The 61,623-nt window shown below is 39.5% G+C and overlaps 4 protein-coding genes and 1 long non-coding RNA gene across 9 annotated transcripts; 3 read left to right on the top strand and 2 right to left on the bottom strand.

The window, feature by feature from the left end:
- Positions 1-6,669: 6,669 nt before the first annotated feature.
- LOC125225407 (ubiquitin-protein ligase E3C) lies at positions 6,670-29,283 on the bottom strand. 4 transcript variants are annotated; one of them, XR_007176982.1, is made up of 22 exons: positions 29,086-29,283; positions 28,879-29,006; positions 28,549-28,752; positions 25,976-26,095; positions 25,358-25,484; positions 24,744-24,897; positions 23,569-23,786; positions 22,359-22,740; positions 21,796-21,947; positions 21,296-21,433; positions 15,505-15,731; positions 15,193-15,388; positions 14,417-14,531; positions 14,208-14,326; positions 13,869-13,980; positions 13,047-13,179; positions 12,077-12,289; positions 11,863-11,957; positions 11,520-11,680; positions 10,363-10,493; positions 9,311-9,799; positions 6,670-8,051 (listed from the first exon to the last, which is right to left on the bottom strand). XR_007176982.1 is itself a non-coding variant. In XM_048129112.1 (22 exons), the coding sequence occupies exons 2-21, from the start codon at positions 29,002-29,004 to the stop codon at positions 9,632-9,634; spliced, it is 3,291 nt and encodes a 1,096-aa protein (XP_047985069.1). In that variant the 5' UTR covers positions 29,005-29,006; positions 29,086-29,283; the 3' UTR covers positions 6,670-8,051; position 9,631. The 4 variants fall into 4 exon arrangements, 1 of the variants encoding a protein (XP_047985069.1); XR_007176983.1 differs by having other exon boundaries at positions 9,472-9,799; XM_048129112.1 differs by having other exon boundaries at positions 9,631-9,799.
- A 2,596-nt stretch (positions 29,284-31,879) lies between these two features.
- LOC125225864 lies at positions 31,880-34,370 on the top strand. 2 transcript variants are annotated; one of them, XR_007177031.1, is made up of 5 exons: positions 31,880-32,326; positions 32,611-32,754; positions 32,989-33,324; positions 33,420-33,934; positions 34,092-34,370. It is a non-coding gene; the product is annotated as an uncharacterized LOC125225864 (long non-coding RNA). The 2 variants fall into 2 exon arrangements; XR_007177030.1 differs by having other exon boundaries at positions 33,420-34,370.
- Positions 34,371-36,478: 2,108 nt separating this feature from the next.
- Positions 36,479-39,803, top strand: LOC125225584. Its single transcript, XM_048129351.1, has 6 exons — positions 36,479-36,622; positions 37,004-37,192; positions 37,531-37,663; positions 38,199-38,353; positions 38,664-38,768; positions 39,179-39,803. Exons 1-6 carry the CDS (start codon positions 36,587-36,589, stop codon positions 39,329-39,331), a joined length of 771 nt encoding a protein of 256 aa, XP_047985308.1. The 5' UTR covers positions 36,479-36,586; the 3' UTR covers positions 39,332-39,803.
- A 2,935-nt stretch (positions 39,804-42,738) lies between these two features.
- LOC125225664 (leucine-rich repeat-containing protein 26) lies at positions 42,739-45,001 on the top strand. Its single transcript, XM_048129480.1, has 3 exons — positions 42,739-43,056; positions 43,225-43,464; positions 43,642-45,001. Exons 1-3 carry the CDS (start codon positions 42,838-42,840, stop codon positions 44,428-44,430), a joined length of 1,248 nt encoding a protein of 415 aa, XP_047985437.1. The 5' UTR covers positions 42,739-42,837; the 3' UTR covers positions 44,431-45,001.
- Positions 45,002-46,405: 1,404 nt separating this feature from the next.
- On the bottom strand, positions 46,406-58,974 carry LOC125225659 (tyrosine-protein kinase Shark). The gene is made up of 14 exons (XM_048129473.1): positions 58,711-58,974; positions 58,085-58,181; positions 57,926-58,002; positions 57,318-57,526; positions 54,353-54,551; positions 53,466-53,606; positions 52,062-52,167; positions 51,406-51,638; positions 50,641-50,784; positions 49,911-50,220; positions 49,350-49,582; positions 48,847-49,046; positions 47,241-47,466; positions 46,406-46,932 (listed from the first exon to the last, which is right to left on the bottom strand). Exons 1-14 carry the CDS (start codon positions 58,744-58,746, stop codon positions 46,726-46,728), a joined length of 2,418 nt encoding a protein of 805 aa, XP_047985430.1. The 5' UTR covers positions 58,747-58,974; the 3' UTR covers positions 46,406-46,725.
- Positions 58,975-61,623: the final 2,649 nt, after the last annotated feature.

The raw sequence follows: 61,623 nt of genomic DNA, 5'->3' as shown, positions 1-61,623 counted from the left end.
AACTCAAAGAAGATGTTGACAGCCGAAGAACAGCGATGCGAAGACATTTTTTTGGCTACAACCACCCGAGATAACTTTGGTAGGTATGTGGTAAAATTGCCTTTTCGCGAAGAAACTCCGGCCTGTAAAGAAGGAAATTCAAGAGAAATTGCGATTAAACGGTTAATGTCGCTGGAAAAGAAGTTTACTAAAGATAAGATCTTAAAAGAAAAGTATACAGCAGTTGTGAAAGAATACTTACAGTTAGAGCACATGGTGCCAGTTCCTGCAGATAGCAAAAGTGTAAACCAATCCGTGTACTTGCCACACCACGCTGTTATCAGGGAAGACAAGTCAACTAGCAAAGTGCGGGTGGTGTTCGACGCGTCCTGTAAAAATGAGAAAGGTGTATCTTTAAATGATAGTTTATTAGTTGGACCTACGTTGCAGCCGGAGTTGCGTCATCTTATTATGCAATGGAGGTTACATCCCGTATGTCTGATTGCAGACATCGTGAAGATGTATCGCATGGTAAGAGTGACTGATGAGGACGCTGATTATCAACGCATTGTATGGAGAGATAACCAAAACGAAGAAATACAAGATTATAAATTACTGACAGTTACGTTCGGAACAGCATCGGCACCATACCTCGCAGTTAAAGCTCTTAATCAGGTCGCCATTGATCATGAAAACGATCATCCCATGGCAGCAAACCGAGTTGCTAGTAATTTCTATATGGATGATCTAATGACTGGCTGTGAAACAATAGAAGAGGCTATAAAACTTTATAGCGAAATGAAAGCTCTACTCAAGAAAGGAGGATTTACTTTACAAAAGTGGGCAAGTAATAAAGAAAAAGTACAGAGAACTATAGACTTACATGAGAAGGGGGAAAGAGTGTTGGAAAGAGAGGAAAAGAGTCTAGAAATAAAACCAGATAATATAGTCAAGATTTTAGGACTTACCTGGAATAAACAGAAAGATGAGTTTCAATATTCAGTCACGCTGCCAGCTATTACTGCTCCTGTAACAAAAAGGAAAATTGTATCAGACGTCGCAAGACTTTTCGATCCTTTGGGTTGGATCGCCCCATGCGTTATAACAGCAAAAATATTCATACAGCGGTTGTGGTTAGCTGGTACAGGGTGGGACGAAGAACCAACACGAGAAATATTACATGATTGGTTTACTTACCGAAAGGAATTGAGTCAGCTGTCCGGGTTTATAATTCCTCGATGGCTCAACACGCAAGCAAATGATACCAGAGTGGAATTGCATGGGTTTTCGGATGCTTCTAAGGTGGCGTTTGCTGCTGCCGTGTATGTTCGAGTTGTCAGTCATTCGGGAGATATCAAAGTTCAGCTCGTTGCAGCCAAAACTCGAGTAGCTCCAGTAAAGCAAGTCAGCATACCGCGCTTGGAATTATGCGGCGCCTTGCTGTTAACAAAGTTGTTGGTAGAGGTTGCAAAGGTGTTAAATGTTCCGACGAGCAACCTGAGAGCCTGGACGGATTCAACCGTCGTCCTTGCATGGTTAAATAAGCACCCTAGCCATTGGAAGACATTCGTGGCCAACAGAGTTTCCGAGATCCTGTGTCTGTTAGAACCAGGTCAGTGGTCGCACGTTTCAACGAAGGAGAATCCGGCGGACTGTGCGTCTCGTGGAGTTCGTCCATCAGATCTAATCAACAACACGTTATGGAAATATGGTCCTCAGTTATTACATCAAAAAGTCATTATTTACACCAAACCAACGGACAACGAAACACATCTCGAGGAAACTATAAAGTCTCATCATGCTCAGCAAACTGTGGATGAATGCATACTTAGTAAGTATTCGTCACTTCAAAAACTAATACGGGTAATAGCTTACTGCAGGAGGTTTCTGAGCGCAAGACGGATGAGGATGAGAGATGTTAGTAAGCATTTAAGCGCGACCGAAATAAACGAAGCTCTAAGCACTTGCATTAAAATAGCGCAAAATAATGAATTTAAATTAGAAATTGATCAAATAAAGAAGCACGGTTGTATCAAAACTAAAACTTCGAAAATTTTGTCATTAACGCCGTTCTTAGATATTAATGAAGTACTTAGAGTGGGGGGCAGATTAGCGAAATCGGACGAAGAAGAGGATATCAAACATCCTATTCTGCTGCCACATACTTCACCCTTGTCAAGATTATTAGTTGCTGATGCACATAAGAAAACCCTGCACGGGGGTGAACTTCTAATGCTAAATTACCTGCGAGCTGCTTATTACATCATGGGTGCAAAAAACCTAGCGAAAAACTATGTGCATAAATGCGTCACATGTATAAGAAATAAGGCACAAACCCAAACCCAATTGATGGGTTCCTTACCACGAGTTAGAATTACTCCAGCTAGACCCTTTTATCGCAGCGGTGTAGACTATGCTGGGCCTATTTACTTAAGGACATCTAAAGGTAGAGGCCACAAAGCTTATAAAGCTTATATCTGTCTTTTTGTCTGCATGGTAACAAAGGCCGTACATATTGATGTGGTTAGCGACTTATCTTCTAGAGGATTCATCGAGACCTTCAAACGTTTTGTTGCGCGCCGCGGCTTTTGTGCAGAACTTTATAGCGATAATGGCACAAACTTTGTGGGTGCCTCCAAAGAGTTAAGAGACTTACTACTATCAGAACAATCAGCAACGGTTCAAGAAATATCTGCAGCTTTGGCCACGCAAGGAACCAAGTGGCATTTTATACCACCTCGAGCGCCAAATTTTGGTGGATTATGGGAGGCGGGTATAAAATCTACCAAATTTCATATAAAACGGGTCATTGGTGAATCAACCTTAACATATGAAGAGATGGCCACTCTTCTGTGCCAAGTTGAGGCTTGTTTGAATTCTAGGCCGATATCCATGCTGCCTAGTAATCCCAACGATCCAAGCCCATTGACTCCTGGCCATTTTCTTGTTGGAGAGGCTCTTGTAACAATACCAGAAGTAAATTATGAAGAATCGAATATCAGTTCTTTGAAACGATGGCAGTTGACTCAGAGAATGTTGCAATGCTTTTGGCGCAGATGGTCGAGTGAATATCTAGTTCATCTTTTACACCGATATAAATGGGCATTTAAAACACCTGAACCTGAAGTTGGAGATATTGTTCTGGTGAAGGAAGATGACTTGCCTCCAACCAAATGGTTATTTGGTAGAATCGTTCAGAAGTTTCCTGGGACAGATAACCTGACAAGAGTTGTGTCTTTAAAATGTGGGAACTCTATTATTAAACGACCGACCTCCAAATTGTGTATATTGCCTATCTCTAGTTAACTGCTCTTATTCCGCATGCATGTCAATGTAAATGATTATAAACCTCTATCTAATATATTGCATCCCTAATAGTGACCGTCACGGTGGGCGGTCTACAAAGAAGGACGTTCTGTCCTTGGTGGGCGGAATGTTAAAGTGTTAAACCCTAATATTAATTTAATAATAAGATTGCTCGCTAGATGTCGCTGTCACTTCGGCAAACTGACTAACCCCTTGTTGCCGTAGAATGTATAAGCGTTCTTATCAGTTTTTTTGATGTCAGGATAATTCGCTAGATGTCGCTGTTCTACATGTAAACTAGCGAACGATATTCCATCGCAAATTATATGTAATTAAATTGTAAATGTTTTATTATTGTCTACTTTTTTTGGCAAATAAATGTGTTGAAAAAATCACATATGAAGTTTTGAATGTGAACAACACCCGGAGATTGAACAATAAGACTGATAGCTTTTTATATGGATGCCTCTTCATTAGGTACCATATATCTAGGTAGATACAACGACAAGAGGACATTACACAAACACAATTTATTTCTTAATGTTCATATCTAAATGTGATATCAACAAAACTTGTACATTTCGATATTTTAAAGCTTGTTTTTGTATTAAAAAAAATATACGTATTAAGTATTAGTAAAGTAGGTAATAAAGTTTTCGTATCTAAAAACGTATGCATTTGACTTGAACGCATTATTATTTTATTGTTTATGAACTTCATTAATACTTCATAGAGTAGAAAAATAACGCAATTACATGCGGTAAGAGGGACGTACCTTAGTACTACTAGGTACTACCTACGTACCTATAGGTACTTTTATACTTTAGTGATCTCATCCGGTGATCACAAAGCGATATCGTTCATCATGCGATCCGCGCGAGCTCTTATCACCATGATCTTAGCATTCGCTACGTTGTTGCTTGCTAAAATTTTATGTCAATATGTAATTATATATGTATATGCTCGTATACTCAATTTGAGCGCCACACATACACTGTATTTTTAGGAAATGAGGACCATCGGAGCAGTCGGAGTACTTGATCGCTTATCGCACTTTAATCGAGCTCAAGTTATCTTATTTTAACATTTACCAATCCTATTTATGTACGAGTAGGTAGGCCTCTTTTTCACACTTCGTCTGTCTTACGCTTTTTGTGCATTTTTGTTACGGCTGCATAGCCACCAACGCGTTCTCCCTTTTCTCTGAGGGATGTGAGCGTGATTCTCACCAAAAATTGCATGCTAGTAGCCTCTTGTACCATTAGTCGACTTACAGGTTACGCCCAAATCTCACTTCGTTTCGCCTCACCTTAAAGCCAATTTAACGGAACTCCATCGTATCTGCGATAAACCTTGTACGTTGCAAGAACGTTGCCGCAGGACGAAGCGTTGCTGCGGAGTCTCGACCGGTGGTCGGTGGTCCCGATACCATCGTCTGTCAACCGGAGCTATTATATTTTATAGCTGAAGGTGCTCGCGAAGAAGCTCCGTGAAGGATTTTCTCCAAAAGCTGCCTCAAAAGTGCCATACGAGCTACATGCCCACGCCCAGGCTTACTCCTACTACTCAACAATCAACGGAATTCCATCGCGATAAACCTTGCACGTTGCAAGGACGTTGCCGCAGGACGAATACGGAGTCTCGACCGGTGGTCCCGATACCATCGTCCGTCAAGCGGGGCTATTATCACGATTATCTTTACACTCGCTCACAGCGCGTACGAGACTACGTGTTTACGACGGGCCTTATTAAATGACGCTTGGCAGTATAAAGGGCTGTTTGTGTTAACCCTTTGACCGCAAAAGATTGTTTGACGGCAGCAGTAGGTAAGACGTGCGCCGTAACTATTTAGTATCCATACTAATATTATAAATTATTATTATTATTTATTTATTTCGTGTAACAGAGACACATATTTTGTTAGTACATACATGAATGAAAGTGACAATTAATTAAGGGTTAGTAGGAGCCTAAATCTAAAATATTTACATATAAAGTTAACCTACAGAGCTACCACTGTATGGTGGTCAAAGGGGAATGTAATCCCGCACAGTGTAGCAATAGCGGACAATCAGGCTTGTCCGCTATCATTCTCAGGATGATATTGGGACTGTCCCGCACCCGGCGCACCAGGGATGCGGCGCGCTTGCGCAAGGTCGTCTGAAAGCAATCAACGCGCGCCTCAGAAAACATACCTGATGCGCTACAGAAGCGAGGCAGTCCCACTATCACCCGGAACGCGTTATTATACTGGACCCGAAGGGCCCTATAGGCCCGTTGCGTGTACTGAACCCAAAGGCTGCAGGTATACAGGGACGTACAAAATGCTCTAAAGAGTGTAATCTTAACTCCCCTTGAGCAACCAGCAAACCTTCGTGCTATCATATTCGCCCGCACCGACAGGGCCCTTTGTTCTCGCTCCATGTCTGGGTCGTCCCCGAGGTTGGGAAAAAATGGGAAACTGTGTGTGTCTGTTTGTTTGTCCGTCTTTCAGGGCAAAACGGAGCGACGAATTGACGTGATTTTTTAAGTGTAGATAGTTGAAGGGATGGAGAGTGACATAGGCTACTTTTTGTCTCTTTCTAACGCGAGCGAAGCCGCGGGCAAAAGCTAGTATGGAAATAAATTCAACATTAATATTGTCATCGGTTACCGCGATAGTTACTCATGTAAGTAAGTGTCGGGATGAATTGTAAATTCATTATACGAGATATACTTAATCCGTTTCCATAGTTTTATTTTATATATTCAACATTATTTAAACGCGACACGTACTTAGTTTTTACTAAAACTGAATTTTACTTACGTAAACCAGCTTAATCTGACAAAAGCTATTCATAAGCGTAAAAGTTGTGACGTTCTATGGACTAAGGTACCTAATATGCTAATGCAGTGCTACAGTCTGACCATAAAGAGTAAAAATTAAAAAGTGGCAACATTGTAGTGTCCCTTTCAAATCAATATTTTATTTATTTATTTATTTATTTATTTCAAAAAATAGTGATACAGCATGACAGTATTAAATACTAAATCACTGCAAAACTAAAAACTAAAAACAAGTACAAAACATTTTTTATACATGATAAACTGTTGAAAGACGTACATCCATCCTCTCGCAGAACCTCAATAATTCATCGCGCACAGCACTCCATCTGCCAGCAAATAAATCGCACTCAGGTGCTGATGCTAAGAGAGCATTCAGGAGGGGCAAAGGGCGAACAAGAGGGGATTTTCTGTGTGCTATGTGTCAATGGGACGACATTCGTCTGTGATTCGTCTAAACGACGTCATTTATCTAAACTCCAACTGCCATACTATACCTTTACTTGTAAAATGTCACAATTATCAATACGAAAGGTTTGTGTAAATAAAAAAAAACATGAGTGAAGGGTACGACAACTTTATTAAATAGGTACTAAAAATATAGAATCTAAAATAAAAACGCAAATTTGACACAAATCGTCACGGATAATATACAGGTACCAGACCGACACGGTAAATATAACTAACTATGCATTTATACCCAACCATTTAACTAATTACGACTGTGTAGTTGAGCCAAATTTCTTGACTTGTTTTCAATACTAAAAAGCATAACTTACTTAATAAAAATTACTGTTAGTAATTCACCATTCGATCTTATTTATGCTGGTGTCAATATGACTATATCGTCACTACTTTAAAAAAACCTTTTATCTTCGTCTGTCAATGAAAAGAAAATTGTAGTATATATTGAATGCATATATACTTACTGCGTTTTAACTTTGAGGAGCAGCGTGAGATACGAGATTTTTTCAAAGTAGTGACGATATATTTAACCATGATATTCAGTAACTAATAAGAAAACGTACTGGCTGACTTATTAAACATACAGTTTAAGAATCATAGTTGTTATTCACATTTAATTAACAATAAAAAATGTGCACAGCCTCCGGCAATTTTACTCACCCCATTAACGACAAAATTTCGAATCGACAGTTTTATCATGATTTTAGGAAGTTCTCTCGATTTCGATACGAAACGTGTTTCAAAACAGAATACAAGCTCTGAATTCGTATCGTGTTTTTTTAATAAAAATGTGCAAGAATTGTGCCTCAACTAAACAGTCGTTGTGACTATGTACAATTGCATTCGAAATTTCATAATAATCATTTCCTATTACACGTCAAATATAAACATTATCAATCCAGACTAGCTACTTACACAAATACGGTGTTTTGCCAATATATTTACACGTAGAAGTAGATTCACATAAAATTATATTGAAACTATGGTCTAATGAGTCGTTACTAGGGACTATAATTCGATGTAAAGTCTCATTTTATTGGAGCATAGTCAATATTTGCGTAAGGGCCAAGGCGCATAGACAAGTAGCTAGTCGTTCACGCTAGGTAGCGAAAATATTGGCCACTTGTGTACGCCTCTAGCCACTTTAAAGTCCCTTTTTCGAGAACCAGGCCAATATATACTTAAACCCGCTTCTTCGTGTGATGAATTGATGATACCAAGTATTTTAAATACGTCAAGATATTTATTATAAAATAGGAACATAAAAAAATAAACATACTGCAATCGTACGATTATATGCATGATCTTAAAATAAAGTGAGTGAGCGGATAGGGTAACATTTTACTATATACACAATAAGACACTGAACGTCATTAGATATAATATTATCACATTTAGATGTACTATTCATGAAAAATCTTTCAAAATAATTCATTAAGTTATTTGCACGCATACAAGTTTGTTCTCATGACTGTGACCTGAAAAGAAAATAAATAAGTATTAGGAGACATTGATCAACTTAGCCCTAGCCTCCTAAGGCCCAGCCATACAAATGAAAAATCCAGAATTTGTCACTAAAATATGAACCTTTATTCCAGGGAATAGGGTTGGTTTTGGTTTTGTTTGAAAATTTTACGAAACAAAACAAATGCGACTCTGTTCCAATTGAATATGATTTAAATTTCATCAAACGAAATAAGTACTATAGGTAGGACCTTGGCCCTTAGGAGGCTAGACAAAGCAAAATATTTTATAACTGTATACTTACATAAACCATTCACAAGTACCACAATTAAAAAAAATGAATAATGCCCATCTCTAGATAAAAGTTCGCAGAGCTTCTTTTGAATTCTTCGGTTTAGGTCAGTAGAATTTGAAATTCGTGTTTTATGCAGAATAGTCTTCAAAAACTTAACAGAGGCACAAAGGCATCTCCGCGACAATATCCCTGTTCACGCTGCTTCATTGTACAAGGTTGCTATGACGAAATGTGTCTTCAAAAAAATTCCGCACCTACCTTATATTCGAGATGTGACCCCAAGTGATTATTATTTATTCTAAAAACTTAAGGTAGACTGAAGTAGAAAAAAAAATCTTCGGTTGACGAAGTCACCCGTGCGGTTTAGGCCGATTTTGAGGACAAAAATCTTCAAGTATTATTTTTATTAGGTGATGGAGAAGCTTTTAACGAGATTTGAAAAGTGCGTTGTGACAGAGGAAGACTATATTAAAAAATAAAAATAAAATTGTAAAGATATGTATTGTAAGCCCTTTCTTTGTTAGGCCGGAAACTTTTGGACCGCACTACGTATATCGTATTTTATTTGTGTATTCTTGTATGTAGTTTATTTCATAATATTATTTAGTATTTATGTATTTAGTAGTTTATTTACTTGTGGACATTATTTTGGTTTATTTCTGACCTTTATTGTACTTCTGTAAGTTTGTCTATCTTACCTACTGTAATGTTCCTCTCATCTAATCTAAGGTTAGCTGGAAGAGATCCCTTATAGGGATAAGTTCGCCTTTGTACCTCTGTTCCTGTAAACTGTATATAAATCTGTTGTACACAATAAAGTGATTACTACTACTACTACTTTAGCTGATCTCGAAGCCGGCTCCGGCCTGTATGGCTTCTAGCAGATTCTCGTTCAATTTCTGCTCAGTGGAACTCGGGCAGCTTGAGAAGACACTAATGCTGTCCCTGTCACTCCCGTGCTGTAATACTAGTGCGGACTCTAGCTGAGCTCGAAGCCGGCGCCCGCTTGCATGGCGTAGAGCAGCTTCTCGTGTAGTTGCTGCTCGGAGTGGAACTCGGGCAGCTTGAGCAGGTTCATGCAGGTTGAGGAGTAGTGCTATCCCTGTCGCACGCGTGCTGTAATACTAGTGCGGACTCACTCTAGCTGAGCTCGAAGCCGGCGCCGGCCTGTATGGCGTAGAGCAGCTTCTCGTGTAGTTGTTGCTCGGAGTGGAACGGGCAGCTTGAGCAGGTTCATGCAGGTTGAGGAGTAGTGCTGTCCCTGTCGCACGCGTGCTGTAATACTAGTGCGGACTCACTCTAGCTGAGCTCGAAGCCGGCGCCGGCCTGTATGGCGTAGAGCAGCTTCTCGTGTAGTTGCTGCTCGGAGTGGAACTCGGGCAGCTTGAGCAGGTTCATGCAGGTCGAAGACGACGGCAGCCGGTCGGATGCGCCGGCAGATTGGATGCAGAACGGGGGTTGAAGATCCTGTATAAACAGTTTGACGAATATAGCATTTCTCTTAATAGTTGCAACAAAATTGATTCTTAACAGATTAACAGCCGTCCAGCCAAACTAGAATTCCACAAATTCCGCGCGCCAGCGTACAAAAATATATTACATTATAAGACCTGAGAGATACTCAGATACCGAAAGAATCAAGACTAATAGGACTTCGAGTACCGTAAGTAAAATTGACGAAATATACTCGAGCAGTTTTTATGTCGTCAAAATTACCTACAATGTTTTTAAAGAGCTGAGTTACTTTAAACGGAAATAAATGTCAAATACAAAGAAAAAATTACCACGTCTTCCTTCTTCAAGTGACAAATCTGGAATCGAACCAGCGTCCTCCGTTTTACCCACGGATGCCTGAACCTCTCGTCCATTCGGTCACGATGGCAAGGGTTGAAGTTTTCAAGTATAGGTATGACACAATTCCCAAAAGCTAGTGGCGCCCCCTGGCATCCCTGGGGTACAACCGTATGATAGTTACTTATATCGAGATCGGCTCTTCTGGTTAAAAAAAATATCCGGATTAGAGCCCTTACCTTGAAACCCAGTAGTGGTGGCCTTGAGCAGCTGGTGACAAACTTGAGCAGCTGCCGACGCTGTGCATCCGCGAAGTTTTCCACCACCTTCCAGAACCACTGCACCGTTGGGTGCGTCGCGGAGAATCCACCTGCCAAGAACAAGCGCATTAATTTATGAATCATAACATGAGAGACGTAGAATCGCAGTGGTAGGCCACAATGAGTGCACCACCCGATCCACTACCACCAGTGGCATATTTCACAACAGTGACAATTGTCGCCCGACAGTGACACTACGCCTTCAACAAGGAAATATTGATGCTGAGTAACAATGTCACTTATCAACCAAGAAATAGGCACCGAAATGTCAGTGTCAAGTGTCAATGTCACTGTGGTGAACGGCTACTTCCGACATAAAGAAAGATAAGCAGGTGCAGTTCTCGGTATTAGAACATTTGAAAGCATAGCACCAACGTTATTTGAAAGACATAGAGGAAGATTAAAATAGAGCGATACCAGCAAACTGCATGTGCGCCCTAAGATCGTCTAGTCCAGGTCTATCGGAACTTCCACGCCCGATATGAGCAGCTGTAGTTTTTGGTATAAGAACATTCGGAACCATTTCGCGTTTACTTCTGATGTTAGTCCGCGTTGCACCTTATCTACAACCTAACAATAAGAGATATGTCTCACCAGCAGCGTGTGTGCTCACAAATCTTCCAGGTCTATTGGAACTTCTGCACCCGATATGAGCAGATGTAGTTCTCGGCATGAGAACATTCGGAGCCACTCCGCGTTTACTACTGATACAGTATAATAAAGAGTACTATCGTACAGTATGACCACTTCCGCTCCCCGCTGACAGTGCCACCCACCAGCTCAGTTACCACCTGTCAAAAACGTGACCAGTCGACCTGTCAAGTTTGGTACGCGTCCACCTACACGAGCTTAGACTCTTTCATATATTTGATCGCCAGTGTCTAATATGTGCAACTGAATTTAGGCTTGCACCTCATCTACCGAATAATAAAGCAATATCTCACCAGCATACTGCGTGTGTGCCCTCAGGTCTTCCAGGTCATAAGCAGCTGTAGTTCTCGGCAGGAGAACATTCGGAGCCACTCCGCATTCACTACTGAAAGTAGACCTTATCTGACAATAAGACAATATCTCACCAGCATACTGCGTGTGTGCCCTCAGGTCTTCCAGGTCTATTGGAACTTCTGCACCCGATATGAGCAGCTGTAGTTCTCGGCAGGAGAACATTCGGAGCCACTCCGCATTCACTACTGATGTTAGGCCGCGTTTGAACGCGTTGCACTGCGACCTTATTTGTCTAGAAATAAGAGATATTGATAAGTTACACGAGTAATTACTATAAAACTAAAATGTGAAGTCATTTTTCAATCTTTATTGAGACGAACTCTCGGCCTCTGTATCACTATTCCATCACTCTGTCATCTAAGCTACTAAGACCTTAATTGGTATAATGCTCGAATCAATATGATTCCGAATTACCTGTTTAATTTGTAATCGGCTACTAAATGTATGTATTCTATCCTATTTTCAGACGTTACTGGAATGTTAGCTCCACCAGGTTTTAATTCTTCTATCTGTAACAAAAAAGAAAAGGAAAATGAATTTTTCGTACGTCAGGCTTCTAAACAAAAATTCAACGTACTTATTGCTTTTATAAGTTCTATAACTTATCACTCTGTCTTATTTCACTCACCCGTTGTTCTCCTAGCTCGTCGCTTACTATCGTAAAATCCAGCCCCAAGTCAGGCACATCCTGCCGCCGATGTGACTTCAACATGAGCAATCCACGGTATAACGCCGGGTCTAGAGACGCCAACGCGTGAACGTCGGGCTCGCGGGAGGAACACAGCTTTCCGAGGAAGAATTCGGCTAACGGTAGTTCCACTAAAAGGTTCTCGTATAATGCCTGCAAAAAGGTAACACTTGTTGGAGTTCTTTTTTTCAAATGAATTCAACAAACGCTGACTTTAAATAATTATCATTTTTAATGAACACAAGTTAAATTATAATCTATTGAAAATATTTCAACTAGTGCTGTCTTAAAGTAGTCACACTACTATGTATATAAATTAAAACCGAAATAAATTACACATATGAAAGAAATATTTTCAATAGATTATAATTTAACTTGTGTTCATTAGAATTGATTTAGCAGCGCCATCTCTCGAGCTGTGTCGAAACCAACCTGAGTTTGGTTTACACGGGGGGCAAGAACCATACCGTTCTGCCCTAGGGGTGGACAGAGGGCGCTACGAGTCCTTGTATAGATTACTCATATGAGAGATAATTTCGACCTCGACAGCTGTGACCTGGGTGGCCGAGCGGATTAAGAGGCATTTCCCGCGATTGGAAAGTACGCTGGTTCGATTCCAGCCTCAGGCACCAGAGGACTTGGTCACTTTTTCTTTCATATGTGTAATTTATTTCGGTTTTAATTATCATTTTTATGCGAAATCGTCTATTTATGGTTTGTATAAATTTGCCTTTCTAACACTAAAGGTTCTCGCTTTTTAAGCATAATGACGCTCCAATAGGTTATTCGTAGTATGATAAGTGCAAATTTTGTTCCTATGGTATGGTGTTCTAGAACGTTGAATTAACACCTACACATTATTGTTTTGACTAATGAAAAGTTTTTCTATTTTTATTCTGATAATGCTTACCTTGCCAAGCATTCTGCCAACAAAATAGTAATGCATAGGAAAGTCGTCATACAGCAAATGTACCCCGGGATTGGGGTACAGCATGTTGTCTTTCGTCAGCCGGAACAAGCCTCTGTTGGGGTCAAACGCCGATCTGAAAAAACATAGCAAATAAAATGAGCCTAATTTCATTATCCGTTTACAGCATTTCTGAACTTCCATTTTATAACTACTAATAAACGGTCACTTTTGGGGATCTAAAATACAGAAGTATGTGGTCTGGCAGTGATACATCAAAATATAACGAGTCTGGCTGAGTCATCTGACGATAAACACTCCACATGAGAAGTACACATAATAACAATAATCAACTAATTATCCTCGTAGGAAATACAGGCTCGCTAAAAGATATAGAAGAGATAGATAGAGATACAAGCTACTCTGTAAAGGAATATATGGAAATGACATATAATACCTACTACAAATTGACTGTAATTCATTATTCTTTTTACTTTAATTTTACTTTGACGATCATTATGAGATACCTATTCTTTTTCATTTTCCCTTTTTTATGTAAAAATTGACATTGTGACTAAATTATAATTTATTTTCCTTTTTATATAAAAATTTACATCGTGACTAATTTCCATTTATATTTTTTAATTTAAGTAGGTAGTATTAAATTGTATTATAATTGCTTTTGATATTGTTTATAGTAATAACTTGACGATCATAATATAAATTCGTATAGATTAACTTAAAATAATTTATATTGTAACTTTATATTATGAAATAAATAAATCTAAATCTAAATATTTTAGATTATCTAAATCTAAATCATACTTCAGTAACTCTGATAGGAATTCCCTAAACAGTCCGCCGCCGTCGACGCCCGCCTCCTCGGCTCCCGCCTGGTTGATGAGCTGCACTCGCAGCTTTAATTTCATGTCCGGCTCTGCAATTAAATTATACATATGTACGACATTTTGACCCCCAACGATGTGATGTAAATGTATTTCAACACCAATTGAAATGTACTGAAATAGTTTATTAATAACAAAGTTACATGTCAGGTTGGTATTATATATAAGATTTTTATACATTTATTGATTTAAATAATAAATAATCCATCAATCACAAAAGCTAAAGAAAACCACTATTAATAAAAATTTGGTGGCTTACCATTGTCAGGACTGAGTTTGTCAAAAGCATCTTCATACAGATGCGTCCGCCGTACACTAATGTTTATTGAAGGTCCCTCGTTGAAGTTTGACATCTCATACCAGTGATCGTGCTTTTCTCTGGAAAAGTAAAGAAGGAACATTATTATTATTATATTACAGATAAATTCAAACAATTTAATTTTATAAAATAAAAGTATGTAAACTCACCTAACGAGTAATCCTTGGAATATAAGGACTCTCGTGGCAAACGGAACGACGAACGGGATTTCTCTTAGAATAGTGACTGTCCGGAGCTCTTTGATTGTTAGCGGTGGTCCCTCATCTGTAAAATATCATCAGACTCAAAATACTCGCACTATAGAACTTGAGTTAAACTAGAAAATAAATTTATCTATGGATTTTTAGGGTGTTGAAATATATGACTTTGTCAAGAGGGCGCTGTTATCTGATGTATGTAATGACAGTTCAGTATAGTGTGAAGAAAATAGTTCTAATGAAATTCCGCAACATGGCGCGTGGTCATCTATAGAAGGTCAGGCTTTATAAGCATCATGAGAACCCGGGAGAAGAACACACACTCATCTTGGTCCGTCACATGATGTAAATGTTGTGGACGACGCAACTGACGCGGATTGGGCCGCACGTGAGTACCGGCTAATACTAGTAAAGCGGCCGCGCCTTCTGGAACGCTGCCGCGCACCGGCCTAACATGAAACACGTACTACTGGGTTCCTCCGTCGGTTCGCGGTCGCCGGTGCTAAGGCGAAGAGTGAAGACACTGCTACGCCTACCGAAATTTGACAAAGTACCAGTGGCGGAGCGTCGATACAACTCGATTCCCAACGGGTTCCCTAAAATTCTCTAGTATCTGTTAGAAGTCCATACAAAACAGATGCCAAAAACCCCTCCGGCTTTACCAACGAAAATGTTCACGCCCCGCCACTGCAAAGTACATCATTGTCATCAGTATTACAGACACTTACCCTGGTCCCTCACATGATGTAGGTGGTGTTGCGGGCGGCGCAACTGACGCGGATTGGGTCGCACGTGAGTACCGGCCACTACTAATACAGCGGCGGCTCCTTCTGGCACGCAACCTCGCACCGGCCACGACCCGGGCGGCATGAAGCACAGGCGTGAGTCACGTACGTATAACGCACGAAGGAGATGTGTGCACACCTGAAACGATAGGGACATTAGTATAGGGACCTGGGAAATGAAAATAGCCTAGCTCCCCTTACAAACGTCTGACGTCTCTGCGCCATATCATTGTCCAACTTTTATTTTAGTCATACCTTGAATAAGTGTGACCAAGCAGGCGTCTGACTACCAGCCAGCTCTATAGTCGCTCCGACTGCATCTCGATACTGCGTATTGACCGCCGGCCGGGATTCTGGATACGCCAGTTCCACCAATCCGAGGCACACTTGCCGAAGCATCCGGCACAGACCGCCGAGCTCGGAAAACTCAAAGGCGTGGACTCGGCCGCCGCCGCCGGTAGGGAAGTGAGATACGTTGCTATCTGTAAAAAGAATGAACGTTAGTAGCTGGGGAGTTTATTGCACAACCTTAAATTTTTTGACCAAAGCATGAAACTTGGCACAGTTGTTCCTTATATCAAAATAAGCCGATTAAGATCGGGAGCCTCCCCCCTGGGGCCCGGGAGGGGGGGTCAAATTACCGCTTCACCCGGCTGGGTTTGAAAAATTCTAACTTACCCCGTTTAGTTAATAGGTCATGTTTGGTATCGTTTTCGAGTAAATCAATAACGTAGAATTCGTTTTTAGTACTAAAATTATAATTTAATGGTAAATAAAATAAAAAAAAATAAAAAATTTGAAATTTTCATCCATGATTTACAAATTCAGGTCATCATAAATGACAAACTGTTTGCTTTTTCTATAAATAAAAAATATGACATGATAGCCTATTTAATATAGATTATAAAAAATTTAACTTTTATCCACCTTTACTAACGTTAAGTTCCACAAAAAAATTACTTTAAGACGCGCGGCGTCGGGACGCCGCGAGCGTAATTTTAAAATGCCTTTATTTTAGAAACTCTATTAGACCCCGTTTAGCTATTAGGTCATGTTTGATATCGGTTTCGAGTAAATCAGTATCGTAGAATTCATTTTTGGTACTAAAATTATAATTTAATGGTAAGTAAAATTAAAAAAAAATAAAAAATTTGAAATTTTCATCCATGATTTACAAATTCAAGTAATCATAAATGACAAACTGTTTGCTTTTTCTATAAATAAAAAATATGATATGAAAGCCTATTTAATATAGATTATAAAAAATATAACTTTTATCCACCTTCAGAAACGTTAAGTTCCACAAAAAAATTACTTTAAGACGCGCGGCGTCGGGACGCCGCGAGCGTAATTTTAAAATACCTCTATTTTAAAAACTCTATTAGACCCGGTTTAGCTATTAGGTCATGTTTGATATAGTTTTCGAGTAAATTAATAACAAAGAATTTATTTTTAGTACTCAATTATAATTTAATGGTAAATAAATAAAAAAAAATATTCATCTATGATTTGCAAATTCAAGTCAACAAAAATGTCAACTGTTTGCTTTTTCTTTAAATAAAAAATATGATGTAAAAGCCTATGCGTATGTCACCAAACACCCAGACAAGTTTAGTGGAAACTTCCTTCACGAACTGCTTGGTGTCTGATGGCCATGGTCCAAATGTTTCAAATGCAATTGCCGCAAATATGTAGTTGTTTTTTAAAAATGCATATTTGCGCGTTTAAACTGGGCGTTTTGCAGCAGCAGTCCCTGGTTTCTGGGCCGAACGTTAGACGTTGGACGGAGCCAAGGTATCCACACAGGTCACGCCCCACGCCAAGGGTCGTCCCAGAAACCAAGGCAAAAGCGAGCAACCAGCAGGCCGCTTTCCGTCTGCTGCTGACAAGCCGACAGGTTCGAGGGTTGTCGGTATGTTCGCTGTGCCGTGAGCCTTGCGGATTAAATCGTTAAGTGCAGCGTGTCACAAAATTCGGCCAGCACTAGACTGGCAGTGGAGTCCGTGGCGTCCTAATGCGTTGGCAGCAAGGGTGTGGTTGGCATGTCTTTAGCCCCAGTCTTAGACAAATGGCAGTATATGATGAAGTAAGGCAGCCTCGGAAGGAGGTATGTTCTCCAAGTGTCGATCTTTTCTAGTAAAGAGGTTCTTCCGGCACTCATTCACTGCTGCGTAAGGACCCTTGATCTGAAACAATATGTGCATTGTCATTTTATTTAAACAGATTCTGCAACTATCAAATTACAACATTTTGGTGGATCACCTTCACTATTACACACTTACCTATCATACAAAATAATTACAAACTTTAGTAGAATCTGATTAGCCTATCTATGATATTGCTCCATCTCGTAATAGTTTGAAGCCTTGGGTGGCCATGTTTCTCCCTTGTTGATCGTTTCAAGCTGCGTTTATCGTACCTATCCCATACTATGTCTAATCTAGAAACGTTTTCTTTTGGCTTTGAAGCTTAGCCAGGCCACCCAAGGTGTCAAACTATTACAAGATGGAGCAATATCAGAGGCAAATCAGATTCTACTAAAGTTTGTAATAATTTTGTATGATACGTAACGTAAGTGGGTAATACTGAAGGTTACGTGATCCACCAAAAAGTTGTAATTTGATAGTTGTAGACTCTAAAATGATAATGCACATATTGTTTCAGACCAAGTCGTTGCGTAACGGTGAATGAGTGGTCGAAGTACCTACCTCTTTAGGTACCAGAAAAGATCGACAATTGGAGAACATACCTCCTTCAGAGGCTGCCTTGCATCAGCATATACTGCGCACAGTGTACCAGGGGCCCATTTCTGGAAGCTACATGTTACAATTTTCAACTGGTTGTCAATGTCTAATATGACAAGTTGCAAAGAGACTTCCGCTTGTAACTTGTAACTTTCAGTTTTGAGAAATGGGACTCAGGGCGTTCTTGTTTGGAGTCAGGCGTTGGTGCCACACCAAAATTTGCCAAGTCCGTCTTCTTGGGGATGGAAGGAAGAAGGAGACGAATGGGTAGTGTGGTACCCATTCGTCTCCTTCTTCCTTCCATCCCAGTCAGGCAACACTGAAGTGGCCAGTATATGCTTAGAAGTTACAAGATGTAAATGTAAATGGTTGCAAACACCGATGCAACTGCATAAAGAGGGTAGAGCCTTCTTTATGCAGTTCCATATGTACCCAGCTATGTCTCTGTGAAGGGAATATATAGTATGAGTATGAGTTTTTTTTTTTTATACTACGTCGGTGGCAAACAAGCATACGTTCTGCCTGATGTAAAGCGGGGACCGTAACCTATGGACGCCTGCAACTCAAACAGTGTCACATGCGCGTTGCCACCCCATTAGAAACTTGTACACTCCCTTTTGCTGTGTTAAGTACACAGCAAAAAGGAGTGTACAAGTTCTAAGGAGGGTTCGGGTTGCCGACGACTCAAAGGACAATAGACGGAACAAGTTAGTTCCGTAAGTCCTCCCGTCATCAGCACACCGCACCCTCGTTGAGCTCTGGCAGCCTTACTCACCGACAGGAACACAACACTATGAGTGAGTATGAGTAATCTGTCAATTAGGACACCACAGACTAAACAATAAGTGCTAACTTTTCAGTGTTGGATACTCTATGGCAGTTCCGACTCAATTATAATAAGCTCATTATAATTGATATATAACACCGTAATTCGACCAATCCTAATGTATGGCTGTGAGGCCTGGACACTAACACAAAAAGAGGAAAGCCGGCTCCTTGTAGCGGAAAGGAAGATATACCGGAAAATCCTGGGACCTGTCAAGAGAGATGACGGCACGTGGAGGATAAGGAGGAATACCGAAATAGAGGAGTTGGTGGGCGAAGCGAACATCATCGGCGTAACCAAATCCCACAGACTTCGCTGGTTCGGCCACCTACTAAGAATGGGAGAGGATCGGGCTGCCAAGAGGGCGTATCTGGGAAGACCAACTGGTGGCCGCCCGGTGGGTCGGCCCAGATACCGCAGGGGAGACAGCTTGATGGCGGATCTGTGTCAGCTGCAAGCCGATAATTGGCAGGAAGCTGCGCAGGATCGGGATAAGTGGCGTGCTCTCGTTTTGGAGGCCAAGATCCTCTTTGGATCACAGTGCCATACTAGTTAGTTTAGTTAGTTAATTGACTTTAGTTAACTATAATAATTTCAAAAATAGAACTTCATACAATTTCTATACTAATTTGCGATATCTGGCAAATTTTCCTGCATCTGAAACACATTTTTTTTATCTGTCGCGTTATCGGCCAATCAGAGACGGTTATTACAAACAATTGGTTGCTAGGTAATTCGATGTTGATACAACGGTGAACGACTCTATTGACATTAATTTTAACTTGCATGAATGGTGATATTTCCGTCCATTGATGATGAAGATGATGACTCGTAGAAAAAGTATTGTATACAATAGGGATATAATTAAGCTTTTCACTCTCGTACCGTACTACACGTGGTACTCGACTGAAAAGTTTTGTATTATATCACGATTGTATAAAATACTATTATATAAATTTCTTACAGGATTCACTACAATGAATAAATAACAGCTACAGTCGGTCTTTAGATCGTGTGGTCCGACCCGAGTGTTGCCGTTGTCGACACCGGAGTCAATAATAATGAATCTTTTTCTATTTATGCATTAACACACCTCTGACACTGGCGATCAAATATATGAAAGAGGCGCGTTCCCCGCACACAGTCTAAGCTCGCGTAGGTGAACGCGTACTATCCTTTGTGAATAGGCTTTAATATCATATTTTTATATTTATAGAAAAAGCAAACCGTTTGATATTTATGGTGACTTGAATTTGCAACTCACAGAATTTTTTTTTTTATTTCATTTAACATTGAATGGTCATTTTAGTACCAAAACTAAATTCTACGTTATTTATTTACTCGAAAACGATACTAAACATGACCTAATAGCTAAACGGGTTCTAATAGAGTTTTTTAAAATAAAGGCATTTTAAAATTACGCTCACGGCGTCCCGACGCCGCGCGGCTTAAAGGTTTTTTTTATAAAACTTAACGTTAGTAAAGGTGGGTAAAAGTTATATTATTCATAATCTATATTAAATAGGCTTTCATATCATACTTTTTATTTGTAGAAAAAGCAAACAGTTTGACATTTATGATGACTAGAATTTGTAAATGATAGATGAAAATTTCAAACTTTTCATTTTTTTTATTTTATTTACCATTAAATTATAATTTTAGTACCAAAAATGAATTCTACGTTATTGATTTACTCGAAAACGATACCAAACATGACCTATGAACTAAACGGGGTATGTTAGAATTTTTCAAAGAAAGCCGGGTGAAGCGGTACTTTGACCCCCCCTCCCGAGCCCCAGGGGGGAGGCTCCCGAAGGCTCCCGATCTTAATCGGCTTATTTTGATATAAGGAACAACTGTGCCAAGTTTCATGCTTTGGTCAAGAAAAAAAAGGTTTGGCCTCTTTTTGTCGATAAACGTCCCCACTATAGAGGTGGTAAAAAGTATTACTTAGCACCAAAAAGGATCGAGAATATAGAGAATTACTGTCAAAGTACTCGTAAAATGTTTAGTCACGGTGCATATTTCCCGACACAGGATTAAAACTTTTGAACCTCAGTTTTGACAATTTAGCCCATATTCATAACTTAACTAACTGGCTCTGCGATCCAAAGAGAATCCTGGCCTCCAAAACGAGAGCACGCCACTTATCCCGATCCTGCGCAGCTTCCTGCCAATTATCGGCTTGTAGCTGACACAGATCCACCATCACACTGTCTTCTCAGCAGTATCTGGGCCGACCCGCCGGGCGGCCACCAGTTGGTCTTCCCAGATACGCCCTCTTAGCAGCCCGATCCTCTCCCATTCTCAGTAGGTGGCCGAACCAGCGAAGTCTGTGGGATTTTGTTATGCCGATGATATTTGCTTCGCCCACCAACTCCTCTATTTCGGCGTTCCTCCTTATCCTCCACGTTATTCATAACTTGATAGGTATGTGTTAAAATAGGTAGTGCTATCAGTAATATATTTAACGCACCATTGTTATAAATGGACTCGCAGCTCATGGAATCATCGTCGTCCACATCCCTGCAGAACTCCGTGTCGTGCAACGTCCCGATAAGTAGCGAGAACAGCGCGCAGAACACAGCCAGCGGCGCTAGTAGCCTATGGACGCCTGTAAATAAAATGAATTTTAAAGCTTTGTTGTTCCATTCGTTATACCTACATTTCAAATAATTTCAAAACATAGAAATAATTTAACTGTTTTCAGGAATGAGATAAATGGAGTATTTAAACGCAGTGAGAAATCGCATGCATTTCCTTGCTTGTTGTGAACACCTTGTGTCAAAAAAAATGCCATCTTAAATGATCCCTTATACTAATTACAACTTTAATCCATACCTGACCAATTTCAACCATAGACAGCGAGAATCATTGTCTTACCTTTATAATGTCATACTTATTATGAATATTACATAAAAATAAAAACGTTCCCACTGACTGACCAACTTTTTTTTGTCAGGCTATATGACTTACCTATGACGGTGGACTCGGCGCCCATGCCACGGGAGAGAGCGGACAGGAGCGGCGTGGCAGACCCTCCGAAGGAAGACTCGTGACTCATATGGCTGAGCCAGTGCCATAGACCCCGTAGGAATATGGGCTTGAACGCCAGCGTGTACAGTAATCTGAAAATTACGAAATTTGTTAATATTTTTGACGAGTCTGATAACCTGGGCCCGTAGCCAAGAATTCAATAATTACACGCTACGATACGCAACTGTATTCTTCTTCTTCTCTCTAACGCTCTTCGGTATTGGTGCAACGCAGATGTTGCACCAATACCGAAGAGCGTTAGAGAGAAGAAGAAGAACAGATTCTTGACTACGGGACCTTATACGCTACTATAAAATAAGCAACAAAAATGTTGATCCCCCTCCGATGTTTGACTTCTTTAGCCTTATTTAGGCTTTCTTATAGTGGATTTTTAAGGGCCTAAATATTGGCCGTTTAATTTCTTGCTTAGCTGGTTGTTAAATAACTTATTTAATAGCAAAATCATACAAAGGCTATACAAAGGTGCAAACTCATCAACTCACCTATATTTATGCAACGCCATCCTATGACTCAGCAACAAATTATGACAGATCTTCGACAAGCAATCCAAGAAGTCCTCACTCAAATCACTCTCTGTAATCTGCGAGCAAGTAGTCATCACACATCTATCCGGCTCGTTCAATATTTCTATACACCGAGTGAGCAGCATCTGTTCCCGCACAGAGGTTGGATTAGGTTCTGTCTCGCTGTCGCTATCGTCGTCCTTGTCTGCCGCGGTCTCTTGGCTGTACAGGGAGTCTTCGTACTCGTACGTGATTTGCTTGTTGCATACGTTGACGGTGAGCTGGGCTATTATTTTAAGGTAGTCTAGGACGATGGGGTTGTTCGGCAGTCTTGTGTTGTTGATGTTGCGGATTTCGTTCGCTGCAAGAAATAGCATACACTGTATTCTTTACATTAGGGCCCATTTACACAGCTCAAAAACTGACATACAATTTTAGGGCTCTTGGTTAGATAATTACATAGAAGTACACCAATCAAAATTTCGAAATGTACAAAAATATGCGAGTGTTCGCACCACTTAGAATGACAGTAAGGCGATATTGACACGATTTTTTATTGAAAAATTGGTCGAGTCACAGTAAGCGTGTAATTAATAATCGTTTAAGGTACAGCGGGGCAAATCTCGATTGGGGGACAAATGTAACTGGTCCAGTTTTTCCATGTTTTACAATGTTTGCATTATTACATAGAGTGTCCACCGGTTATATACGGTAGGCGTGTTCAGAGGATCCATGTAGAACTCAATATCATAGTGTAATAATGAAAAAAATGTATCAGTTACATTTGCCCCCAGTCGAGATTTACCCTGCGGTACCTTACGTTATTTCGCTTTCTTAAGCTAGTTACTAATTTATAACGACTGTTTTACAATAATGAGATAAACTATAGATTTTGTACGAAATTGGTACCAAATTAGTACCTAGGATGCTTTTTATTGCTATATCGGTAGGTTAAGTTATGTACCAAAGTAGATTATTAATTAAAGTCTTACATTATTTAAAGTCTCTTAAGTTTAGGTATATTAATCATATTCTCTCACACAATCTTCTGTATTCGGTAGTCAGATAGAAATAAAGAATATTCCACATAGGCTACACCAGTAAAATTAGCTTTAGGAAATCTAAGTTATTACATCTTGAAAATGTAATATTTCATTGACATAACACAGACTATATGCCAAAAGCTTACCAAACCCTGGAGGTTCTAGCGACAGCACAGAATGCAGCAGCCATGAATCGTTGAGCACGCTCTTGTTGAATATGGTGTCATCCTGCAGGCACTGCATGAGGGCCAGAAACGGGAACTTTCTGCTGTCCACGGAGAGGGCTGGTATTATGTACATCTCCACCGGCTCGGGGTACGGGTTGCAGAGGAATGCTGATGCGAATTCTGACATAACCATGTTACTGAAAAAAAATGGATGTTTAGAGAAGTTCTACAGATGTAGTGCGGAAAGCTTTTCCTTCGTATTTTTCCGGAAACGTTCGTATTTGTCATGCTGTTTCAGACAGTGTCAGTACGTCTTGTACTAAGACTGACTGAAATAGCATGACACTTTCGTACGTTTCCGTAAACTTGCTTTTCGCACTACATCTGTAGACGATAAATGTTCAAAGACAATTGTTTTAAGAAACAAATAAATTTACATAAATTGCCATTGTAAAAAGTTTATCTTTATATATAGAATATTTATGTAGATCATTATATGGCGAAGTAGAGGATAGACACGGAAAGTTGACCCTACCAACATGTGGGATCATAGCTTGGGAGAGAAGAGATACTATTTCCTGAAAGTCCTTGATGAGTCACCGTATATATTTTTTTATACATAATCAAGCTTAAAGCAGAATGGATTTACCCGATTTTGAAGTTAAGCGACACAAATATAAGGACTAGTCATTATGTCAGTCATGTTTTGATAACAAACACCAATATAAATCAATCAATCAAGAGACATTTCGATTTGATGGGTATTTAGAAAGGCAGCTAATGTTGGTATATAGCAAAGACATAATATATGTAACTCCGTATAGACAGTTACAGTCTAAGAAAAAAACGTACCTCAGAACCATATAGGAAAAGGTATGGTGGCCTAGATGGCGTTACACCTTTGTGGGACGCTCGGCTAGATGGCGCTAATATTAATATTTAACATAAGAATATGAGCCAAATTGTCAAACCTGAGGTTTAAAAGTTTTGAGCCTGTATCGAGAGATGGCAGTCTATGCCCCGTGATTACATATCTTACTTTGGCAGTAACTACTCATAATACTTGATCCTCTTTATACATAGTCACTTAGCACAATTTCCTAAGGCAGGCCATAAGTCGTTCTCAGCCTGTTTTCCTAACTTAAGCTACTTACTCATATCCACTGACGTGAACATGGGTGGTTAGATTGAGCGGTCTCTGTATTAGGTCCAGCAGGGCTCCGCAGAGAGGCGTGGGCGGGTTGGGAGAAGGTCCATACAGCGGGGGCGTCTTACGGCACAACAGCTCCCGTAGCTCTGTGAAGTAGCCTGTAAACAACATAACAATAACAGCAAGATAGATTTCACGTTTATCATGTATTGCAAGTTGCACAATTATTTTTTTTTAGTGCAAAAACTGTTTAAACTTTCTAAATGCTAAAAATAAGATTATCCCATTCTGGATACAAACAGTCTATGAAGAAGGGGCTCAGTATAGGCTAGTTTCCTATACTTAAAATAAAATATTTTATGCAGTGCACGAAATAAAGCACCACATAATTAAATCAGAAGAAAAATATGGACAGTAGTTATGTTTATACATAATTTCTATTTAATAAGTCAAAGAGAAAGATATAAAGTAAATGAATTGACCCTGAGTCCTGACGTCACTCCTCAGTATTTCATAGTAATTCCATATTAGCAAATGGTATTGACAGTTCTTAAAAAGAAGCTGATTTGACTAGTAGGCATTATTATGATTAGGCAATTGTATGCAACTCTTACTTACCTCTTTTAACTAAGTATAAAAATGTTCCAGCAACATTGCTCAAAACTTCATCAGAGTTCATAGAGTTTTCTGCTGAATTTACAGAAGTGAATACTTCAAACATTCTGAGCGGTACAGCTAAAGGTACCTGCAAACAATAAAAACCATTATGTTAATGACCAAAAGGCATGGTATGGTATTCAATTTAGTCATTATGAATGCAAATGAGAGGATGTTCTAGGCATAATATGATGCATTTTTTTAAATCACAAGGTGGCTAACAAGCATGTGGCCCACCTAATGATAAGTAGTCACCTGCCTTTGGATCCTTTATGAAGAACTCCATAATGTAGTATGACCGTCAGGAAAATATCGAAATTAATTCTTGACAATGAAATAAAATAAAATTATAAATTGAAATAGATATCATACACGAAAGAACAAACGACAAGGCCCACTGGTGGCCGAGCCGGGAATCGAACCCGAGTCTTTAGCTTACGCGGCTAACGTCATTACCACTAGAACACCCGCCCGCCGTGATACCCGACAAAAATGAAGAAATCAAAAAATATTCAATAAAATAATTTGATTTGTTCCCTAGTTATAAAATAAAATTAATTCAATATATCATAACCATACCTCTGATCCTTCTTTTAACAGCCGCAGATGAAGGACAAGCAATCGTCTAATTTGAATATAACAGCCTCCATTTTGAAATACTTTTCGCCATTGTTTTAACAACAGCTGGGACACTGACACCTGTAAACATTTAAAATTATAAGTCTTAACGTGTTTAACCAGATATTGCAGTTTAGGTCAAGTACACAAAGCTACAGCTAGGGTGGGTCATTTTTACTTTTTTTTATTTTCCTAGGGGGCACAGTCACAAAAAGGTGCCATTTTGTAATTAATTAGTGTACCTACAATTTTTTTTTTATTTTTATGTTTATTTTTTGCGCCCAGATTTCAGTTGAAGTTTTTGTATTTTGTATGGAGCAGGGTGTAAAAAAGGTTTAAATTTTTGAGATTTTTTTCTTCATTTATTTTCTTTGAATGTTTAGCATGCTATTACGATGCCAATAATGGTATATATTAATAGCAAAATTTTAAATTAAAAGACAATACATACATATACTCCACACACCATACAAAATGTACAAAAAAATATATGAAAACTTCAAAGTGGATCCGGAGGCAGAAGATTAATTCCAATTGCAAAATAATTTGAAATATTGTTTATTTGCATCAGTTTGCAAGCTTTTGTAACTGTGCCCATTGAAAATATAATACTTTTTTTTCTCCATACAGGAGTGACCCACCCTAAGCTACACACTAGCATACAGGCAAATAATGGTGAACCATGGATTATTTATTATAGATATTGGATTTTGGATTATTTAATTAAGACTGCATTTCCTTGGGCTTCTTTCTACATCAGACCACAATGCCCACAATGGTAATTTTGTTTTAAAGAGGACCCCTGAAGATTGGTGCCCTGCTATAACACAATCCATCTAGGTGAAGTATTTTGTCACTATTGTTTTGGCTTTGACTAATTGTTAAATGTCTGTAGACTTTTATATTTTAATGATATCCATATTTGACTGATTAGTTTTCAGTTTTAACAGTCAGAGTGACAATTGAAACTAATATAACATCAATAAAACACCATGAGGATGCATTTTTTAGGACCAAGTTTCTATAGCTTTATTTCATATTCATGAATATTTTACAACAAAGCCAAATTTTAGTTAATTTGAATATCAGGAATTTATTCTAAATATCTTCCAAGATTTGACCCATTAAAACAAGCACATACCAGCAAGTCTAGTTAAATAAAAGTTTGTGAGAAATTAGTTGCACCATCCATTTACCATATTATCATTGTCTTAATGAACTTAGCTCATACAGACACAAACATGTTTACAAACACATAGTGCTCAGAACTTATGAAGAAGCTACTTTCTTAACAGTAAACAATTTCAGCACAGCACTTAAACATCAGTGGCGGCTGGTGAAAATTTCTGCTCAGCAACATTGAGCAAAAAGAAACATACAATACAATACAATACAATCCTTTATTGATAAAATAAAATTTTACACGTCAGGTACATTGGCATGCTTACTGCTAGATTTAAAAATTATAATAATTATTAATAGGCAAGGCTGAGCGAGCGAATTTTATAATTATAGTGTATATTTGTATGCTTACAGTTTTACTCATTTGATACAGTGTTAGGTCTCGTAATAGGAATCAATTGAATAGTGTGCGTCAGACACCAGTTTAGATTTGAGTTTTTCAAAGAAACATTTATCGCTGGTTGTTGATTTCAATTCGAGCGGGATTTTGTTATATACTTTCGGTCCTACCGTATGCATACACTTCTTAGACTTGGCTAGTCGTGTTTGCGGTGGATAAAGTTCATTTCGCCTTCTGGAAGCCGTACCTCGTGCGTTGCTGCGGGTCGGGAACTGTTCTATGTTGCGTCTCACGTATTTTGCCACTTCGAAAATGTATGCACACGGCAGGGTGAGAATTCCTGTCCGTTTAAAAAGTTCTTGAGCTGGGTGATCCCATGGGACTCCAGATATACACCGAATGGCTCTTTTTTGGAGTCTAAACGGCCTAAGTCGGTCCGCAGCGTCACCCCACAGGTCGATACCGTATGTAAGTATTGAGTGAAAGTAGCCATAGTAAGCTTTTTTGACGTTGCTGTTATTTAGGCAGGTGCTAAGTCTACCCAGGGCAAAGCAAGCGGATGACAGGCGGTTACAGAGTTGGTCGATATGGGGGCTCCACGTTAATCCTGAGTCAATTATCAGACCAAGGTATTTAACTTGATCCACCTGCGGGACAAGTTGACCGTTGCAGCTTATATGTAAGTCGTGCTCACTTTTACCACGCAAGCAAAAGCGGATTATATTAGTTTTTTCAACGTTCAATATCATACCATTGGCTGCGAACCACTGTGCCACTTCTTCCATTACCTTAGTTAATTCTTAACAATATTAGATACTTTACTATAGTAAGCACCACGCCATACCTTGAGGGTTTACGATGGTCGCTGAAGATAGGAAGGCGTGGCGCGAGCTTGTGAAGGCCCTTTGCACCTCTGGGGTGCCTTAGGACTACAACACACACTATAGTAATCAATTATAGGTAAGCCGCTGGGAATCGGCTTGTATGGACCAGCCGCTGCTGTTATACTTACCAGTCTAGAAGAATCAAGTTTCCCATCATAGAAAAATAGGATTTTTACAACCAGTGCACACAACATGTCAACATCTTCCGCATTGACTTTAGGGAATATGTTGTCAAAGTCCTCCCGCTCACTCTGCTTGCAGTGTTTCCTTGTCAGGTAACTTCTCACAAATGCTTGGATTTTAACAGTGCTGTTGAGACGCTTCCTGTGCTCCTGTGATTTTTAGTCAAAAACAATTTTTTGGACATCATGAATTAAATTATAAGCTTACAGGTGTATCAGAGAAAAAAAATCATTAGTCGTACTAAATAGATGGAGAATCATGAGTGTACACTGTACCTCTCGTTTTTGTCTTTGTTGTTGAGTCTGAAGAATGAGAGCATCTCGGTTAGTTTTGCGCTGAGCGCTGGCCCCGGACAAGTTTTGTTGCGGTTTCCGCCGAAAATCCCCTTCAAATGAATACATGTCTGAAAATAAAAAGTTTAAATTGTAATAAATGTGTCGAATAGTAAACAAAAATCAGCTGAATGATTCCTTTACACATACCTCAGAAATTGACAATTTTACCAACGTAGTCGCATACCTCACAAGTGATTAATATTTTTTGCCTAAGAGTTTTAGGTATAAATTCAATTCAGATCATATTAAGTTAATAAAGTTTAATCATGGAATAAATACAGCAATTACACCACCCTTCGTCACAAAATGGGACCTAGAATTACAAACATTTGATTGGATTGTGGCTCTTCTGTCACAATTCAGAGACCATAGAATGATTTGTCAAATTTGTGTTGTCATATGAGATTATTTCGATCAATGACAAAAACGCCCATATTAAGCTAAACTTCACGTCCGGTAGGTTGGTGAACATGTTGTTGTCGTAAAATTATCGGTTTGATTTTTAACATGCCCAATAGTAAAAACATTTGGTTATCTGTGATAGGTATACCAGGATAAATAAAATCTGAACTTTTGAGATATTTTTCACAATTTTTTTGACGTGATAACGTCTAAAACTCGTTACTACGGGCTGCATGCACGAAAAAGATGACGTCATTGTCCCGTTCCGCAAAGCGAGAGAGAGCGGCACGAACGAGAGAGAAGCGTGATCGGCTCGAGCGATCGGCTCAAATTTAATGTTTATAAAGTGAAGTGAACACAGTGTTGTAAGTCATGTGAAGGTGGTTTATGTATGGACCATTTTGGTGTGTGGTGCCTCGGCAGAATAAAAAGATGGCTTCCAATATGAACGTGTTCCCATTTAATAAGTTAAATAAAAAGAAAATTAATTATTTCAATTTATACCACGACTTTTTGACAGAACATTATACCGTCTGAACTCACCATAGATTTAGAATTATTAAACTAGACTGTGTAGTTAGGTCAAAAAGTGTGTCCACATGAGAGGTTATTGTTTGGGCTGGTGTCCCTCTCGCACTTACTGACAATGTCAACATTATTCAGTGACGTCATCACTGTCATACCTTGGGGATACTAGTCAATTTTCAAAGTTACTACCAAATCTACTAATACCCATTTGAACGTATTTTTGACGTGACAACGTCTAATAACTCGTTACTACGGGCTGCATGCACAATAGGGTTGCCTATGAATTAAAACGATTTAATACTCAGATAAAATGCTATTATATTCAAGTCTTAGGTACTTTCTAGGTATATACATGTACAGTATTTATATATTATTGTTTAAATCCCAACATCACAAGCCTTATTGAACTTTTCCGTGGGACTTAAACAATAGTAGACATGTGTAATATAGTCCTATTTTATTCATGATGTTTATTTAACTAAGCATTATATACAAGCCATTCACTTTAAAAGCTTAAAAAAACTCGCGACGTAAAGTAATAATAGAAAGTGGGAACGTCAGTGCCGTGAAAACGCGCCGCGCGCCACCCCTGATTAGGCCGCGACCTCGCGGCCGCCAGCATGTACTTTGTAGCGCGGCAATAGAATCGCGGAGTGAGCCGCCCCTGTCTATACTACTGTAATGTTTGACGTTGTCACGTCAAACTACCGTCCGTAAACCGACTTTACAGACAACTAATTTTTAAAGCAACACAGCTGGGACAGATGGCGCGCCCGTGTATAGGTAAGAGTGAGTGGCAAATATCTGCATCTCTTTCTAGCATATACTTCTGTCTTAAAACTTGCAGCAATAACTTGCATGTCTAAACTCAGCTTTACAAAATTAATTATTGACGTGATAACGTCTAATAACTCGTTACTACGGGCAGCATGCACGAAAAAGATGACGTCATTGTCCCGTTTCGCAATATAGCTTAAGCGCCATCTATTGGCGCGCGTTGGAACTAAGCGGCTGATCGATGCGCTCGGTCATGGGGTCTCATCCGGAACATCGTATAATTAATGTCAAACCAAAATCATAGATGGCGCTACGTGCCATGATTAGCCATTATGACCTATTTATTCAATAAATTTAAAGGTCTCAAAGGTATTATTTTAGTCTCATGCATTAAGAATATCATTAATTTAATACACATATCCACAAAAACACGAATTCAATGCAATATTTTTCAAAATTCAATTCTAAAATGTATTACACGACTGAATACAACATCAGCAAACTCGCATTGAACGTTATTGAGTCGTCTAAGTATTATTACCTCTCGTCACTAGATGGAGTGACTGTGCATAACGTACGTGATATAATTAGAATAGCCACTTGAGTGCGGGCTAGTCATACGCTCAAAAAACCAGTGTAAGGGCGCTCTCCGGACGGAACCATGATCTTCTTACGCGTCTAGACGACACATTTAAGACTGGTTACGTAGCCGTATTCAACTCGTGTGCACTCCGTAACCACATGGTATCGTTAATGAAACTTATGAATGAATGGCGTTGTTGGTAAAACGAAAAGCAATATGTGAAGCCTGGCGTCCACTAAGCGATTCGTCACTAAGGCTCCCCACAGACAGTCTTAAAAATTCATAATCTTTTTTTTTTTTTTTGGCTTTTACTTTTACTCCCTGCCAATTTGCACAGGGTGAATTTGCCAATGTCAGTGTTGGCTTGGTGTTATCGTAGCTTTGACTTTCACACGTGAGGAGAATGTTCGGTATTTTTATTTTTTTTAATTTTTATGAAGGATGTGAAGGGAAAACCTAAAACAAAACATTTGTTATGAACGTCACTGACAAACACATGACAACACTTACACAAATTGATTAGCGAAGAAGCGGGAAGCGGATGACAGAATGTTAGTAATGCCAACATGAGGGAAATGAAAGAAAAGAAAACCATATTATATGTATAATAGGAATAAATGAAGTAATAGAATATTATAGATGGGAGTGAGAATGAATTTACGTTATTTATAGTTTAATGTTATTTGTTTGTAAATATTTAATTAGGATAGAAGTTAAGGTCGAATCCATGTAACAAAGTAGCGAGCTAAAGCATATAGGTCGTGGTACACTTTCGGGCAATACATCGTACAGTGAGTAGCTACACATTGAACAAGAAAAGAAGATGTGATCCAAGTTACCCTCCTCTTGCCCGCATTGGCATAATGAGTTCGCGCGGACACCAATCATAGCCAGAAATAACGGAGTGCATACTTTTCCCAATCGCAACCGGCAAATTGTGGATATAACCCATTTAGGAGAATTACGAAAACGATAGAACCACGGCTTCCGAGTGATACGAGGTTGCACACATCCATAGTGCTTGCCCGTCTGCAATTTCGAGATATCCCATTGCTCCTGCCATGTGGCAAACATGTCTGCGAGTGCGCCACTCAAAAGGTCAGTACTGTAAATTACCGATTTCACTGAACCAATGTCGATAGCTTGCCTTGCCCATGTATCAACCATCTCATTGCCATTAATGCCACAGTGGCTAGGAATCCAACTCAGAACTATGGTTAGACCCTTTGACTCACACCTGCGAAGTACGGTTTTGATTTCTAAAATCAAAGGGAACTTTATTTTCATTTTAAATTGGTTGCCAATAATAGCCTGCAGGCAACTTTTACTATCAGTAAAAATAATAGCTTTACTAATGTTGTGTGTCTCTGCATATTTGACAGCCTCAAGGATAGCAACTGCTTCGCCTGTAAAAATTGAAGATTGTGGAGGACATTTAAATGGGAGAGCTATATTGTATCGAGGAATCCACACTGCTGCTCCCACGCAACTGGTCGCATCCATCTTGGAAGCGTCAGTAAACATCGGTAAGTAATTTGACCATTTTTCTAAAAATTTATTGAATTTATTGTTTGCTCCTGGATCATTTTTGAAAATGCCTATATCTAATATTACTTTAGGTGTATATATAAGGGTTTCAAATGCTACTTCAAATATGGGATTAGTACCGGATTTATATAAATTGGGGTAGATATTAATTAATTTGGAAAAAGATATTACTGTTCTTGGGAAAACTTTAAAAGTCCAATATCTGTTTTCAGTGACCTCCAGCGCCAGCGGCCACAAGCGTGGAAGCATCAAGTGGCTATAGTATGAGCTGCTCTTGATTAAGAATCTGTCCGCAAGATACTGTCTGCGGAGAGCCAGTGGAGGGTCAACACTTTCTACCTGCATGCCATTCTTCGGAGAACACCTCATAGCGCCAAGTATAATCCTCAAGCATTTTGCCTGGATGAGGTCTAGTTTGTCAAGGCCATCCTTATTGCAAGGTTCCATTAAAAGTGACCCATAATCTATATGACTGCGTATGATGGCATTATATAGTAACTTCTGGCAATAAGGATGAGAACCCCACCACACCCCGGACAGTGCTCGTAGTATGTTGATATTTTTTCACATTTACCTATTATGTATTTGTGGTGCAGAGTGCCAGACATTTTATGGTCCAAAATAACACCTAGAAACTTTACAGACTCCTTACTCGGAATTCTGACACCGTCATAGTATACATCAGTTGTTGGCATGTTCCTTCTGCGGCTAAATGTAACAGTACAACTCTTTGTCGGAGATAGAGTAAGCCCATGGTCACCGAGCCAATCCCCAAGGTAACCCAGAGCCGTGTTCAGACTAGCAGTTGCTTTATCCATTGACTTTGCCATCGTATATAAGACAAGATCATCAGCGTACTGCAAGATGTTACAGAAGGATAAGACAGATTGTTCTAAGTCATATGTGTATATGTTGTAAAGAAGGGGGCTGAGTACCGATCCTTGAGGGAGACCTCTCCACAAAGTCCGAGGAGGACAATAGGAGTTGCCTTGTCTAATTTTGATAGACCTGCCCATGAATAGCGAGGTGACAATGTGTACAATCTTCGCGGGAATGCTCAGTTGTAGCATTTTAGCCCTGAGCACCGGAAGAAGCACATTGTCATATGCAGCAGAGATGTCGAGGAAACATCCCAGCAGATATTCGTTTTTTGATAAAGTAAGTCTAATATCACTCGTTAAAATGTTTAGGCTATCCATAGTGCTACGCCCCTTTCGGAAACCGAACTGTGTGTCTGCTAAAATTCCATTGTTTTCCACAAACCATTCAAGCCTATTTTTAACCAAGTGTTCTAATATCTTTCCCATTGTTGCAGAAAGAGCGATTGGTCGATAGGAATTAGCCTCGTCTGGGTTTTTAGACGGCTTTAGGATAGGAATGACTACCTGGGACTTCCAATCTGCTGGAACCTCTCCTGTGTTAAAGGCATGGTTTATGATGCCAAGCAGATATTCCTGTCCGGGAGTATTTAGCTTAGACAGGAAACAATATGGAATCCCATCCTCTCCAGGTGAAGTATTCCTTAAACCATTAATTACCAGGTTAAGCTCTGAAAATGAGAAGGGCTGGTCGAGAGAACAGGAGGAACGTGGCAGCGGGGGGATATCAAACAGGACGCCTCAGGGACAGTTGGCGGGGCAAGCCTATCTGCGAATTCTGCCATCCAGGGGGAATCTATTGTTGGTTTAGATTCTGGATTAAATGAACCCCTAAATCTCTTAATATTTCGCCATACAAGAGATGGAGGGGTTCTAGGAGATAGGCTCTCGCAGAACCCCTTCCAGCCCCTCTTTTTAGCCTTTGCTAAGAAACGTTTTGTATGAGCCGAAACTTTTTTAAAAGTAATGTAATCGTCCAAATTACCGGATTCATTGAAGAGGCGCTCCGCATCGTTTCTTTTTTTGATGGCAAATTGACAGTTCAAACTGACACTGACAGATGTCAGTGTCAGTTGAACTGTCAATTTCCATACAAATTTTTTTTAAGATTATGAATTTTTAAGACTGTCTGTGGGGAGCCTAATGCACGCACTTTCATAACAAATTCAGAAGGCGAATTAACCCTTAAGAGGATACGATACCGAAGCACGAATTCAAATTTCAGATTTTTAGGTCTTTATCGCCGTCGCGCTGACGGGGGTGGAACCCACAGAGGCCCTGTGTGCGTGCGCGTGGCGCACGCACACAACCGCGTCCGCCGCCGGCGCAAGTATGGTGTAAGTATAGTACATATAGTTATAATAATCATCGGTAATATGTCAGTCTGTATAATAAAAATAACACGTTTAAACAGCGAAACTGCCAGATTAAAAGGTTGATAAGCACCTGGCACCTTAAGGTGTCATCGCAAAGTGACAATAAACACTGATAAGGTTTTTCAATCTGACCGCCATTGTTATGTTTTGTTATAAATACGGTTTACGGTTTGTTTAGTTATTTATGTTATTTTATTTATCAAGACTTGTACCTAATATTTATGTAATTACTATTTATATATTGCTATATACAATTGTTGATTGTTAACAAAATCATTAATAAAAAATAACAGTGATAATATACGTGTTTCATTACTTACAGCACCACCACCAAGTATCAAAGTATTAGAAACGCTGTATTTTCGCACCTATAGCGGTGTGGTCTATCGCTTCACATTTCCAAAATAATCTATCTCAAATTTGCTGCTGTACAGATTTGAACCTTACAATTATCAGGATACAGTTGCTTCTTGTTGTCTTAGCGCGTGCAAATACAGAAGCTCCCGCTCAACACAAAAGGAACAATACCTTTGTTTAGAAACGTTCGTTTCAAAAAATTCATACTATAGCTACTCACGATCGAGCGCTCTCTATATTTCTCTAGTTTCGGACTTCTGATGCGAAAGTGGCTTTCTGCGGGCAGCCGAGCGGCACCGCCCCCGACTGCGCGATGGCAATAAACACAAAAATCACAAATTTGAATTCGTGCTTGCCTACCTTATCGTGTTATTTCTTTATTATTAATAAATCATTTTAATTGTTGAATGTTGATTAGAACTGTTAGGCTTCCCACAGACAGTCTTAAAAATTAATAATCTTAAAAAAACTTGTATGCAATCTGACAGTTCAAACTGACACTGACAAGACACTGACAGATCTGTCAGTGTCAATTGCATACAATTTTTTTTTAAGATTATGAATTTTTAAGACTGTCTGTGGTCTGTGGGGAGCCTTATCTGGGACATTTTTATTTTTGACGTGATAACGTCTAATAACTCGTTACTACGGGCTGCATGCACGAAAAAGATGACGTCATTGTCCCGTTCCTCAAGGCCACCAAGCAAGAGCAAGTGGCCACCCCTTAAATCTAAATTAGTAGGTTTTGAAAAAAACTTAAATTGTAATGTTTGACGTTGTCAAAAAAACGTGAAAAAGTCCTAGAATCAAACTGACCGTCCGTAAACCGACTTTACAGACAACTAATTTTTTTTATAAAATTTAATTTAGTGTGTTGTTAACACACAAAGTAACAACTAAAAGAAGTGTCTTGTTTTGCTTACAATACCGAGCCGTGCTAAGTGCTAAAGTTCTTCCATAAGTGGGAGAAGCATAATTAGGACAGTCTTTTATTTAATAACTTTTTGTAGACATTTTGTGACTTAGGGATGGTAACATTTTATTAGAACTGTCAAATAAAATTAAGAAAATTTTACGAATCGAAACAAGACGCGACGCCGATAGTGTTCAAATGAAAATACTACTTTATTGTTATTTAAACATGTTTTAATTACGACCTTTAGATTTTAGTTTATTTATTTGGTACATAGAATTAAACTATGGAAGATCTGTCAGAAATTGAAAGTTCCGTACGAGTAAGTCTACTACATTTTTGTTTTATGTTTTACGTGTAGCTTATAAAATCAACTGGCACAGGACTTATTGCAAGAGACCTGATGGGGTGTCCTTGGTTCCTTGGAGCTTCGGACGGATGTGAGTGTGGAATGCTACTTGCGTACTTGACTTGAAAGTCATAGTTCATATACCATGCAAGTTTTTTGCGAAAATCGCCAAGCGTCTGGACTCTGGTTGACATAACTGGCCTAGGCACAGTGCATTATGATACGGCGAGGAAATGCTGCCAGCGCCCTTAGTACAATACTTCTAGATTTATTTTAGATTAAGTTATGCGGTATATGCTTAGTTTCAATATGAAAATAAATGAGTATTACATTAATATCTATCTATAATTTCAGATCACAAGGCCATCCCTTGCTCAAGTTAAGGCAATAGTAAATTTCATGCAGAAGCACCCTGAATTAGAAAACCTAAAAAGATTTCGATATGGTGTAAATCATGAAAAGTTTAAGAAGTTATGGTCCCAACTATCCACTTTGGCTAATTCACTTGAAGGATCAGTAAAATCTCCTAAGGGCTGGATAAAAGTAAGTATCCTATTGTAAGCAATAATATATTGATTAGGTAAATAATTGTACAAATAGCCAGGTCCACACAGGCTGAGTAAGGGTGCCATGCTACAACTTTCCCCTGTGACATTCCTCACTCTGCATGGAATAAGTTACAAAACAAACTTAGCTAAAGTAGATGGAAAAAATTAATTCACCAAATTACTTAAGAGATCATATACAAGTTCAACCAATAATATAAAGAAATCTGTAGCAAAACTATTACAAATAGAGAACCAAATAGTCACTGAGCACTGATAATATGCAAATTATGTAAATGAATTGTAAATTATGTGTGTTTTGTTTAATTTTTCTAGTTCTGGTCTGATAAGAGAAGAGTTATAAAGAGAAAACAAAAGCAAATTGATGAAGGAAAAATTAATGACAGACTAACACCACTAGAGAAGAAAATATTAGATTTATCTGTAGCAGAAGATTTGATATCAACTAGTAAGTATTGTTTTGTAAAGTTAAATATTCATAATGCAATTGCAAACTATAAAAAAATATTCAATATATCACTAGAAGTGGTAGGCCGAGCGACTAAGTCAATTGAATTTGAAATTTGGTTAATTGAATTATAATTGAAATTCTAACTACCCTTGAATTATGTATGCCAATAAAAGATGAAGATGAAAGAAGAATGATAACTTCATAAAACCAAACCAAAAAACTGTAAACACTGCATAATTGATTCCTTCAAATCATTGCAATTTTTGGCATTCGTTTTGCCTTCTGCCAAAATGTTTAATGAATAATAGAACTAGTTATAATCTTACTCAAACAGCCAATGTAGAGCTTCCACTTGAGTTGTTCTCCAAAGCTGGCCAGTTGACTGAGTCAGACTAATGTGCCATAGTAAATTGTCATATCACTTTGGTTAGGCTTGCAAGGTGCATCTGCATCACACCACTGCTGGGTCTATGTACTAGACCTGCCGCGTATTTCGTAAAATCGTATTTTAATTAAAATTCCACATTTTTAGAGAAAAAGAAAGGTGTGAAACAAGAACCACTGAATGGAGAAGATGAAGATTCCAATGATGACTCGTTCCTAAAAGAGATTGATGAAATGGACTTCTCTGGTGAAACTACCAAGCTAGAATCCGATGAGAGGCAAATGTCTATTATGGAAAAGCTGGTGAGTTTTAATTTAAAGAAAATTACTATACAATTTGAATAGTGTCACTATTGTAACAATTATGGTTGAAAATTTACCAACTATGGTCTGATGTGTTTGTCTTTGTTTAGATCTAACTACAATTGTGTGCCAAGGCTAGAATTTTCAGTCGAAAATTACATTTTTAATTACTTATTTTTGTATATTTTTTTGAACTGGAATCTAATGATACAGTTAAGTTAAATTTCCCTTGATTTGACTGTAACTCACTTCTACACGAATTTCAGTAATTTTGATGTGTATAAAATACTTGCTTGTCTGAAATCTATAGGTGGAAGTAATGGACCAGCAAGCAGTAGCCATGAACCAACTCGCGCAGGCCTCCCTTAGCAACTCCAAGGCCATGGAGCGGTTGGCAGAGGCATCACACATACAAGTATGTATTCAACTGTTGTTAAGATTAAATTGAAACGTAAAGTTAACCAACACACGTTCATGAGATAAAACACTACCCTACTACAGACACCTAAACACTCAATCGTCTTGAGCTATTCACAAACTGAAAACCATAATAAAAAAATATACCCTGGCAGTTTCACTTTATCAGTATGAAAATTCGCGAAGTCCAAATTTTCTTAGGAAGCTTTTCTTAAATTTGCTGCCTTTTTGGCAAACTTTTTATCGACTATCTCGTCCATTCGTCTCTTTCGCAATCTCAAAGTTGTTGGAACGTGACAGGTATGGTGATGAGCCAGAGTATTGTATAATTACGTGTACACGTATATGCTTTTATGTTTCTAAATTCGGCACTAGAACGAATCTTGAGCTACATATATCTTTTCACAGGCCCTGGCAGTAGACAGACTGGCGAACTCGTTCGACAGCATCAGCTCGTCCGTACATGAAGTGCGTAATGCCATCATGAGCATAGACTACTCCATGAAGAGATGCTACTCTGCCACCGCGCAGCACCGGCAAAACCCCAATATCTTTAGTTAAGTAATTCAACCTAGTTCCTATCTTCGGTATTGTATTTGTGCAATAAGTGAGTTAATCATTAGACAAAGGAATGGTTAAAATACTGAAATGTGTAAAGAAAAATATTTCAGACGACTATTTGCTGACTAACGTAGCTCGCGATAATTTATGGCAACTTGAGGCCAATCAATTACAAAAAATTAGATATTACCTACAGTTATCAAACATGCGGCTGCGATTATATTGTCTTGGTATTCCATATGTATGGTGAAAGCAGGTCATTGCAGCTCGGCCCTCTGACTTTTAGAGTCGCGGCCCTACGGCTAGACTAGTTACCTATTGAATACCAGTACTTTTCCACACAAATAATCCGGTATCTCAGTTGTTAATGTATCTTTTGCGTTTTAACCCTAAATCGACTATGATGGTCCCTGGTTGATTAGTTTCTTACTCATGAAATAAAACTATGGAAACGGATTAAATCGCGTATAATGAATTTTTCCCCTCACTAGCTCGGAAACACGTGTTTTGTCCTTTAATACCAGCGGGTAAAAACGCATTTTATCCACTAGTGGGTAAAGTAATTTGACCTTGAATAAAGTCAAATTAACTGCTTTAAAATTGATAAAAGTATAGGTGAATCTAGTAATAAAGATGATTTACCACCTGTGGAACTACTGGAAGCAGTAATAAACGCATTTTTTGCGTTGTAGTTTCCTCGCTATAGTGAGGGGAAAAGTTTTGTGTTACACTCGGGTGCAAATGTATTTTACTTCTCGTGTGTTAAACTCGCAAGTTCAGGATTCTATTCTCGAACCACTCGCTTCGCTCGTGGTTCAACTATAGAATCCTTTCACTTGCTCGTTTTTCAATTCCACACTCGGCGTTAAAATACAACTTTGCCCCCTTGTATAACAAATAACTATTTATTACAACTACTGTTGTTTCAGTAAAATATTTTGACCCCTAAATCTCTGACCATCGTCTCCCAAATGAGTCAAAATCGTTTCTATCTAATGTGTTGGTGCTCGGAGGCTCGGGCCTTCTTTTTGGAGCTTGGGAGTCGGCTGAGGAAGAGGGGGCTCGATCCCCGCTCCGGGTCATTCCTGGTGCAGAGGTTATCGATCGCGGTCCAGCGCGGAAATGCAACTAGCGTCTTGGGAACCTTTGCACCTGGAATGACTCGTGGTGGGTTGTATGACTGATGATGCGGTAAAATGTGTTTGTTAAATATAATTTATTCTACCATTTTTAGTTTTAGGGTTATGTATTTAGGTTTTTAGATTTAATTAAGTTTTATTTTTAGGCTATATCTATTTGTACCTACCTATTTTCTGTAATAATTGTAAAACATTAATTTGACAATGCTAAAATAGGAGAATAAAATAACGTGATTCAAGTATTATTCCGATTTAAGTTTACAGTCACCATTGACTATATCGGAACAGCCCATGCGGATCGAGGGGGGGGGGGGTCTTGGGGGTCATGCCCCCCCCCCCCCCCCCCCCTGGAGTCTAGGATGGCCATACAAATAGACCACGTGACCCCCCCCTGAGGCCTGTCCCTTTACCACGTCCCCCCCCCTCCCGGGGCACAAAGCTGGATCCGCGCTTGGAACAGCCAAGGCGCTTACAAACAACTGAGCACGCATAATCTATTGTCAATGCGTTATAGGTGAAAAACTTAAGAAAGTCACCTGTTGTATGTGTGAGTGACGTGTTCGAATAGAGAACACATATTTAAAATTAGTAACACAAACAAAACAAACGCCTATTCGAACACGTCACTCACACATACAACAGGTGACTTTAAGTTTTTTCATCTATAAGGTGCTCTTACACGGGAAAGACAATTCCAACCAATTTACATAGCATTGCCGCGTTTGCTCCGTAGTTAGTTGGTGCGTATCGAACAAACGCGGCAATGGTACGTGAATTGCTGGCAATTTTGTTACCCGTGTAACAGCAATTAACACCTATGATCTACACTGGCACTGCTATTCAATATACACTGCGCGTCTCTCAGTCGTCCAGCCTACGGCCATCATACCATAGGGCCGTCAGTGACAGATACTTTCTACGGACGGAGGGCGTAAATTGAATCCTGGATGAAACGAAGGTGCACGTCTGTAATTGAAACCATGGTCGCGCGATAAATGATAGGTAAAACATCAGGCCGTTCTTATCGTACTGTTTGTAGGTGCGACAGTGACGGCCTGATGTTTTATCATTTTCCCCTCACTAGCTCGGAAACACGTGTTTTGTCCTTTAATACCAGCGGGTAAAAACGCATTTTATCCACTAGTGGGTAAAGTAATTTGACCTTGAATAACGTCAAATTAACTGCTTTAAAATTGATAAAAGTAGGTGAATCTAGTAATAAAGATGATTTACCACCTGTGGAACTACTGGAAGCAGTGTTAAATGCATTTTTTGCGTTGTAGTTTCCTCGCTATAGTGAGGGGAAAAGTTTTGTGTTACACTCGGGTGCAAATGTATTTTACTCCTCGTGTGTTGAAAAACTCGCAAGTTCAGGATTCTATTCTCGAACCACTCGCTTCGCTCGTGGTTCAACTATAGAATCCTTTCACTTGCTCGTTTTTCAATTCCACACTCGGCGTTAAAATACAACTTTGCCCCCTTGTATAACAAATAACTATAAAATTCATCCGTTTCCATAGTTTTATTTCATGAGTACCTAACTATCGCGGTAACCGAAGACAATATTAGTTTCTTACTGTTATGGGATCAGTTTCTAACCTTTACGCGATCAATACCCGCTGTGACTGCTCTCACTAAGCCTATGTTGAATGCTGTCTGATGATGAACTTTAGAATTTAGAGTTTATAGTACTGATATTTTATTTTTTGACGTAGTTTATCAGTAGCCTTAGCAATGTAATTTCCTTCTTCCTTCCCAACTGAGTATTAAGTACATATTTAGTAAATAATTATATTATAGTCATACCTACGTTATTTATTTTGTTTTAAAGTACATTCTAAGTTTTATTTTTTCAATATATTCTATTGTTTTATTCTGTGACAATTGACACCATAGATAAAAGTATGGGCGCGCCTTTTTATTATTAGTACTTTAAAGTAAAACAAATCAAAATAAACGCACAAACCTACTATGAATGCCTAGTAAGTAGCAGTCATTATTTTAAGCCCAATGGATTACACTAAGTTTACACTAATGTACTTTTATATTATTTTAGTAACGATAATCTCATGAACAATTATACTCATATTATGAAACAAGAATATATTTTCATTACAGATTCTATATGTTTATATTTTATCACCACACCTACCTACACGATCTAAGCACATCGAATCCATAAATGGAGCACGTTCAAAACAAAGATTGTCGCGTCGCTATCTTATCTCTTTATAACTCGATAACGTTGTTTTATCGCACATCATTGCTCCATTTTGTACGAAATCGTCCATGCGTCAGTATCGCTGCGAATTATCTCATAATGAAAACGATCTGTGCAAAAGAAACTATTTGGAAGAAATATAAAAAATGGCGTGGAAATGTGTAGTAGTGTCCATATTTTTGTGTGGCTATGTCTGTGGGCAGTTGTGCCCTAGGCAATGTGATTGTGATGTTTCTAACGGGCTTAATCGGGCGACATGTGAGGGGCAGAATATAATCAGTATGGAGGTGGGAGTGCCCAGTGGAGTGCAGGTCTATAGTCTGAGCCACAATGTGATAAGTGGATTGGAGAACTATTGCTTCAAGGTAAGCATTTAATGACAACATTCTTAATTTGAATTACTAACGATACATTGCCTGTAGTCTAAAATAATCAAAATATTTTAGTATTGCATGAGATAAGTCACTTTCTGCGTAATCGACTCATACAGCAAAAAATGTTACTAGTCATGATAATATATTGCACTATTCCAGGAAGCAGGTATCACTTCAATAGAAGTGCTAAACCTATCCTACAACCAACTGTCTTGGATCGGCATCCACGCGTTCGCGGGTTTAGACAAACTGGTGCACCTGGATTTGAGCAGCAACCGGCTGCGGGCGGTAGTCATGGACCTCTTCTTCGAGACCCCAGTGCTGGAAATGCTGGATTTGTCCGGAAATGTTTTTGAGGACCTGAAAAATCAGCCTTTGATCGACCACACTAAGTTGAAAGTAAGTCCACTTATCCGAAGTCAAATACTTATATCAATACGTTATAAAATACCGTAAGCATTTTCACTAGATGGCGCTCTTTGACCAGCTAAAATCCGCCCCAACTCTGGATTGACCAGTTATAAATCAATATTGTCTAACAAATCGTTTGATGTAATGCAAATAATTTTGTTACAGGTGTTAAATCTCAACAACTGCCGCATTAAATCGCTACCAGACAGACTATTCACCCGTTTACCAAACTTGCGTAAATTAGATTTGAGTGAAAACTACCTCATTTCACTCAACACGGAAGTCTTGAAACCACTACGGAAGCTAGAGAGGATAGAATTGCAGAACGACTATTGGAACTGCGACTCTAATTTCATGGCAGTAGAAGCTTGGATAACTTCACGTCACATCAGCTATACGAAGAAGTGCATCAGAAGATCGCCTAAAATGTTCGAGAAAATGATATCGGCAACCCCTGCCGAGCGGACAGATGTCGACGTAAGAGACGTCTGGAACATTACTTCTAAGAAAAACGAAACTCTACCTATTCTAAAACCAACGAGGCAACTGAGTTGGTACGAGAAAATAGACAAAGAGTTTTCGTCGTCGCAAGCGTTTATTATAGGACTGGAACTGGGGTTGGCGATCGGTATAGTGTGCACTTATGTTTGGTTACGCTCGCTATGCGGGTGTCGACGAGTGAATTGCACGCGACCTCAAACTAGGAGGCAAAGGCGAAGGGCGCAGAGGGTAGACGGTGATATGCGAACGAATTTATTGTGGAGCAGCGGCATTAATCCGGATTTGGAGACTCCTCCGTCGTACAGGAGGCAGTTGTCGCTGCCGGAGCGCAGCCCGCCGCTGCCGTACGGCGTGCCGGGCGCCCGCGAGCCGGTCCTCCACGCGGACGCCATCCGGGTGCCGCGCGGCGAAACTCCGCCGCCTCCGTATCATGAGTGCAGAATCAATATTTAAGTGCACTTGATATTATGTTATGACTCATACAGTGAAAACATGAAGTATCTTTTGTTGTGATATTGTGCAATTATTGTATACGCTTGTTACATGTGTACTGATTTTGATAAGTTTTTAATATATGTTGTCTTTATATGCAGTAGCAGATAAAAGACATTTAGATAATGATTGACTGGTAGAAAACCTAGAGTAGAGAATGTATTCTGACTTTAAAACTGTCAAGTCGGGGGTTGTGACTCAATGTCGTATAGCTATGTGAAATCGTATGATTCGAGCTCGTATCGCAGATGATCTGCTTACTAAAGCGAATATTATACGAGTTAATGCCGAACATAGGGTTTAGTCACACAGACCAATCAATTTGCACTTTTGTTGTCGTGCGTACGTACATCATCAGTTGACAAAACCCAGAAGTTACCGCAAAAAATGTGCGGTGGTAATTACTGTATGTAAAATAAAGTTTTGAACTTATGCATCATGATGATGTGTAAAGATTTTTTTCGTTTAATAATGTCGAGTGAGATTGTTGCTTAATGTATAGTCGGGTGTAAATAAAAGGCAATATACTTTATATTGTTTAATTTAATGTTTTATAAATACCATTATCACATTTCTTTTAAATATAAAATTGATATAATCTGTTATAATATAAAAACATATTCGCTAAGTCAGACTCATAGATATTGTTGAATTTAAAATAAACCCATTAGATCTAAACTGATATAATAATTTGGGTAACAAGATTTTTGTACATAAAATAACACAACCTCATGGCAAATTGTTGGATAATCACGAAAATATCTATGGCATTTCCATGGCAATATTAAATTAGTTAAACATAACGGAATGTATAGTTTGTATCCGGTTTCATTTTGTTGAAACAAAAAAGCTACAAGATTTCTACAACTACTGTACAACATAAAATCTATTTTGGTTCTAAAAGGAACATACACAGTTTTAAAAATGCAGGTCGTCATATACAAATACACTGTAATCGTAAAAAAATGTCAAAATAATAGTAAAATGCTATTTTGTCATATCAAAAGCAATCTTTTAAATTACGTTTTCATGGTATTCAGAGAACATACATACCAACAGTATTAAATTTAATACAAATTTAAATTTATAAACGAGAACATACATATAATTAGGCACATCATGGCATACTTCCATTTTGTCAATCATCCAATATCTTCTCTTATAGAAATACTTAATCTAGTCGTTGTATACGCATTTCAACATCGTAATACATTTAATTTTTTAGCCTAAATCATTTACTCAGTGCCAATTTCTGTACGACTAACGTGCAATCCAGAAAAAGCCTGCCTGTAGGTTACACTAAAATTTACATAATTTTTAATGGTTATTTTAATACGCATGTGTAAAACCAAGACAAACTTAAATATATAATCAATTTGATCATTACATATATTTATAAAAGCTAAGGTCACCATAATTTTATACTAAGAAACACATACTCATTCCATTATTCCACTACCCATACCATACACTTGAAACGCTCAGATCATTAAATTCACACAGCTAGCAAACCATCAATTATTATATATCTTCAGACGTATAACTACGTCACAAAGTACGCCGTCAGGCAAGGTAACAAAGCGAAATTTCAGATTAACTTTACTATATTTTACATGTCAGTGGATTTATTAGTCATGGTTAGTCTTGAATGCTGGGCGACAAAGGTGGAGGATGAAAGGAGAGTGCACGTAGCGGAAATGAGAATGTTGAGATGGATGTGTGGAGTGACCAGAATGGATCAGATCAGGAATGAGTATATTAGGGGAAGTTTGAAAGTTGCGTCTATAACGGAAAAGATGAGGAGTGGCAGGTTGGCCTGGTACGGTGATGAGGAGGGATGAGTGTCATATAGGCAAAAATAATGTTGGAGATGAATGTTGATGGATGGAGAGGGAGGGGTAAACCCAAACAACGATGGATGGATTGCGTGAAAGAGGACATGAGAAAGAGAGATGTGTGTTGAGATGACGAGAGATAGGGGAGAATGGAAGAGGAAGACATGTTGTACCAACATAACGTGGGATAAGGGTAGGAGGAAGAAGTCAGATTAAGTTATTTTTCCAGTTGTCAATATCAGTTTAAATCTCACTGAACCCGGCTTTTCATCCCGTCGCTTTTGCACTGACATTTAGCATAAATGCCTGGTCAAAGCCATAAGAGTTATGAGAAATATTTGCCAAACATTTCAGCTGCATCTCATCGACATAAAGAGCATAGGAGACGCAACGCCGTGTCAGGCAAATATTGAAGCGAATGCTAGACGTTTACTACGTCGTCGCTGTCTAGGGCCAGCTGGCTGATGTTCACGTAGTCGGGATGCTGGGAGAATACATCGACGAGCAGACCGAACGTGGGCCGGCGGTCGGGGTTGTACTCCCAGCAGTCGAGCATGACTTGGTAGATCTCGTCCGGGCACTCTTCGGGCCGTTCTAGACGTCCGCCACTTTCTACTATTTGTATCGCCTGTAAAAAATAGGTTGAAATGTTGAACCATAACATTGTCCGATCTCAGAAGTATTTAGTCGCTATTTAAAGCAAAATCTATGACATCTAAACGACAGTTGATAAAAATTGTGTTCCTATACAATTTTCTTCAAACAAGCTTTGTATTGAAATAACAACTTTAGTGACCCTCACACGGCAGAACATCTTCCACAGCGCGCTTGACGTAGTTGTAGGATTCTGGCGAGCATGTACCAATTGCCTACATTGTACACTCTATTCTTTTCGTTGGACTCTTTAGGGCCTAGAGTCTAGGCTGTGATACTAACCTCGGTACCCCTCATGTCTCCGTACGGCTGCTTGCCGTAAGAGAACATCTCCCATAGTGTGACGCCGTAACTCCAGACATCACTGGCGCTGCTGAAGGTGCCGTAGTTGTAGGACTCGGGCGCATACCACTTGATGGGCCACTTGCCGCCCTGGCTGGCTTTGTAGTACGAACTGTCCATGGACAGAGCTCGAGATAGACCGAAATCGCTAATTTTGGCTTGGTGTCTGAAAGAAAGTAGTTTATTTGTCATGAAATGATCCTTAGAAATTAATTTTATACACTGTACGGTCCACATACCGCTGATTGTCATGCAAGTTTTTATGAATTGATGACTTAGATAAGGTACAGCAGGGCATACTCGACTGGGGGACAATTGTAACTAATCCATTTTTTCCATTATTACACTATAATGTTGAGTTCTACATGTATCCACTGAACACGCCTACGATATATAACCGGTAGACATTCCATTTAATAATGCAAACATTGTAAAACATGGAAAAAATGGACCAGTTACATTTGCCCCCAGTTGAGAATTGCCCCGCTGTACCTTACTGAACGAATCATTAAATACCTACGGACGGTTTTCAATGAAACTCGTCATATAAGTATTTTTGAGTTTCAAAATGCTGACCTTGATCACTTTCCGTCACCGTTATTGGCTATTAGACGGTTGGAGGAACTGACAAGACTGCAGATTCTGAATCTGCAATCTTGAACTCGAAGTACTGGCACAGAATATATAATAGTACAAGTACAGAAGGCCCACTGCTTTGATGTTCAAGAAATGCCGCCTTTTTAAATGCCTACAAAATTCTAACAAAGAAACGAGCCGCACGTGCGCAGCGTCGGACGATAGGGTTGCCTATGGATTAAAAAGAATTAATACTCAGATAAAATGTTATACTATTAAGCCTTGGGTACTTTTTAGATACAGTATATACAGTATTTATATATTTTTGTTTGAGCCCCAACATCACAAGCCTTATTGAATTTTTCCGTGGGACTTAATCATTAGTAGATCTGTGTAAGTGACCGGCCACACCAGAGCGTCGCGTGTCTCGGGGCGCGCAACGGGCGTCCGCGCCACGCCGCTTCAGTGTAATTCAAAAAACGCCTCCTCAGTACATTTTGTATAGGAAAGACGTAAGACGCGCCCCAGGTGGCGTGGCGGCGGCGGGGCGCGCGCCGCGCCGCTTGGCGGCGCGCCTTACGTCCTTCCTATACAAAATGTACTGAGGAGACGCTTTTTGAATTACACTCAGGTGGCGTGGCGCGGACGCCCTTTGCGCGCCCCGAGACACGCGACGCATAAGTGGAAACGCTGCCTAAGATTGTCCTATTTTATCCATGATGTATATTTAACTAAGCATTATTAGCCATTCCACATGCAGACATCGCATATGAACCTTAAAAAAAACTCGCGACGTAAAGCAACAATAGAAAGTGTGAACGTGCGTTCCGTGAGAACGCGCGCCAACCCTGATTAGGCCGCGAACTCGCGGCCGCCGGCATGTACTTGTAGCGCGGCGATAGAATCGCAGAGTGAGCCGCCCCTGGTACTGGTGTACGAACTGGTATGCTGGATGTCAAATGTGTCGTACCTGGTGGCGAGCAGGATGTTCCTGGCGGCGAGGTCGCGGTGCACGAAGCGACGCCGCTCCAGGTAGCGCATGCCCGCCGCCACCTGGCACGCCCACAGCCGCAGCTCGTAGCCCGCCGACGCCTGCTCCGGCGACCGCACCAGGTATTCAAGTAGAGAGCCGAGCGGGACTAGCTCCTGGATCATGGCGAGTGGGGGACCCTGGAATACACATACGATTTATAATTTTCATCAGTGACTAATAAGGCGGTCTCACATAGGACGTGACGCTTTACGAGCGAGTTACGTTTCCAGTTTTTCATCGCAAACTTAATTTGTAAAAATCCGCTTACTGAAGCATTAGCATTGCAGTTTTTGGTCGTCCCAGCTATGGGTTTCGCGACGTAATTATATTTTGGGAATAAAGGAAACAAATATTAAAGGATCTTACACAAATTGACTAAACCCTACGGTAAGCTAAAGAAGACTCGTATTTTGTCGTGTGGATCTAAATGTTTAACTCACCAAAGACACTCCGATGAGTCGAACTATGCACCGATGCCGCAGCGTCATCATGGTCTTGGCCTCGGCCAGGAAGTCGTGCTGGTTGGAGTCGGTGTGCTGCACGTGCAGCGTCTTCACGGCCACGGGCGCGGCGGCGCGGCCGGGCGCGGCGGCGAGCGTGGCGCGCAGCACGGACCCGAACTCGCCCTCGCCGAGGGTCGCGCCTAGCGTCAGCTCGCTCATAGGAATGAAATCTGCAATTCAAATACAACTTAGCTGAATGTTTTCTTCACAAAGTCTAAAAACACCATTATTCTAGAGTTACTGAGACATTGTTTTTATATTCGAATACATTACATTTACACATGCACACATTAGTTGGTTGATAATAAATGGAATGAATTTTCAGAAACACACTTATGATACGCCTGCTATTTATAGATATAACCGTAAACGAGACTACCACTTGCACTAGTCGTGTTTTCGTTGAATATCCAATAATATTTTTTTGATATAAAATCTTTAGGACTTACGAGGCGATGAGGATGAAATCGGATAATCGACAGTACCTATTCAACTAACCTTGCAGTGTGGAAAGCTGGCCATCAGAATTAATTGATATCTCATTATAGTTCTCCCCGACGACAACGGCGCTGTTGTTAACGGGCACTTTATAGGTGTCGTTGTCATCCAGCGCCTCGTTGTTGTTGAGGCTGTCGTTGTTGAAGTCGGAGGAGAAGGACAGGTTCCTGGTGAGCAGCTCGAAGGCGTTGGGCGGGGAGCTCGGCTCGGAGAGCTGCTTGTTCAAGATGTCGTTTTTGACTAGGGATAACGTCTGGTTCATGGCTGCTCGACTGGGTGATGGTTTCTTGGTCCGTGGCATTGTTGAGAACTGGAAAAATATTAGGAGATTAGTTTTTGGACAACAGGTTGAATACAGTGACGATTATTGTTCTGTTCACATCCAGATTATCAGCTCTTTGTTAAGGTAATGCAATTCGTGGCCAGGTTTTTTACTTTGGGATGGTTGCATTGCACCAAACCGTCTGTCTCTGCTCGAATTAGCTATTTTTTAATTGTGGAACATAATCTAATTTACTGCATGAGTAACGTTTACCATGTAGTTAAGTGCTATCAAAAGATGTGATACCAGCGGACGTAGCACACTAGTAGGATAAACTTTATCGCATCGGTGCGTTCCTATCGCGCTTACAAATAGTGCGAAAAGGACTGTTTGACATTATATGTATCATTTATCACGCGACCATGCTTGCCTGCCAGCTGTATATTAGTACAGAATAAGAGTACTTACCTCGGGCAAGGGTGGCTTAGGCTTGGGCGGCACAGGCACGCGTAGGCGAGCAGGCAGTCCGTCGGGCACGGCGCTGTAGTGCTCCACTAGTCGCTCCACGCCTTCCAGGTATGGCCCGTCGTCGATGAATACCCAACCTGCCGCCTGCACAAGAAAAAACGTTTTGATCACCTTGAAGATTGCATAAAGCTAGTCAGAAATAAGTAAACTAACTATACTGCGTGCGCGATTCAAAATCGCTCTTGGCCTTCGAAGCAAGAGGACGCCACATGTCCCAATGTTATCCTAATGTCTACCAGTAATTGGCTAGGAGCTAGCACACATTTTTAATATTCCAGATCTCATATAGCTCCCAAGATGCGTGGAGCAAAAAACAAGATGCAGACTGCAAGGATATAAGCTGAGAGGTAAGCCGCGTTTAGCTCAGCATGTTAAGCCAGGTGGCGCTACTGTGTCGCTCGCTGTACCGCACTAAAAGCAGACCACCCCTAGTCTTGTACAAGTTGTACACCAAGTTGTATTACTAGCAAAATGGCATTGGATTGGGCATATATATCCTCAGAAAACCTGATACCCATTCAACCCGGCCCTGACCTGCAATATACCCCGGAAACTATACCGCCCTAAATTGACTTGGTGTCGGTCTATGGAGCCAAGAGCAGTCAGTCAAGATGTTAGAGATAGGGTGAAAGGAGGTTACCCACAAGCTGCCGAAGATCGGAGTCAATGGAGGAATATGATTGAAGAAGATGTTTAAATAGTTACCTCCTTCCTTATGATAAAGTGGTAAGGCGTGTTCTCGCTGAGCATGGTAAGCACACAGGTGGCGCTGCTGTGTCGCTCGCTGTAACGCACTAGGAACACGCCGTCCGTAGCTTTATCAACTATGTTGTTCTGCTTGCAGTACTGTTCTAACGTCTGAACGGCCTCGTCCCGGCTCAACGTGCCGTGATACCATTGACTTTTAGAGGTTTGCGGTGGATCGGGTTTGTAGTTTTCTGGAAATAAGTGAATTATTTATGAATGAAACTACCCTATGAATGAAGAATTGGGTGCGCAACTAACGTGTTAAGTTGCGGTCGGAGAAAATGGTCTGATGGAGAGAAAATGGCAATGATGATTATCAATTCATAATAGTATGTTCTAACACATACAAGTATACAAATCAGCCTTGAGGATTTAAGGAAAATTACTGTTATATTGTTTTACCTTCTGTCCGAAAAATGGCCGTTGGGCCGAACTAGCAAACATGCGGACAGTAAACGTCGATACTGACCCTACATTATCCCATAGTTTCATCCTCGACAAAATTAGGAAGGTCTGGCAGCTCTGAGCTCTTGGTCCATAAGCACGAATGGGAATAGGTATCTTCTCGACCCTTACTTATCATTCATCTCCTCACAACAAGAACGAGTACTTACTTAATAGCTGATAGCATTCGGTATGACCATGGTGCTTCGCCAGATCCGCGGGGGTTTCTTGCTGTAACGTCCTCGGGTTCGCGGGAGCTTTCAATTTTAGAAGGACCTGCAAACATTTCCTTTGGTTATAATACCAAAACTGGCACCTAAAGTGTTTGCCTAGTCAAATCAAAATCATATTATAATGCAACTAGGGAACAAATAAAATTATTTAATTGAATATTTTTTGATTTGTTCTTTTTTCAAGTAGTCACACTACCGTATATATAAATTATAAATTGAAATAGATATCGAAAGAAAAAACAACAGGCCCACTGGTGGCCGAGCCGGGAATCGAACCCGGGTCTTCAGCTTACGCGGCTAACGTCTTTACCACTAGACCACCCGCCCGCCGCGCGCGGGCCCACCAGTGGGCCTTGTCGTTTTTCCTTTCGTGTATGATATCTATTTGAATTTATAATTCATAATTATAATGGTTAATCAAGAAATTGCGAAACACAGTTTTGTAGCAAAACGCAGCCAAGTAAGACTAGACACTACTCAGTGTTGCTATACTTTTCGTTGAGTATGGTTGCCAATGCTCGACGGAATGCGAAGCGTTAGGGTCGGCAAAGTGCAATTGTAACACAATACTTAAGTAGCCTCTGGACTGGAGTTGCAGACGTCCTACGGAAACTGCTAAAATACGGCGCGCTAAATGGTAAAACAATATGACTGGGTCTAAATTTCACCAATAAGTTCCTTTTTTAGTCTTTGGTTTCATGGTGTAAAATAATTTATTCAAAAGTAACAGTAAACATTACTATCAAATAAGACTTCCAAACAATTTGTTGTTATGGAATGTGGCTTCCGGTGTTCAGACTACAATGTAATTTGTTGCCATTGTTGAATGAGAGTTTTGTTTTGGTCAGGTTGTGGTATTTCCGATACAACCTATTTTGGAAACATGTGCGTATTCAGATTATTTTAGGCATCGATAATTTACAATGTAAACGTACGACATAGTATCCAAATTGTGGATATTTCTAAACCCCGCCACTGGCACAAACAGTTCATTGAGAATAAATCATTGGGTCCTGTGAATAAGGGCATAACTGAAAATGACTCGGTGAAAAAGGGCACAAGTCCCACCTCGGACATGAGCCCTTTTTCACCGAGTCATTTTGAGTTATGCCCTTATTCACAGGACCCACTGAAATGTCCAGCTTACAAAACCAGCATTATGGTTTGGTACTAAGTAACTGGTACAAATCCGTTGTTTCTGTATCGATTAAACACCTTATGACTTTGGCACTTTCTCTGTGGACGCATACCTTCTGATGGTTAGCTTTGTCTTTTCTTATCAGCAACTGTGGATTGTTCTGACAAGTTTACTGCAATAACAAGACCGTTTTGTGGGCGTACCTTAATGCAGTCAATGTGTCCTCTCTGCGCGGCGTCGTGCAGAGGAACTTTGCCCGTCGGCGCGTGCCGCATTTGGTAGTTGGCATTGCCCTGCGTTATTAGCAGCTCTGCGGTGCTCGGCAAGTTGTTCTGGCACGTATACTGTAAAGAACATTTGAGGGTCACGGTACTTTTCTATGCGACTTGCCGTGCCTGAGCACTGCCAGTTTTTAAAAACACACGCTCCAGTATTTATTTTATTATGAGAATATAAATATAACCTTAATTTTCTTCTTTAGTTTTCTATTTAATAACACAATTCTCTCTGCAGAGGGAGACTTATTAGTAAGACTGATGAGATTAGGTACCAGGAAAAATGAAGCCTTTGTAGTACGATTTTCCTCGCGGAAATTAAGGAAATTTACTACGTGACGTGCCTACCCGACAATAATGAGAGCGGAAGACATTGTAGTGTACAAAAAACGTGACAAGAGTTTAATCTGATTCACGAAAGTGGTTCTGATTTTGTATAAACATTTTGGCCGATGTGGAGCACATATCCGATCGGCGACCAGATATCGCCTGGATTCTAGAAACTTACTTACTTCTTGTGTACGACTACGAGTATCCGAAGGAATTCCGATCATTCACAGTAGCCCCACTCTTCCCTGTCCCTTGTCCCGTCCGACTTTCGCAGCGATTTATACTGGTGTAAAAGTACTTTGTACCTTATAGCCCTAGTGTACCTACATAGGTACTCACATGTAACGGCGTGTATCCGAACGAGTCCCGCCCATTGACAGTGCCGCCAGTCTCTATGAGTTTCCTGAGTATCTGGTTCCGCCCGGTTTTCGTGGCTATATGTAAGACCACCTTGTGCCTTATATTATAGCATTAATGGTACTTACGTGTAACGGCGTGTATCCGAACGAGTCCCGCACATTGACTGTGGCCCCGCTCTCTATTAACTTCCCGAGTATCTTATCCCGTCCAGCTTTCGCGGCGATATGCACCGCCGTCTGCCCATCCTGGTTCTTGGCGTCGCGACTATGGTATCCGACTGCTAGCATCTGTGATACTATGTTGTAGTCACCGGCCTCCGTTGCTCTGATAAATAGAGATTATTTTATGTAATAAGTATACAATTTAAAAGTAAACTGTCGTTAGCGTTAGCTACATATTAACACACGCGCATTAAGAGTATGTTACAACATAAGACTACACACTGGTACCTGGAGTGTGGACTTTTAACCCTTTGAACGCCTATCGTATGCTGTGCATTATAGTGAATTTTGTCGGAAATCACAATGGTTCATATTCAGATGCGTCACATTTATGATTATTTCATTAAATCTATTTTCTATGTTTTTTTAACTATCAGTATCACCACAATATTTGATCGCAAATGTAAATATAGACGTTAATGGGACAAGTATTTAAGGAACTAGCTGCCGCACGTCAAAATCGAAGAGGAATTTAATTTGAATTGGTAAATTGGGTGTAGAAGGTCAACAACACAATTGAAAAAAAGAGTCCAAACTCTTGTGATACACTGTCTTTGTGAATGATATACTTTATTTAAATTCATGTGCCTAAATTAATTTGACATTGCATGCTGCATTGCTGTAAGTGATAACGGACAGTGGCCATTATATTATTAATCTGTAAGCGAAATCTCTAGAGCACAGTAAGATTCTAGAGAATTGTAGATACTTATAAAGTACTAGCTTTTGCCCGCGGCTTCGCTCGCGTTAGAAAAAGACAAAAAGTAGCGTATGTCACTCTCCATCTCTTCAACTATCTCCGCTTAAAAAATCACGTCAATTCGTCGCTCCGTTTTGCCGTGAAAGACGGACAAATAAACAGACACACACACTTTCCCATTTATGATATTAGTATGGATTAAATAAAATAGTTTGCTATTTATTCATTAATAGTAGAACAAACACTATTCCAATTACGTCAAATGTTTGTAGTAACAGATGGTAAAGACACACAACTCCATAACCAAACGACCCAAAAGCACGCAAAATCATTATATGAATCATTAACTCAAGTGAGTCACCATCTTCAAACACAGATGTATCTGGAGTGCTGATACTATAACATGTCAACAATCTCATCGCGGTTTGCGAGGTGTGAGTAATACGCGTATTCATAAAAATATAATAGAATGGCATTTGAGTCAATAATTAGCTGTTTGAGAATAAGAAATATTTATGTTAATTTAATCAGCGAAGCATTTATACCTACACATAACGTACGCACAAACATCTCTCTCTTAATTAAAAGAAATAAAATATGTATAGAGAAATGTAGATACGGTATTTTGGATTAATTAATATTTATTATTGTAGGTACTGGCTATTTGAAAAACCACCATTATACTACCATGTTAAAGTCCATTTTTGGAATAACCTGAATACACATGTTCATAATTTATCATAAGTAGAACGTCATATACCTAATGTAAATATGTATCAGCAAGAAATAGCAATAATAGAATTTACCTATTATTGCTAATACACGGCTACAGCATCAATATCATTACTGCGCATTATCATAATACATCACATTGTCAGCATTATTGAACAAGCTATTCAACAGCATTCACCACAGGAACACAGCAATAAACTTGTCACTTTTACATTGCATCAACCAATTGTGCAACATAAGTAAAAAGACTCAGAGCAATGACCTACTCAACCGACTTCAAGCAACTATTTCACACGACCATAATAAAAAACAAATTAAATCATGAAATAATTCTATAAATATAGCCTTGTGGAGTAATGAATTCAAATTGTTCTTAAGACATTGGTCATAGCAATTTGTTTCAAGAAGATGGAAGAAATTAAGGGCAATAACTGTGGCTCTCCAGTTAATGGAACTTCCTTCTTCACTATCATTCGAGTAAACTGTGGCATTGATATCACAGCATTCAATAATGGATAACATCATAACTTGAAAAGTTTCACGTGCTCTGCTTACCCGGTTTGGGAATACAGGTGTGAATTTATGTATATGTATCATAATAAAACCCAGTCTTAGTTGGCCAAATGTCATTTCTTCGACGCGAAACGTCACCGAAACGCCGCAGAAATGGAGTCTGGCTCTGTCGCGCCAATACGCAAGAGCGATAGAGATACTAGAGATAGATAGCTATGAAAGAGCATCGTGAGCGTTTGTGCATTCGGCTACACACACAGATATGAATTCATAAGGGAATTTATTTGTGTCATGAGCTGATGAGATTGAGGAGCATCGATGTTTGTTCCTACAAGAATTGTTTATTATTTTTTATCATCTCAGCAATCATCACAATAGACAATACAGACAGGATTATGTTGCTCACAAATTGCTTACCTAACAATTGTTAGTGTTTTCACTGGTACAACAATGTGAAAGGAATATGGCGTTATTCATAAACAACTTAACAAGTCTGAATTAGCTAATAATTGTTTGTCATATTAACTTATGTATTTGCTAGAAGGCATGTTATCAAAATTTGCCCTTTTTTTAACAGAGTCACACCATAAGGGCTCCTTTGGTATAGAGTCCTAAAAAGAGAGTTAGACATTCTCAACTGCTTGCTATAACATTAATTGGCACTGCTTATCACTAGCCAGGCCAGTCAAAGAAACGGCAGCAATGTAGAGTAATTTTACTCCCTTTTTTCATGTTGTCAAAAGTTTCTTGTGCTGTACAGAGAAAACCATCTTTAAAAAATCCAAATAGTTAACTTAATTTTTAGGTGGTCCACTATATTTAACCTTTCTATCTGAAAATCGCCTTTAAGCCTATTTGTCCTACTGCCATTGGCCCTATGGACCACATATTGAGTATGCAAAATTGTGGCAAAAGGCTGCTTACCTGTGTAAAAGATTGGTGGTCCCCTGGGTGCGTGACTCGTGAGGGGGAGGCTGCCCCTTACACACAACAGACAGCCGTGTGACAAGACCATTGGAGTCTCCTCGGTAGTGCTGTATGAGGGTGTCCAACCCATGCACTGTTGTGTGTTCTTCAATGGAAAAGAAAGCATCCTCACCATGCCTCCGAATTTGGTAATGCACTACTTCACCCTGAAATAAATTATAATTTAAGTTATGATACAAACTAATGCACACACCATTACATATGATTCGGGAGTCAAGCGTGGAGTTTTAAAACATAACCTTGCAACTCTCATAGTGTATTCGCAGACATGACTAAGTGTCCAAATACAATAAAATGAAAATTATAATAGGATTATTATACTCATATATTTAATTAGTCTTTAAAGATTTCATCTTTATTATATTATTATATGTTACAAATTTTTAGTAGCCCATGTGATAACTAGCTTTTCTGTGAGAATAAATACTATTCGACAATGGCATAACCGCATTAGAGAACTTTTTTCACGACCAAGTAATTTGAAACATTGCTTTGTTTGTTTACTTAAGTTGTTATATAGGTTATAAAACTTTCAGTACACTTACTTGGTGCAACACTGACAAGACATAGTCTCCTGGTGAAGTGTTGCTTTCACGAACCAAGAAAACACCATCTTCGCCCTCTGGAAACGCCAAATGTAAACAAGGAATCAGAATCTATTGTTACCATTTTGTATCAAAAAGTTAGTTTGAAACAACGCCTACCTTCTTTTAACAGCTTCTCGGCAGATTCTCGTGATATTTTCCCATGGAACCAGTCGACGTTATCCTCTCTGTTCATCCTCAAGAGGAAAGAGTTCGTCTGAAAAGTTAATTGGAAACTTGTTCAACAAGTTGCTGTTGCTGGACAATAACTTTTTCTTCCAACGCTTCACACGATAACAACAGTACGAGATTCATAGCTTGGCGACAGTCTTTCTATACACTTCATTTAGACTAATTAATCACACTTGTAACTTTATTTAATTATTTTTCTGTGCGTAATCATACGCTAAAGAATTTCGCCATTACAATAAAATTTAATTCTCTATTTCTTTCTAACACACAAACCACGCATTTGGATACTCTAACAAATACCGTAGACAACACTGATAAATCGTCATTATAGCGTGTGTCAGTGATTTCACCGTGTGGGAAAGAGAAGGATGATAACTACAGTACTTTTACATTTAATAGCGTAATACGTTACATGTCAGTTTAGAACTTTAGTCAAATCAGATACTGATAAGAAATTTGAATGACTCACTAAGTAATCAAATAATGATAAAAATAATTTAAGCAATAATTAAGCTGTAGATATCACAATACATGTCAAAATTCAAATAGCTTACCTTCAATAATATGAATGACGTCATAGTTGTTATCATGATATCCAACTATAAAAGCACACAAAAATATTTACAAGTAGTTTTAGAATTTGGGAGCCAAATATATTTTAATGTTTTTTTTTAATACACTCGCACATTTTTGTTGTTGTCACTTTATTTAGATCGAGAAACACAAATTTATTTATTAAAAGTGTTCGCGGTGAGCGGAATGCGTGTATAGCAAAGCAAGCAACCGGCAGACAGGCGCGGTATCCCCGACTCTGCCTTCCAGCGAATGACTCATAGCAAGGTCAATTCCGAGAAATGAATCACCAGCACGCTCAGTTCCACAATGGTATAAGTATTGCGCATTCCCCAGCACTAAAATCTACTACATAAACCATGCACAACATATTGTTGAGTACAGTTACAAGTAATTATGCTACAAATATGTTCGCTGATCGCTGGCTGTTTATATCAGTAACTATTTGTCTATTTTCATTATTTAGGTATCATTGTTATAGTAAAATCTATAGCTTTTTGTTGCACTATTTACCAAATGCCTGTCATACAAAGTGGTCCTTCGAACCGGATATATTAAGCTAAAAAAACTGTCGCAATATTTAAATACAAATTCTTTTCAGAGTCCCGTTGAGTTACAATGTAGGTACCTATAGGTTAGTTGGTTTTGTCCAGGCAAACTGGTCCCGTGGAAGTTTGTTTACCTCTTAGCGAATGGGATGTTTATTTACTTTCATTCGTCGAACCTTCTACCTCACAACAGTCACAACCTGTCCTGTCCTCAGAGAGAGGGCTAGAGACGACTCTCTTTATGTGATTATATAGATCTGTTATTGTTGCTTATCCATACTAATATTATAAATGGGAAAGTGTGTGTGTCTGTTTGTTTGTCCGTGTTTCACGGCAAAACGGAGCGACGAATTGACGTGATTTTTTAAGTGGAGATAGTTGAAGGGATGGAGAGTGACATAGACTACTTTTTGTCTCTTTCTAATGCGAGCGAAGCCGCGGGCAAAAGCTAGTACTTTATATTTTTCACGAAGTACTTAGTAGTTCTAATAGCCTAAAAACTATTAGGTAAGTATAATTATAAGACCTTTGAAATGTAGGTATCTACGTAGAGGAACTGAATGTTTTAGTTTAGACTAAAAAATAAACAAAACTATGTAAGTCCGGGTATACCTTTCAAAGACCTCCCTGTCTTTTTCCACACAACCATGTCGTTTGTATTTTCCCACCCGTCCGGATAAAATGCATCCAAGTCGTTGCACCATCACTATTTAATTACCTAATAGGTACTTATTTAATTATACAAACGTAGCTATAATGGGAATATCACATCCGACAGGTATACACAAAGACTCAGTCACACGCATAGCTAATATTCCGGCAAGTATGGTCGCGCGATTAATGATAAAAAATCAGGCCGTCCCTATTGCACTATTCGTAAGTGCGATAGGGACGGCCCGATGTTTTATAGTTTATCGCGCGACCATGATTGCCTGCGAAGTCTACACTTCAAGTGTAGGTCCTACCTACTAAATATTTAGCTCTCTTACATCACACTTAAGCCGACTGCATTACGACCTAAATAAATACCCCAGCGTTGCAATGAGTAAATATTTACTGCAGTGCACTTTTCCTGCACGCCACGAAACACGCTTCCAGGAAAAACACAGCCTTCGGCTTTGCTGGTCTGTTCCGATTGCTCAAAGAGTGCAGGCGATACTAACAAAATGTTAAAAGCCTATTTGCTTTCACCACGCGAGTCGAAGAGTACCTAGTCTTTGCTTTGCGCCGAAGAGAACCTGTCATCACCCAGTTAGTACTTAAGTAGTACTACTACTAGCTGGCAACGGCTTCGATTTTCTTCTCATCTGATACCAGCTTATCACTGCAAACTATGGTTACAAGTGAGAAAAAAGATCCCGTGATCAACCTTTGCCATTTACATTTCCATATCCATAGGTATTAGGTACCGTAAAATCCAACTCTTAGATGGTAGATTATGGGACCGAGGGGGTGATTAGGGGAGCAAGCTAAGGCCCCCATTGTCATTGATGCGTTTCTCCGGGAGCGATCTGGCGATGAGGTATGATGGGGTGATTAACTTAGATAAATATATATTCCCGAAAGATGTAAACAGGATCATTCGCTTGATGTAGACATGTAACGTATTATGTATAAGTCGAATATTCGGCATGTGGCACAGCGAAAGGAGCAAATTCGGGGCAAATGTTCAAATGAATGTTGAACAAAAGAAATGCTCACGCACGTCAGTTGCCACCTTAAGCTTGATACAAGCTGGAAAATATTGTCTTAACAATCTACTCTTTACGTCATTTCCTAATGAGTGTAAATTACTTTATTGAAATGTTAATGAATGTTGGTAACGACACACAGACTTTATTCACCTTTAAGTTATTTATTCTAAGACATTAGAACCCCGTGAATCACAGATAACCTACTACTTAGATAGTTTAGTGCAAAAGTGCAGATGGAGCGATTGTTAATTTTCCGTTATAGCAATCGCTGGTTATAGCAGTTAAGATTTTTGAGTAGAGTTCAAATGGCGTGACGCGTGACCCATACTTTGGGAAATGCTGTCCTTTTAGAAATGTTATAGAATCATGGGCTGTTATATTGACGGACTCAATATAAATTTTAAGGGGACTGCACGCCGACTGCTCAGTTTCTATCTATGCAAATTGCATTTGGTCCGGTTGTAGTCCGTCTGTATTCGGCACTAGACTGATTCTTTTAGTGGTTCAATTAAATTCTAGCGAACTTTCCAGTACCTAGACGTCTTTTTTTGAGCTAATAGCTATGTGCCGCGTGAAGCCTGAACGTGACTCAGTCGCTTTCTATACAGTTCCACACTTGCACTGAACGACAGACCTAAATAGACTTTCTTGG

This window comes from Leguminivora glycinivorella, chromosome 4 (genome assembly GCF_023078275.1).
Source record: "Leguminivora glycinivorella isolate SPB_JAAS2020 chromosome 4, LegGlyc_1.1, whole genome shotgun sequence".
NCBI lineage: Eukaryota > Metazoa > Arthropoda > Insecta > Lepidoptera > Tortricidae > Leguminivora > Leguminivora glycinivorella.
This window is presented reverse-complemented; position numbering and strand designations above follow the sequence as displayed.

Coding starts and splice junctions, on each gene's coding strand:
- LOC125225407 (XM_048129112.1), bottom strand. CDS start 29,004: ATGTATTCATTTGAAGGGGATTTTCGGCGGAAACCGCAACAAAACTTG. Junction 26,096..28,548: donor AACTTGATTCTTCTAGACTG/GTAAGTATAACA, acceptor AAATGTTTACAG/GTGTCAGTGTCCCAGCTGTT. Junction 10,494..11,519: donor GGCACACACGCAGTATGCTG/GTGAGATATTGT, acceptor TGTTCTTGGCAG/GTGGATTCTCCGCGACGCAC.
- LOC125225584 (XM_048129351.1), top strand. CDS start 36,587: ATGGAAGATCTGTCAGAAATTGAAAGTTCCGTACGA. Junction 37,664..38,198: donor AGAAGATTTGATATCAACTA/GTAAGTATTGTT, acceptor CCACATTTTTAG/AGAAAAAGAAAGGTGTGAAA. Junction 38,354..38,663: donor TGTCTATTATGGAAAAGCTG/GTGAGTTTTAAT, acceptor TGAAATCTATAG/GTGGAAGTAATGGACCAGCA.
- LOC125225664 (XM_048129480.1), top strand. CDS start 42,838: ATGGCGTGGAAATGTGTAGTAGTGTCCATATTTTTGTGTGGCTATGTC. Junction 43,057..43,224: donor TGGAGAACTATTGCTTCAAG/GTAAGCATTTAA, acceptor GCACTATTCCAG/GAAGCAGGTATCACTTCAAT. Junction 43,465..43,641: donor TCGACCACACTAAGTTGAAA/GTAAGTCCACTT, acceptor ATTTTGTTACAG/GTGTTAAATCTCAACAACTG.
- LOC125225659 (XM_048129473.1), bottom strand. CDS start 58,746: ATGATAACAACTATGACGTCATTCATATTATTGAAG. Junction 53,607..54,352: donor TCGGATACACGCCGTTACAC/GTAAGTACCATT, acceptor TGTTCTTTACAG/TATACGTGCCAGAACAACTT. Junction 50,785..51,405: donor ACTTTATCATAAGGAAGGAG/GTAACTATTTAA, acceptor TTTCTTGTGCAG/GCGGCAGGTTGGGTATTCAT.